Consider the following 70,711-nt stretch of genomic DNA (forward strand, 5'->3'; position numbering starts at 1 on the left):
AAAAAAAACAGATAATTAAAACACCTAATTTACATGGCCAGTGAAGGTACTAAACCCTAAAAGCACTTCTTCTTTTTTTACTTTAATGTAGTTTTGGAGCTATTCAGGAATATCTTTTTATTTGGTAGATTGAAGTAGGTGATAAAGTAATTTAGGGTTCACATTCAAAACCAATTGACGATGGATGTAGTTGCCTAAACCCTTATAAACCCATAGGCAAGATCCCATTTTTCTCATGTGGGATGTATATATTCTCAACACGCCCCCGCACGTGTGACGAATTTTCAAGCCATACACACCCATAGGCAAGGTCCCATTTTTCTCATGTGGGATGTATATATTCTCAACACGCCCCCGCACATGTGACAAATTTTCAAGCCATACACGTGGACAATTTTGGGTGACGTGGAGCTCGTGTGGCCGTGAGGCATGCACATGTGGGATAACCCGCTCTGATACCATGATCTTTCACATCCAAAACCAATTAGCGATAGATGGAGTTGTCCAAACCCTTATAAACCCATAGGCAAGGTCCCATTTTTCTCATGTGGGATATATATATTCTCAACAGTATGTTTAACATATAAACTAGTGAAACAGTGGATTTATCGTTTTACAAATTAGCTAGACATTCTAATGATTAGAGGCGAACATAACTCACTAGTAAGTTCAGGACAACTCAATCCCTTTATCCCTTTGATCAATATGAAAAAGTTGGTCCTTCCATGCCATCGTTATCTAGTTTTCGATCTTCAATTGCTTGGATTTTAAATTCTTGCATATAGAAATAAGTGAGATGTAGTTAAAAACTGTCGAGCAATAAATGCATTTACCTTTTCAATGTAATATACTTTGCCAGAGCTGAAAAACTAATTAGTTTAGTAGTAGAATTTGATTAAGAGATGATGGGCATATATAGGGCCTTGTAACTCGCTCTATGGCTCGTTGTCACCCCAAAAGTAAGTGTAGAAGTCGAGGACATGTTTATATATATCTAACACATATATGCATGTGGAGAGTGGTGAAGGCATTAAAGAGGGCACAATTAGAAAAATGTAGCACTAGTCGAGCTAGTCCATCAATGCATAATTTCCCTGCAGCTGCAGGTAATAACTAAATTCAAATTGGAAGGAAGGATTGATAGGTCTATATAAGTTAGTTTAAAAAATTTAGTTAATTAAGTTGATTTGGCCTAGGTTTTAGAAAATAATCAAGAAGATTGATGCGCTAGTCAATGAGCTAGGGTCATGTGGGTGGACATAATAATATGGTAGACAAAGTTGTTGGAGGATTAGAAGGGAATATTTGGGATGATGAAAAGGAATAATAAGAAACTCTAGCTCTTTCTCTCTATCAACAAAGGTATGTATGTATGTGGAAGAAATAGAGAGTTTACGATGACAACCATATGAAAGCAAACAAACAACACTTTAGAGTGGCCTCACAAATATTTTAGGTCAATGGGTCCACCTAATTAATCAATATTTATTGACTATTACACCCACCCAATTCATTCATCCATTAATTTGACAAGATATATTGTACGTCTTAATATGTTTACATAACATGGAATAATACAATCACCTGCATTATAAGATGCATACTTTTACGGATTGTGGTTTTGATTTCTTTGATGGGAAAGTTGAACACCGACGCGTGCCTTCGGCATAGCCTAATAAAACTTAATTAAATGTTTAGTTAACAACTAAGAATAGATGACAACTAAGTCATGAGTAAAATTCATAATTTCTCATGCTAATAAATGAAAAACTAATACCACTAAACTAATAGATACTAGGCCGTCTTAAGTAATTTGTTTGAAAGAATTTTATGAGAATATGTATGGACAGCTACAATAATACATAGGATGGGGATATATTTATACCCATGGGATTTTTGTACGTTGTGTTACTGTCTGCAGCTCTTTTGCTTGTTTTATTCTGTTCTGCAGCTTTCTCTTGGTTGGACACAAAATTTTCATCCATAAAAGGAGAAACAATTCATAGAGTTTCTGTTTCTACACACACACACACACACACACAAAACAATATATAATAGGAATGGTTAAGTGATCGTTTGCTCTCATGTGACTTGTGATTCAAAGATTCTTAGGGTTCTTATATGATTATTTGCTGCACTTTCTTGTATGTTAAAAACTGTAAAGTTCGGCAAGAGATATCAGTTTCAATTGCTCAAATTTACAAGGCCAGTTTGGGAGACTTGTATTTCTTCCCCAACAGTATTACAATCAATTAGCCAGATCTTCAAAATTTGATGAAGACTAAAGGCAGAATTAGATAGTGTTTGGTTTGATCATGCACGGACTCGAAACATGAAATGCAGATCTATATATCTATATATATACATTGTACTTGAAGTTGACAATGGAGACATTTACCATTGCATATATGCAAAGCTCCATACAGTGGTAAAAAGCCGGCCAGCGAATTTATATATATATATATATATACAAGGCATACGAAGTACCAGCTACATATAAAGGAGTCACGTACACTAAAAAGTTGTGTATATATAAACACATATATAGCTCACATTCACCTAGATGGCATAGTAAATACAAGACTGTGGGTCAATGTATCTGTGTCAGCATTATAGCTCTATTCAACATCGGGTTGATGTAACTATTCAGTGATCCATCCATTGCTAGCTTTATTCATATACATACAGAAATGTGAAGAGACCAGTAAAAATTTGAGGTAGCGAGGGAGCGAGGAGGGTGGGGGGAAAAGAATTCTAGATTTGTCCCTCTCTCTCTCTCACATCTACTTTTTAACCCGTCGTCTCCGGGGAATTGAATTGAAGGCTAGGTAGGAAGAAGCTGAATATTTCAAAAGCTAGCTTGTTTTATTTTTCCAGTTTTGCGTGTACATTTATAAATAGAGTCCTGGCCATTGACTACTACTAGAGAAAGAGAAAGGGAGACAGGCTTTGTTGGAGTGTCATTTTCCTATATATACTCTCGAGGCATTAGAAACTCAGACCCATATCTCTTATATATTCCTTCCTTCCTTCTTCCCAATCCTTTCCCTTTTTTTTTTTTTTTAATTTTATTTTAAGTCGATCGCAAAATATAGTAGTAGTAATAGTACTACTACTGCATCTCCCCCCCCCTCCAGCTTTCTCTCTCCTGATGAGGATGTCTGTTTCTTGAGGAAGAGAAAAGTCTTCTCCTTTTCCCATTTAGCTAGCCAGATAGCCTTAATTCCCTTCTTTACAGCACACTCACTTTCTTCCTCACCTCTTTTTTTTCTTTTTAATTTTCTTTTTAAGGCAAACTAAAGGTCTGCTCTCGTTTTCATCCATACTAGTTAGCAGCAAAATCAGTGGGATTAGTACTACTGCGCATCTGCAGCTAGCTCTGATCCATTGATAATATTCTCTAATTTTATTTATTTTATATATATTCATACATAGATGCTTGTGAGTGTGTGTATTTTTGAAGCAAGGTAGTAGCAGCTAGCTGAAACCCACCTCATAATCCACATCTATATTACTATTAGTATTGGTTAGCCTCTGAAATCTGTCAGAAGGAGATGGATGAAGTGGGTTTTTACTTTGTTTTCAGAACCTAAAACTGCTTAGCTTTAGCTTGAGAGAGAGAGAGATCAGAGACAGCACTTTCGTTTTTAGCCAGAAGGAAGGAAGCTGTTGCTTCTTGATTTGGTGAGGAATATATAAAATGCCTCATAAAGGGATTTTGGAGTCTTTGAATCCGATTCCTGATCTTTCACTTCATATAAGCCCTCCAAACAGTGCTCCAAACGAACCTGCAGACTCTGCGGCCTTCAACATATGGCGGTGCAGAGACAACACCGACGTGCACGACGGCGGTCTAGTCAAATCTCACAGTGACGATGCTGCTACTACTCCACACGCCGCAGACACTGAGCTTTCCCTTGCAAATCCCACAAGTGCTTCGGAGGCCGAGAGTGACAGCAACTCATGGAAGATGATGAAATCGAGCTATTTCGCAAGAGATCAGCAGCAAGCAGCGGCCGAAAAGCACAACAACATAAGTCACGGCCTTTCCATGCTTGATGTGGCCGAGCTAGGAATCAAACCCATCAAAGGAATTCCAGTTTATAACAGCACTCCCGCAGCAGCTAATTGCTCCTTTCCGTTTTCTCCACCTAATTTGGACCCGTCTAGGGATATTTCAGCAGCTGCTAATTCCAAGCTTTGCTTCTACCAAACGCCGCCGCCGTATCTATCTCCTGCTGCACCCTTCAGACCCGGTGGTGCTGCTGCTATGGGAGCAGGAGTAGGAGGAGGGTTTGAGTCCAGGTATAACGGGATAACTATGGACAGTCTAAGAGTGCCTCAACAACACTTACAGTATCTGAATCATCATCACCATCAACAACAGCAGCTGCTGCAGCATCAACACCAATGTGGAGTTGGGGTTGGGATTGGGATTGGAGCTCATCATCATCATCATGGTGATTTCTCTAATACTAACGGGTTCATCATGAGATCTAGATTTACGCCCAAGTCGTATCAGAGTAAGAGGAGCATGAGGGCACCCAGAATGCGATGGACCAGCTCCCTCCACGCTCGTTTTGTTCACGCCGTCGAGCTCCTTGGCGGCCATGAAAGTCAGTCCATCTCTTTCTCTCTCTCTTTCTCATTAATTATTAATTAATTTTCTTTCTTCTTATATTGTGGAACCAAATTTTTGTTATGTATTGAAATTTCTCTGAAACTTTTCGTCTTATCTTATATTATTTAGGGGCGACTCCAAAGTCAGTGTTGGAGCTCATGGATGTCAAAGATCTCACACTTGCTCATGTTAAGAGCCATTTGCAGGTATAACCAGCTTTCTCTCTCTCTCTTAATGAAGTTAGAAAAGTGAATGAAAATAGGGATCAGATTCAACCTAGCCAAGCTATTGAGCTCTGAATTGAATTTGACCAGAGATAAAAACAAAAAACCTAGGTCTCTCTCTTTTTTTCTCTCTCTCTCTCTCTCTCTCTCTCTTTCTCTCTGATTGAGAAGTAGTACAGTGCAGTGCAGAGAGGTGTGTGTGTGGTGAAGACTAATGCAGACTGAAGACTTTGGCTGTCTAAGTGGCACAGTAACCAAGGCTGGGCTGTGCAGTTTGAATTTGTACTGTTGAATCTGATTCATGAATAAATGGTTTAGGACGAATGAACAGTAGTGGTACTTGCCTGAGAGCTCGCTTTGAGTCCTCCGTTCTTTCTTGGCCTTTCCAGCCTTGGCCTTGTTGTGAAACAGGACAAGCTCTACTTTTAGAGAGAGTGATAAAGTTTGAAAGAAAGTAGCCATCATTTCTCAATAATACAAAGTCATTTACTCACCCCCTTCACCAAATATCTACCTCGTGCTTATTAAACTAATCAATAAAATCCACACACAAGCAAAGCATCTTTCTCAGTTCCTCTCATTTCCAATTTTCTTTTTTCTTTGGTTCTTCCCCGAGCTTTTGACTGAGATTTTTTTTATTAATCAAGTACTAAATATTATTGTCATTAATTTCATCTCTTTTATTAATTACCTTTTTTTTTTTTGCTTTTGCAGATGTATAGAACTGTGAAGAACACTGACAAACCTGTAGCTTCCTCAGGTAATTCGTATTGCTAACTTAACCCCTACTTGCTTCACTTAATTTGACTCATAACTTGTTAGTTATTTCCATCATTAATTTGAATATTGAAAATCCTACTACCCATTCAATGTGCATGCATGTACTGTACGTCTATCTATCCAGCTAGGGCCTATATACCCTAATATGGAGATCGTACATTTGTACACTGTTGGTATTTATACACACTTGCGTATATTTGTACACCCACCACAGTTTATATTGCATGTGCCTCTTGTTCTGGAATCTGGATGTACAAGTTCAACAGTAGTAAAATGTAAATGTGCATATACTTCAGACTTCAGAGCGCACATGGCAATTAAACTTGGCGCATGTTAGGCAAATTATATATGCACATCATGAATGATATTAATCGGGTTACTGTATATGAACACCAGATGGGTCTGGTGATGAAGATCTTATGTCCACAACAACGACAACGCATCATCAGAATTCAGCAAATGGTTTACTAAACCAAAGAGGAGGCTCAAATGCAAGTTTAAATTTAGAGCAAGATACGGAACACCCTTCTAGCAATCTGTGGGGTAACTCTTCCAGGTATAATAATTGATTAAGTAGTACGAAAGTCAGTTTTAATTTCCTCCCAGTGATTGTTACTGTAATACTGTTGTTTTCATAAATTTTCACCATTGGTTGGTCCTACTTTTCGAGTTTTATTCATCCTTGTTCTCCTATATATAAAAGCAAATATATATGCATGGGTGGTTTAGCTTTGGAAATCAGAATACACGTCTTCCCTTTTCTGAAACTAAAAGTGCTTCTTTCTACAGCTTTTGCTTTCCATCAATTTACTTCTTTTTTTCCGTGTCCGTCCTCCTTAATTCTTGCATCACTAAACTTGCACAGTTGCACCAAGACCACCTTTTAGAATAATAATTTTAAAACATTGAAACCTTAGCATGAAAGAATCATAGTGCACTAGCTGTTCATCTAGACCATTGTTTTTGAAATCAAAATGTACTTACAGAATACGTCTTTGTGTGTGCTTCTTGATCCATATAATATCACCTGTTGATTAATTAAGCTTTACACTTACAGATAGTAGGCATATGTTTGGCCGGCCACAATCATTATTGAACTCCATTGACTTAATTAACTGCCATTTACTTGTATATTGTGTCTGATCCTAGGGTTTAAGTTCCAAAACTTGGTTGGTTGATTAAATTAGAATTTCAAGGCTAAGAAAGTAAGAAGTACAAACTATCATTGCATTATTTCGCCAGTCATAACGACTGATAGCTAAGATCATGTTTAATAATAATAAAAAGAGTATAAGGATGATTTAGATGTTAATGAATAGAATATCTTCAGCTAGTTTAGCTTAATTAGGCTATATATAGTTCACTGCCCATTATTAATTTACTTGTGCTATTAAACAAACGCATGCATGGAGTGCCTTAATTTTTTAACTAATTTGATATATATGAACACATGGAAGAAATTAAGTACGTAGATCAATAAGACAGCAGTACATGGAAGAAATTAAGTACGTTGATCAATAAGACAGTAGTACTAATAGCATGGGTACAAAAAGTTACCAATGCATTAGCATAATACGTACACTAAGAGCCTGCCAATGCATATCTTCATGATCCTAAACTACCGGGGCACAGCATAACACCTCAAAAGCTTCTGGAATCCCCAACTACAAGAAATTAAAGACAAGCTCCTGAAAATTCATGACCAGATAGCAATCGTTAACTCCTCATTGCACTCGATCAATTGCATCTGCTAATAGTAATCTACAATTATATGATTATCTCTAATTAAAAACTGCTCAAATTGAAAAGCTTTGTTCATTCCTATATCCTGGTGTTTACATTACTGACAACTCGTTGCATCCTTTCTTCCAATTCTTTTATTGTAGGTATGATCTTCATTTGTGATATGCATCAAGAGTGAGTTTGAGTTGAAGTTGATTAAGAATTTAATGAGGTAGCTAAAACCAGAACATGCAATTGAAGAATTTCTGGTTATTGATATATGAAATGCGTGGTTGCAGTAGAGGAGCATGGGTGCAAGCAAGTTCAAGAGATCTAAATGGCCACTCTCAACATAGAAGTCCTGGAAACCTATTTCATCATCACGAGGTAGTGACCTGAAGTTTTAGGTGTTAATGACTCACAGATCAGGCTGGACATATAGTTTATTTATCGGAGTTAATTAATGATTTGCATCAAACACATGCTGCAGGGAAGTGATTTTGCCCAATCACGAAGTAGCTTTGTAGATCTCTCAAATGGGGACTTCATAAAAAATCCAAGCTTGGAGTTCAGCTTAGGGCGACCGGACTGGCACAGCAAAGAAGTACTTGACTAATTTTACATTTTAAGTTAATTAGCTAGCTAGAGGGAATTGTCAGCTGACTGCCATGCATAAATTTATTCTCATGAAAGAAGAAAAAAAAAAGGAAGAAGAAGCACATGACATATATATAAGAATTTTAGGGGGAATTTTTGAGAAAGGAGAAAGCTTAGCCATCGATCAATCTTCTTCTAATAGTTGCGCGCTTTGCATGCATGTCTCTCGATCTCGATCTGTATATACTTTTCGATTAATTTTGGGAACAAAAGTTGCTGTTGATAATGATCTGTGATGTTTTGCCATTGCGTACAAGTCATGAATGAATGAATCAAAAGTTAAAAGTAGAAAGAAAAGAGAGACGGAATCGATCAGTTTTGGTGGTGCATTATCTGGTGGCTTATATTCTATCCTTTGCTCGCTCTCTTTCTCAATTGCATGTATATGATTTTCAATGCAAAGAACCTTTTTTTTCCCATAATGATTGATGGCCTTTTGAATGGGAGATATTTGATTCTAATTGAATAGTGTGTGAAATCAGGACTTTACAATTGTATAGTACGTTCATTATTTGTGATTTGTAGCCTGATTTGTCCCCCTAAATAAAAAAGCTATAAAGCACTTGGTAGCTAGCTGTTAATTTAGAATGGAATATTATTGATATATATGTCTCATGCAGATAGGTTAATCATGCACCTCCGTCCTTAACAAAATCTTAGATTTGGGAGCTAATTAATTATTAATAATGATTACTTTTTAGTACAATTGATTCTACTTTCTGTCTGATAACTACGGATGGTGTTGCTATATTGTGACCAGCACAGTGTATCATTTAAAAGCGCGCGTGCATTTCATCCATTGATCTATACACAGTTTAGGTTCAAAAACAGAAATTTCAATTTATCTGTTCTACATATTGCTTAAATTGATCCCAAACGGCCGCCTTCATCTACGAATAACAAAACTATATATTAAGGGGCAACAGAAGCAGCAAGAAACTGTAACCCTAGCGCTGGACCGCCTGTCTTTTTCTTTGCTCAGGACTGATTAAGTTAAGAGTGCTTAACTTGAATATATGTTAAAACCATCCTAATTAAATTAGTTCTAAACGTTTGTAATCACTTCAAATACGTACATTGCATCTTCTAAAAATAAAAAAAATCCAATTCCGAATCCATTTACTTTTCTGTTTCTTCCAACCAATACGTACACCTTTCCAATTCTCTTCATAGGAACAAGCCGTCACACCTTTTAGGGTATTAACTTGACCTTCCCATAGGGTCATCACCAAACCCTAGTTTAAAACTCAATCTAAGCTTGGGCCTTGCGGAGCCTACTGTTTTTCTTTGGGCTTTCATGTCGGGTGCTCTAGAAAACATGAGCCTGCCTAGTTCCTATTAAGGTGTAACCCATTAGTTGACTGACACCGGTCATTGGTCAAAGCAATTATTTTGGTTCAGGATTTGTAGTTATGCCTTATCTTAACCAAATTTGATTATGCGGTACAAGACAAACAAACATCCCGAACATTTGACGGGAGTCAAAACAAGCCCAAACCAAACTTCTCGGCCCCATTGACCACACAAGTCAAAACAAAGCCCAACTAAACCTCTACGTGTCAACACCTAAAAGACTCAACCGACCGACCCGTCTTCATCGTCCGCCACGTAGATTAGATTAGATTAGAAAGAGCGGCAACGTCTCATTTTGCGCCGTAAGTGCCGTGCTTTGTTTCTTCCTTGGTTAACAAGTAAAAATTGGATTTGGATCCCCTCCAGATAGATAGATATAGAAGGAGCCAGAGACCTTCCATGTTTAATCCAAATTATCGCATCGCATAAATATATAAACAGAAATCTAATTAATTTATTATTAATTAAATAAATTCCGTGCGCCGTTTCGGGTCATTTGGTTTTGTGTCATTTAAGAATCCAGCCAAGGTTTGGGTGGATTCATTTTTGCACGCACAAACACAGAGACAGAGAGAGAGAGAGCAAGTGATTGGGAGAAGGCCTAAATTTGGAAAAAGGGGTTGATTTTGTGAGCGAGAATTGAGTAAAGACCCACCATTTTTTTATGAGCTGTGTGAGAACAGCAGGGACGGAGAGGATATTATTAGAGCCTGGAATCCCTTTGTTTGATGCTAAGAACAGCAATAGACCTAAATTAAACCGACGACTAGGGTTCAGAGCAGGAGCAGCAGCAGGAGCAGGAGCGGAATTCGAATTCTATTCATCGACTCCGGCATCCGCATCGGCATCGGCATCGGCATTGCTGCGAGTTAGGAGGAGGAGGACAACCGGAGGAGGCTTCCGAACGAGACACGTGGAAATTTCCATTATGGCGACTGCGTCCCCGCCGTCTCTGCTTTTGACTTCCGGCGCCAGCGGCCGCATAAGCGCCTTGTTCTCGCTCCGAGCAATGCGGAGTCTGATGATGCTGATCAACGCCTTCTTCCTGCTCCTCCTGCTGCCTTTCCGCGGCCGCAAGCCGTTGTCCTCGTCCGAGAAATTGTCCGAGGACGAGAATAAGCAGAGAGGGCCGGTGGTGCGCGTGCCGGCTACCATCGTGCACTGGAAGAGCAGCAGCAACAGCTCGCCGCCGCCCGTCGATCATGACGTGGCGGCCAGGAGAGCGTTGGCGAAGCTGAGAGTCAGACAGGACGACGATCCGGATTCGGTCAGGCAATTTTCGATTTTCGCCACCACCCGAGGGGAAACTCTTTTCACCCAAACCTGGACTCCCGTTTCGGTTAACATCAGGTCAAATTCCCATTCATCTTTCTTTTTTTTTTTACTGAGATTGAATTTTTCTTTTTATCTTTTTCTGTTTAAATGTTTAATGAATGAATGTGGTTGAATTTTTTATTCGATTTAGGGAAGTGGCAATTTCATTGTTAGGACTTGACTAGGACATCTGTGTTAATCCTGATCGAATTTCGTTTTATCTTCTTGATTATATCGCCTTAACATGCTGTTAACTGGATTTCCAACTCAATTTGAGCTATATATATATATATATATAGAGAGAGAGAGAGAGAGAGAGAGGCATATTCTAACATATACCATTTTAACCATTCATCAACCTGGTCCTGACTTTGGAAACTATGACCATATCTGAAAGGAATAAACTGTTGTGCAGCTATTGGTCCTGTAATTCCGAGTGCCAGGGGCCCTAGGATTGTGATACCCGAGTAAAGTCACCAGTTTTTAGCTGGCTGTTTTTGACTACTTATCCCTTTGATGAGGAAAAGAGAAGAATAAGTGCATGATATATAATTGCAATGCCATTGGGACTTTCTATTATTCCTTGATTGTTTTGACTGGCACTGCTTACTGTTCTTGGCTTCCTCTATTTGACATTTTAATGTATCCAATCAGCTATGGAGTTTAACTACTTTTATGGACCACAACTGAAGCCCATTGCTTTACCTGACAAATGATGGGTTGAATCTATGTTCTTCTATAATTTTCTCTGCAGATTTTCATGTTCATTATATTGATACAGTGAAGTACTGAATGAGAATCTATATTTTGTGGAGTTTGAGAAACTTTGTTTATTTGAGACTACCACCTTTAGCTACATCACAGATATAAAATATGCTACTTGTGCTTCTGTGTGAATGTTACAGGTCATCAAGTCCAAATGTACATTGTTTTTAACTGTCCTTTCTGTTCATAGTTCCTTTGAATTCTATCTTGACGTGTATGTGACATTTCTTTTTCTCATCTTGCTATAGTACTAAGTTACTAAGTTTATCATTTGCAATGTGCAGGGGTGTTGTCATTCTTATGCACGGCCTGAATGAACACAGGTTTGTTGTTTGTACATGATCCACACTGAAATGTGATTTCTAGAGGAGTTATATGTCTTGATATTTCTATTAAGATATTTTTTTCATATCACAGTGGCAGATACAGTGGTTTTGCAAAGCAGCTGAATGCTAATGGTTTCAAGGTTTATGGAATGGATTGGATTGGTAAGTTCTACGTACACCCATTGTCTTTCTGTTCTTTTTTGGTGATGCTACCTTGAGTCTGTGAGATTTAACGACAATTTCACCAGTTGTATGTCATGTTTAACTCTTTCTGATGCAGTTCTTTGTTGTAAGTAAATATACTTCACAATGCTTTTGTTGGACCAAAGTGTGGAGAACTAAAGTTAGCAATGATAATGTATGCTCATAATTATATTATACTATCTGTTGTGATATAAATCTTGGGGCCAAAATGTTAGCTACAAGTGAGTGTGCATAGAGAACTTGGTCTTCAATTTGTATGAATTTGCTGGTTTCCTTTCCCTAAAAAGTTGGGGACAGTTGGTTTCTATATCCTTGTTTAGATAAGGGTATGAAAGTATGTCTATCTGGTTATAAGAATTAAGCCTCTATAACAATTGTTTCTGGTCGTGGGAATCATCTGGAAGATGCAATTTGAGGTTTATATCCAAGTTTTTAGGAAGTGGATAACTAGCTAAGGTACTAATGACTCTTCTATCAACAACCTATTGTTGCTTGTAATTGTATATGTGCCTGCATGAGCATGTTTGTAGTGTTTGTGGCAAATGCCTGTACATTATCCCCAATGATCACTCTTTTACACAAGAATTTTGAATTCCATATAGAACACTAGTGTTAAGTCGATAATTTTTCCATTTTCCGGTGTAAAGTAGGCGTCTTTAGGTTAGAGGGAGACAAATTGAAACTTTTCTCCATGGAAACTATATTGAAATGAAGATTTTCAAATTTTCTCACTTTGTCTTCATTCCATGTCTCTACCTTCCTTAGTCCATCAAAGAGTTCTATATTTCCAAGATCTGTCCCTGTGTTTACTTCTATCTTTTTCTATGAAAAAAAGAATCTCCATATTTTATGAAAAATTTTATCTTTTTTTTTTTTTTTTTCGTTGCATTAGAGAAAATCTTCTTTTTTCTTGAATATTGTTTCATAGACTAGAGATCAGTCTCTTCAACATGGCATATATATTTGTATGTTGCAGGACTGAGTAATTTGGATGCCCATTGGTGCGAAAACCTGTGAAGCTCCTATGTATAAGTAAGCTTATTATATGTATGCTTGTGTCCAGCTATGCATGTTTTAAGTTTTTAACATTCAAATGAAGAAGAAACACTACACGTCTGATGCCTGAATGAAGTGAATTTCAAACAGTGTTGCACTAAGTTTAATGGTGAACCTGCATTTTAAGTGCATGCCAACACAGGCATCTAGTCTACAGGCACACGATTGTACATGTCATTTCTCTGAACTACCATTGTCAGAATATTAAGACTTAGTGCTCCGTATTGACCATATCATCAATTTTATACCGTCCTTGATATGAACTTCTATCCTTTTCAATTAATAGTTCAATGTTTTTGTTCTTCTTATATAACTGTTCACTTTGATGATTATTTGTTCTTTTTCATCTAGGTCATGGTGGGAGTGATGGGCTTCATGCGTATGTTCCTTCTCTCGATTTTGCTGTTGCTGATATGGTATGTTTTGAAGATGATTAACAATATCTTAATCAGAAGAGTATTTTTGTTGACCGAATGATAAGGGAACTTGGCTGAAATTATATTAATTATCTGTGTTTGCCTCTCTTTCATGCAGAAATCATATATTGAAAAGGTTGTAGCCGAAAATCCTGGCTTACCTTGTTTTTGTTTTGGACACTCCACAGGTGCAGCCATTATCCTTAAGGTATTGATTATAGGGAGTGGTGAATAGTCATGAATTCATGATTTACTTGTCTTGTGTTTGGTCACTGATTCATTAGCATGGAAATTAATCATAACGTGTACTATTCCAAAAATGATACAGGCAATGCTTGACCCAAAAGTTGAGGCCTGCATAGATGGTGTGGTGCTTACATCACCTGCAGTTGGGGTTCAGCCTTCGCACCCAATATTTGTGGTCAGAATCATATCTACTATCTGAATTTTAATTTTTCTCAAAAATATGTGAGGAGTTATAAGTTCTCAAATGCAATCAAACTACAAGCAAATGTTTGACTTGCATTTTTCTTGACAGATACTTGCTCCAGTCTTTGCATTTTTGATGCCGAGATATCAACTCAGTGCGGCAAATAAGACAGGCATTGCAGTTTCTCGGGACCCTGCAGCGCTGGCTGCCAAGTATTCAGACCCCCTAGTGTACACTGGAGCCATCCGTGTGAGGACTGGTTATGAAATTCTTCGAATCACATCCTACTTGCAGCAGAATCTTAGCAAGATGAAAGTCCCCTTTCTGGTTCTCCATGGCACAGCTGACACTGTTACTGATCCTGGGGCCACACAGAAACTGTACGACGAAGCCTCCTCAACTGACAAAACCATCACATTGTATGATGGGTTGTTACATGACCTCCTCTTTGAACCAGAACGAGAAGCTATTTCGAAGCAAATAATAGATTGGTTGATTCATAGAATATGAAAACTACTAGGTAGTGCATTGAGAGAATTGACAAGTTATTGAACAACGGAAAATTGGGATAGATGGCCTCAATGTGAGTGACCAATGTTATCGATCAGTTCTAGAAGCTTGGCGGTGAAGCTGACTGACAAAATTTAGGCGCCGCTGAATAAATTCGGAATATTATGTTGAAACTTGAAAACGGACAATATGCCTTGCTCTGTATTTTAAAAGAATTTTTTTCTGCAGTTCTGCGGGATCTCTTAGAAGAGTTTTTTTCCTCATTTTTTCTGGGGTCAATGAGAATTGCTCAAGTGGAGCAATTTGCATCGTGATCATCTGCTTCTCTATTAGTGGCTCAACCATTTGGTTTTAATTCTGATTTTGGGGATATGTGGACTACTAATTGAGTTATGTATCATTTAACCATTGAGATGCAAGAACCAAAGTGCCTCGGAATGGACTCTTTCAGGCATTTTATCAAATAACAATTTCTAGAATTATACAAGTTCAACAAATAAAAACTGCGAGAAAGATAGTTTACTACTATATCTATGATAAATGAAAGCTGATCATGTTTGACAAACTATCCTTTGCTATGAATGCGCTTTTTTTCATTAATCTAAAACATACAATGTGCTTCTAATATTTTCCTCATTAAACAAGCAAGGGGACAAATAATGGCACCATATTCCCAAGTCTTCAGCTCTGCTTCACCAATTTCCGATCAATCTGAAAGCTTAGAGAACCACAAATTGTCACAAGGACTTATTTATATCTATCAGCATATATTTACATGTTGCTGTCTATTCAGGTCTGTTTGTGTGTACTGTGTAGTATCTATGTGGATAGAAATACATACATACATAGATGCATAGGTACAGTTTATGTAATTCAAAGAAAAATCCTGGTTTGACATGATGCAACTTTGAATCTAAAAGAACCAAGAAGGTCAACCTGATTGACTTATACGTTGGCTAATGGTATTGGGGTCCTCATTTCTGTCTCTTCTCACAATGTCATGGGCCCTGCCAACATATACAAGAAGAAGATAAGCCAAACTAATTGTGTAGAGAAGCTCAAAGAAACAATGAGTGGAAGTGACTCTTATGGGAATATATCATCTTCAGCAGCTTCATTCTACATATGGAATTAATTATATCGTTTTTACTCATCTGGAACTATAAGAGTTGAAAGAACAAGATCAATAAGGAAACAAAGAAAGCCTATACGGAACTCTTCTGAATATATTGTCCACTGCCACAGTATCAGTCCCACATCTGGAACTATAAAGTTTCCACTACTCTGGAACTATAAAATAGGAAAGAAAGAATGATCGAGCCTATTCTGATTTGCTTGTACATATATCAAGGATAACATGTAATGAGGCAGCAACTGATGTAATAGTATGGTACCTTGCAGAAACACTAATTTGAAACATACCTCCAAGATAGCTTTAGCATCATTACTGAATGATTTGCAAAGAATTTCATAACTTTTCTGAGTTCCTAACTGCAGCAATAATGAACTAGTTCAGACGTACTAAACAAATTATGTAGGTCTTATGACACAGACTGTAGTTAATTTGGCAATAACCACATACCCATGGATCAACTTTGGATGGTGATATAGTTGAGATAACATATCTGTTAATAGAAGAAGAAATCCAATCAGCATAATACATAAGGGATAATCATTGGACCTTATAGTTTTTTTTTTTTTTTTTTTCTGCTAGCCCAGTTAGTAATTTTTCGTATTATACGCGAATAAAACATGTACTTACGTTTCTTTCAAAAATACTTCCGTACTCGTATTTTTGAAAGGGACTTATTAAATTTCCCATACTTTTGAAGCCAAAAAGTATTATACACGTACTATACACGATTTTTACGTATTTTTCTGTATTTTACACATATTATTGAACAAAAATGAATATAAATTAATATTTTTAATTAAAAATTTTAATTAATTAAAAATATTTTGCAGAACTTTTCAACGAACTATTTGATAAAATGTCCGAATAATACACGTAAGTATTTTTCGCGTACTATACACGTCCCGTTTTTTACTAACTATGTCTGCTAGCAAGCATGGAGGAAAACTCTCCAACTGTTTATATGTGAAGTCCTTCAATATGATTAGATGTGGATTCAAAGTAAGAGGGTTTACCTCAGCTTACTTGTATAGAAATTCATCGCTACCAAGTTTGCCTTTTGAACAGTTAGAACAACAGCATCCATGTGATTCTACATAAGATGCAAGTGCAAGATTAATTTCCTTATCTAGATGCAACATATAGTGCTAATGAAGAAGAATATTCATACAATCAAATTGAGGGTGGACAAGATATGCATTTTGCATAACACATGAGGAATTCGGTTAGAAAATCATATCAAGTCCTCGGACATTACCTTTCCATTTTGCATAATACTGAGATGTCTATAAAATAAAAGCATAAAATGGCAGAAGAGACAGAATTCAGCACCTTGCGAGCAATTAGCTCAATTAGTTGCATTAGGAACTTCCCGAGACCTTTCCCTTGTACACGAGGCTCAAGTTGTAACTCATACACATAAAGAACAGGCAAATCTTCCTCTATGACAAAGCGAAAATGCACAAACCCGAGCATGGATCCCCTCCCCTCCACACAACCAGCTTCAGTCCTCTCCTGCTCAGACACTGTCAACAATTCACTTGCACTTGCATCCAAAGCCTCATAGACAAATATATAACGTGCTTCTGATGCAACCATGTCCCTACGCTTCACCTTCTCTTCCACTGGCCACTCGGTTCCATATGGCCCCTCCATATTAGCCTGTGCATTAAAAAAAGAAAGAAAAAAAAAAAGTTAAATTGACGCAAAAAGAAGAACCCAAGAAAGCAAACGAGAAAAATTTGGAGCAACTATTAGTGGAGCTTGAATTACCTTAAGGAGATTTTGAATGTAGTGCTTAAGAGAAGATGATAGCTTGTCCCCTCTTCCTGATTCCAGACATGCAGACAAGCCTAAACATCCAAATGATCATAAGCTACCATAACCATTTTACTTCAGTTTCAAATAAAAAGTTGTTTAAGGAGCACAAACGCATCACTTGCCTAAAAATTTGATAAACCCATTAATCGGTTTCCAATATAAACACATGTTTTTGCCAAATTGTTCATACTTGATTGCACTAACAATCCGAAACCGGTGCGCATGAGTGTGTCATACAAATTGATAAGACTTGCAAAAGAAATGAGAAGAAGAAGTGAGGGTACGTAAGGTGAGAGAGTGTAGTGTGGTACCGTTTCTTTGGTAATGGCGAAAGGCATGAAAGGCAGAGAGATGGTCTTTCTCCGCAGAAGCTACCTTTATCAGTTCATCCATAGCCTTCTTCTTCTCAAGTATCTAGAAATGGATGGAGAATTTAGTTGCAAATTCAATTAGGACTGTTTCATAGATTTGAGCAAACAAGATTGGGGTTGATTGTACCTCTTTGCGCTTCATCTTATTCTTAATCTTGGGGGCATTTCCCTTCGACTCCATTTTCACTGCTCACTACCCTCTCCGGTCTCCGCTCTCCGCTCTCAGAGTCCAGGTACAAATATGGAAAATACAAATTTCTCCTCCTTCCAATTTCAAAAATTAAAGGAGAGGCCCAGGCCCGGTGAGCCTTATCCTTCATCCCTAGCTTAGACAGGCTCAGACTTAAGCCTTCTACAGTAAATTTAAAACCCATTGGGCTCGGGCTCGAGTGCAGATAGTTTAGGCCCAGACTTATGCTGCTACAGTAAATTTAGTCTCTTCCTATAATTCTTTCTTCATCCTTTCCATTTTTTTTTTTTGGCAAAGTTTATCCTTTCCATTTTGTACATCAGTAATTCACTGAGGTTAATCATTTAGGCGAGCAGTTTATCCATTTTGGTAAGTACGTTTGCCATACAAATCTGTGTTAGAAAAACCTAATTAGGTTTGCAAAATAGCTTTTGCTTTGGAGCTCCTTTAGGCTTCATTAAAAAAAGGCATTCATAGAATGTAAAAGATGTTTGGACAACCCAAACGCATTATATCACAAGCAACTGTCAAGCCATTGCTTTTGTCATTGATTCTATCAATTTCAATCACAACATTTCATAATTCTGCAGTGAAGCCATGTTTGGCTTCATTCCACCTAATAGAAAAGCGAATCCCATCTTGTTAACTAGGGTCCAAATGCCAACATACTACAACTGATTCTCCGACAACCAATCCCTACCATGATCAGAATCCAAAACATACATTCATTTGTTAAGCATCATCCTGACAAACTCGTCATAGTTCACCTGGCCATCACCATCTTCATCTGCTTCGCGAATCATCTCATCCACTTCTTCATCGGTCAGTTTCTCACCAAGGTTTGCCATTACATGTCGAAGCTGCATCAGACAGATATTAAATTATATGCTTGCGGTCAGTTTACCATACAACTTTTTGATTATACCCAATTGTGGAAGATCACCAAAGAAATAACTAGCTATGGGGTTTACCTCTGCAGCAGAAATATAGCCATTCTGATCCTTATCAAACACCTTGAAAGCTTCCTTTAGTTCCTCCTCAGAATCAGTATCCTGTGGAAGTTAAAGTATTAGTAAACTTGCAATTAATGAGTGCCACTAAATATTCAAAACTACTCCAATTATAGAATCCAAACTGCAGACAAAGAAGAGACCACTTTTTCAGAGAAAATTAATAAATGATATTCCAAGGATGAAAAGCATTACCATCATTCATTAGTTGCCAGTTGTCAAAATCAAATTAAGATAGAAAGTATACATGCTTGCTTGTTAATCTATAAATTGTCATGTCTTAATTATAAATATACAAGTACAATAATGGGACCATGAGTTGTAAGATTAAGGAACTAACAGCTGGCTAGACCCCTAATTCCTCCCTGCCACATCGGATGCACATGCACATAAAATTCAGTGAATGCATGACAATGAGACCCATACTAGTTACCACAACAATTAAAATTAAAAATGCTTAGGGTGAAGCATGAGTCTAGCGTATAGGAAATCAATCACGTTCCCAACATAGATATGAAGGAAGGAAGCAATATCCATCACTAGCTAGGCTAAGAATCAAGGGGGAAAAGTGGGTTCATATACCTTCATCTTCCTTGCCATCAAATTCAAGAATTCAGAAAAATCAATTGTGCCATTCTGGTCAGCATCAACCTCATTGATCATGTCTTGCAATTCAGCTTCAGTGGGATTTTGTCCGAGAGATCTCATCACAGTCCCCAATTCTTTGGTGGTGATGCAGCCTAAATGTGAACAAACATAATACAGATCAGTCAGAAATTCATTCCATAGAAACCATTCCCCTCGTGCATACTCAGTGCGGTGAAAAACCAGTGGGGTTTTCCAGCCTAATATTTAACAAATTAAGCTCTCAAAAGCAAAGGGGTAGATCACAAACATGATTCGCAAACCTTCAACTACTTGTTTCATCCTTTAGATTTAGTCACGTAGAGAGAGGAACGATTTCGTGTTACTCTCATGCATATGCAAAATTAAATCCAAATATTAAGTGCAGATCACATCAGATAGATTTGGTTTTCGCAGCTAGCTTGCAGAAAACCAAATCTATCTAATTATACAGATTTCACAACTTTTGTATTAACCTAGATCAACTGCTTGTTCCGAAAGGATCTATTATTGTCAGATAAAGCAAGGATAGCCTGGTAATGCTGCTCGTGATCCTCTATTATTATGCCAGAAAAACAAAACAGAACTAAATCTCATATGCATCACAAAACCGCAAAACTAAACAAAGTTTGAAATTATAATAATAATCAGAGAAAAGAAAACAATGTAGGAATAACAACAAATCCATTACCAAAACAATAACGACGATAAAGTAAAAAATAACAAGCAATCCATCAACTCAAATTTGCAAGAGAAACAAGAAACAAGCATAAAAATGATAAACAAGTGTGATCAGAGTGAAATATAGAAAAGGTCATAGAGTTCAAATTAATACCATCGCCGTCCTTGTCAAAGAGGCAAAAGGCTTCCTTGAACTCGGCGATCTGCTCCTCCGTTAGCTGCTCGGCCATTTTGTTCTCAGCTCTGGTTTTTGGAGTAGAAATGTGGACTAACAAATTGATCAAAATATTAAGTTTGATTCGAAGAATCGGAGTCCCCCCCCCCCCCGGTTAAATAAAATCTTCAGAATCTAATCCGACGGCTGAAAACGCGTTTCTGTCATTGTGGCGCTGTCTACTTCGTTAATTTTGGGAGAGGCGTGTGATCACTCGCGTGAAGTACGTATTTTACGCGGATATAGGGGCCCACAAAGTAAGGTGGATGTGTCTGATTTGCTCTGCCTTATGGACCTGTGAAAGTTGACCAAGACCATACAACACCGGATGTCCAGATCTGTCTTTTTCACGCGGTATCCAGCCTATATGATATATCTATGCAATTTCAATATAATTTCACCTCTATTTAGGCCCCCCGGCAACGTGCGGGTACCGTGTGGGTTCTTAATGGGCCGACCCGGTAAAAATTCGTTAGCTTAACGAGTTTCACGGGCTAAATCTTGCGGGTTTGCAGGTTATCCGTTGGAACCCGTTAAGACTTGTAAACAGATTTTTTTTTTTTACTTTTTATCAAAGCAACTAGAACCAGTTAAGACTTATGTATATAATTTTTTTTTACAACAACATTACTATATCACAAGGCACTGCAAGTAGCTTTTTTGACATTGAAAGGCAATCAAATTGCCTATAAGAACGAAACAAGAATAACAATTAATTACCATTCAAACAATAAAAGGAGATTTTAACATTCAAAACGTAACTATTGGCTCTGCAATAACTATCTGTCATAGTCAAAGTAGTATTAGATCTGAAGTCATAGTCATAAGGTGCTATATATAAAGCAGTCCTTCAAGGACGATTTTAAGAAATCCCAAACAATTGTTCCGAACAAATAAATACCAAACAAAAACAATAATATTAATACGCTAAAAACAATACATACAGATCTGTGAGTACAACAAACTGTTTACAGATCCATCACCAAGTTTAAAGAATCAGTCGCCAAAACCAAACATTCCTCTGTAATATCAAAACCCAGAGAGAGAGAGACAATTGGGTTTTGGGTGATGACAAAGAAAAGGGTCGTTTGTGGAGGCTGCTGTGCTCGCATAGTTTGTGGTTGCCGAAAGACAGAAAGAGTCGAAATGGGTTTTTGGGAAGGGTTTTGAGTTAACGGATTCTAACGGATTTAGCACGCAAGGCCCGTTAATTTGCTAGTTTTTTGCGTGCGGGCTTTTCTTAGCCCGAATTAATAAACCGGCGGGTTTGTGCGGGTATTATGCGGGTTTGCGGGTTACGGGTTTAAATGTCAGGCCTACCTCTATTCATCCCTTTTCAAGTAAACAAATGTTTACTTCTTTTCTTTTTTTAGTTCTAAGGTTTGATCTTAAGAAAAAGTTTAATACACTATTTTTTACCTCACTTTGACTCCCGGCCAAGGTTATAAATATCTCTAAATACACTGATATAATTGTCGATATCTTCTTTTTTTCAAGAGTAGGTATCATCTTTTCCGAAAAAAAAAACACTATACTGCTGATTTTTCCTTTGATATATTTGTCAACATATCCTAATATTTGAGTGCCGATATATCTGTAATGGACGATTCTTTAAACCTTGGTCCCGACCAATAAACGGCAACCAATTTCAATTTAGCAAGACATATGGGGTTTCTTTTATTTTTTTTCGCCGATATATTATACTAGTGATTACTGAAGTTAACGTAACTGAGTAGATTTATTGCTTAATTAGATTTTAACAATTCATAACAAAGACTGCATCACATAAATTTCAGTTTAAGAGGTTGGTAAATGAACGATTTTTATCTAAAACTACCATAAATGAAGTTTGATGTGGCCTCAAACCAACATTAAGGGTTCTTCATAAACTTGTAAAAAGATAATCCAAGTCGAGTCATAAAAATCTTACAACCATATCCGTAGATATCGCTCAATGCACCATCTGAAATTTACAGTATTCTAAAAGGAATATCATGTATTGTATGTATGAGGATGAAAATCGCTCTCTCAGCATTATGCACGAAAAGCATAAGCGGAAAGCCTGTTAGTAGTGGTGCAAAATTATGAACAAAAATCAGTTTGTTGTCTCTGCAGCTAAAAATTGCAGAATTGCAACAAGAACTAATGTAATGGATCGGTCTTTCATTCATGGAGCTTGATATTTGTTCTTCACAGCCAAGGCTGCTGCCTTGTACCACGACGCTGCAGCCACTGCACCGGGGTCTGGGACTGATGCTAGTATCTCTCCAGAGACATAGCTTGAACGCCCAGCCTACATAATATAGTAAACACATCAATAAGAATAACAGTGTCATCATCAGTCGATAACTATGCTACTTACAGATGATAATAAAATGAACCAATACCCATTTTGGGATCATTCTTTAGGTTTACCTGTGCCTGCATGTGCTTAGTTGAATCAGCTCCAGCCACTGCCGCTTCAGATGAGAGAATAAAAGCAGTTGCAGGATCATCACCAGCATTTAACCTCTGTGTCAAAACAGATGGATAATGAGTACCAAGTTATCAGACCACATCAACAATGAAGAAAAAAGAAAATGATGATCATAGATGACCTCTTGAAGAATTGCTGATGCTGGAATAAGGGCATCTAACAATGTGCGATAACCAGCACTAGCCCCACCATATTTGCTGACTGCAGCAATGGAGGCTTCAAGTGCTTCGGCCCCTGAATCAAGAGATCAAGAGACTGTTAAGTCAATGAATGAGTCTAAACAGAAATCATTATCACATTAGAGGGGAATTGTCTCACAATTTTTTGACGTGACAACAGATTGGGTGCTCGCTTTCAACTGTGCATAGGCTGCCTTACAAAATATGGTACATCTGTTTCAAGAATACAGATACAAAGATGTAATGTTACAAAATGTAAAATTAAACTTGAAAGTTTAAGAAAATTGTAAAAAGTTTGTTCAAGCAGAGGAGAAGTTGAATACAGGATCCCACTTGTGCCTCCCATAACTCTTCTAATAGATGCTCCGATTTCGTTCACTGTTTCTGCTGCATCATTCAGAGGATAACTGGAATACAGAATTTATATGTCCGTGATTAAAAGCTAATTTGGACTACAACCACTGAGAATTAACAGTTAATCCTTTATGCTACTTATGGAATTGTTGAAAATATGAAAGCAACAAACCAGCACATGGCCCAGGCTTTAACCCAGGACAGAATGAAAAAAGAGATTAACAATCGACAACTAGACAAAGCCTTAAATCCACCCCAGACACCACTTTCACTGCAATAGCTTACCCTCCTAAATTACTGTCATCCTAAGTAACCAATACTTTGTTTTTGGCTCCTCTCAGAATATGATGCAAATACCTCTTGGCATAGATTTCCCATCTAATTGCCATCAGTGATGATTTTCACCAAACCTGAGTAACACTACATCATCTTCCATTGTGATTATCCCATATAATTGCCATCATCTTCAATATTAAAATGAGCAGTCAAAAGTAATAAGAGGTACAAAATTCTAGCGTGTGTTTAGGGTTGGGGGGGGGGGGGGGGGGGAGGGACTGTGGTAACCACGCAACACCAAAAGTCAACCATGTGCATATATTTTCCTCTCAGTAAAAGAATTATGCAGAACAAGATAACAAATGTTTCAACCATAGTATAACTTCCAAATTAAAACAAATGTTTCAACAATAGTACAAATTCCAAAAATGAAAATCAAACTTACTTCTTCATGTCTTCCAAAATTGCTGCTGCACCTCTATACATCTGACATAGCAAACATAAGATTTAGCATGTGACACTTCCTGATGCAAGCAGGAAATGGTAAGAGAATAGCGACAGAAGAGGATATAGAATAAACACAACATGACTCAAGAAGTGAATGAAAGTGAATAAAGATTGTAGCTAGGACTTACTGTTGACCCACAATCACCATCACCTACTTTGCTATCCCAATCATTCAATTCATCCCTGAGGTTTTGAACTGCATTTGCAGCTGCTTCAATAGCCACCTCAAGAATATGGCCTTGTTCATTCAGTTGTGCTGGCCGACCTAATGGCTAATCAAAGGGATAAAAAATTCAAACTGTGTCAGTACATCACAGAAGTGCACCCAAAAAGGCCAGACATTATCATTGTTATCTAGTACAAGATAAATAACATCAGCTCACGAGTATCAATGGATGCAAGATGGTTGATCAAGCAGGAGAATCCTAAGGTCCTACACCCTCATTAACATCTACTCGAGGGAATTTACAAGAGGTTGCGTCAAGTCTTCAATTAGAACAATTATAAGCTATTCCATCCATGATTGTCCAAAAGATATCCAACAATTTTATGACCTTACCTCATCAATCTTTGTTGAATGAGAAGGAGGCAATGGAACAGGAATCTTTGCAGGTGGGTGATTGCCTGCAAGCAAGGACAATTGCTTACCTTAGCATAGACTATTAACAGAAATATACTTGTTCTACCACTACTTTTACTGGACCTTCATGGCGGCAATATATAGCAAAACTGATGTAAGCATGAATAAAGAAGAAACATATTTTGTGAACAGAGACCATCCACGCCGACAGGCCAATACGGAGCCTTTGTTGGAGCATCCAGACGTTGTAAAATAGCTTGATCAGCCTTCATGATAGAAATGGAAAAACCTGAAAAAACAATGTCAAGACCTTTGTATATTATTAAGAAAGCATTGTTGCCATGTGGTAGACAACAAACCTGCCATATCAAGAGAGGTCATGAATGATCCAGTATACACTCTATCAACAGCTAATCCATGTTCCAGCTGCAACTTAGGTACTGCTTTACCAGATGTGATCATCAGTTCCATTGCAGGAGTTGCACCTAACCTGCGATTGAAAGACCAAAAACGGTAAAAATTAGACAAAGTTGAGAAACCTCCATTTATTCACACTTCGATTTTCCTAACATAAGTTCCATTGGCAAATGTTCCGAATTTGAAAAGGCTATAGCTATTGACAGGAGAAAAAACACACAAACATTACTCTTAAGATACTATATAATTTTCCTCCTTTTTTTGGATAGAAATAATGGTGAGAGAAGAGGCAATGCCACAAATTTATAACTACAAATGGTTATAGAGAGAGAGGAGAGAGAGAGTAACTGAATTCTGGATTATTCATTTGATGATGCCAAGTACATAATAAATGGCATGCAACCCTCTCATGGACAAGCAATACACTACCTAGCAAGCTCATTTACTCACAGATAATCAGCTCTTGTTCTATCAGATGTATTTGATGATGCACTTTACATTAGTAATTTTAAGTCCCCATTGATTGATGCTCTCATCCAATTGATAAAATAAAAGATCTAACATACCCGTTGACCATAAGAACCACTCTACTACCGCGAGTAATCGGAACATAGTTAGTTTCCTGCATGTATAAGATATGGGATCTATTAGAAATTCCAAACTTGATTCCATAGGTAGAAAAGAAATATAAACACTATTTGTAATATTGTTACAATATAGTACAATTTATGCACTGTGAAAAGCTATGTTCAAGATCTATTAATGCACTCTAGAATTTAACAAATTCTGACTCGATGCATGAAACATTTATGTCATCCTATGTATATCATAAACAACTATCCATTGCCTATCTTCATGAGACGGTTTACACATTACTAGATACTACTGTTGTGGCATAGTTAAATACATTTAATAAGCAATAATATTTGACATTAAAAAGATTGAAAAGTATAGGGCTATACTGGAGACAATATCTGCTTGAGAACATGAGAGACTATAACATCCACAGGTTGAAGGTCAGCAACAGCAGCACCCGGTTCTCCGTGCTGTAAAGTAATCCAGTTTTAGTCAGGTAGTCAAAATATTAATAGAAGCGCCTTTTCATTTGTGGAGAATGCATGTAATCATAGCCAGATAAAAATCCTATAGGTTCAAAAAAATCAACTCAGGATGTGTTTTGACGTATCTGAGCAGAAAACACGAATTGCAGTTTATGGTATTCAAACTAGAACTTGTAATGTGTCAACATGATTAGACAAAAATACATAGAACTTCTTGATTCAAGGACAAGGTTTCTCACTGAATATAACTTACAATTCCAAGACCAAGTTCCATCTTTCCAGGTCCCAAACGGTCTGGTGTAACCTGACCAGGCAGTGTGCAAACAGATAATGCAACACCCATTGTTCCAACCATTTCAGATGCACGTCTTGCTTCTACTGCAACATCAGCAAGCGAAATTCCAGTAGCAGCTGCAGCTCCAGCAATCTGTTTATATAATAAAGGGGCCAGAGGTTATTACACTTGATACTGTGAAAAGTTTTCACTTTCCAACTCTTCATGAATAAAACACCCTGTTCTTAACATTCTTCCCTATAACCTTTCATGCATATATGAAGCGGCAACAAAATTTAAAGTGAGAACAATTTTCATTATTTTCTGCTTTTTAATTGGCTGAATACAACAACTGAAGAAGGCACATTAGAAATGGAAATGTTGTGCCGAAAATTGTGGGGTGGGGTGGGGTGGGGTGGAACTCACACACAGGGAGAGGGGGAGAGAGAGAAGGAGGGAGGGAGGGGACCTTATGAACAAGAATGGTGCCGGCCAAACCCCTTCGACCAGCTATTCCTCGAGGAGGGGGCAATGCACAATCATCTCCAACAATTACAGTCTGCAACATCAAAACCCAGTTCCTTTGTTTATATTTAATGTAACCATGCATTATAGAATTGCAATTGAAAAGAGAAAAAGAGATTCAGGTCACATCTTACCTCTACTTTGTAACCTTCAGATTTTGCTTGCTCTGCAGCCAAACCAAAATTCAGACGGTCCCCAGTATAATTCTGTTCAACACCAGATAGACATCATATATCACAAAAACAAAAGGCACATTCTCAGAATCTGGCCATACTTTGTCAAATAAACAAAAGGTGCCACTTCACCCCGTCTTTTTTGTTTCACTTTGTTACAAGTAGTGGTTTTTGAGAATGCTCGAAAACAAATGTCAAAACTCTCATCTAACATGCTGATCACCCAAGCCATAGCCACATATAGCTGAAGAGAAGTAGAAAACAATACCTTGACAATCAGGAGACAACCCATTGGACCAGTTACAGCTCGGATGCCCTAATTTCAAGTACACTAGATCAGAATCAACTAAGATAACACCCTTGTGCATAAAATTGACATGGCCTAGATTCCATCCAACAAGTAATACAATTCAGGAACCCATACTGCTAGAATTGAATCAACTGGCGGAGAGGCAAAGACATCCCCACAGATAGCTGCTGTCAACATCCCTTCGCCCACAAATCCAGCATGCGCAGGTTCATGCCCACTCCCACCTCCTATACCATCCGATTATCGAATCAAGAGAACAACTCCGTTACACAATTGACAATTCCATTTAATACACTAACTCCAGATCACTTCTAAATGTTAATCTACATCAACAACTTCAATAGATAGATTCTAGTTATAGCTAGAACACGTCTATGTGCATAAAAATTTGAAAATGTGCAAGGTCTCAACCTGATATAACTGCAACTTTGTGATATGTACCACCGGAAACATCAGCGCGCAACACAACCTTCACCTGTACACCCCATACCGGAAATGAATGACACGATCAGGTCCTATACATATAACTTGTATCTATGCCATTGTAGATAGAAATTAAAAACAAATACCTGAGGGAAACCATCCAAGTACTGCAGCCCAGGATATGTTTCAACCAGACCTTCAATGAACTCAGTCACCACATCTGCAACCATTAGTAGCCACAAGTCCCTTAGTGAAAAAACCTAGCAGAGTTTCACTAGAGTCCTAGTTCAAAGTGCGCGACGCGACAACCCCACCCCTAAAATTTCATCCTCTTTACCTTTTCGCGGCTAACCAAAGAGACGGCAAAATCGGCGCGAATTTGAATACATGCATGACGGAAAATCGAAAAGGATGATCGGAAAAGGAAAATGCAAAGGCGAATTGCGTACCATTGGGGTTGTTGATGAGCTTCTTGTCCTGGAAAGCCATGGCGATGGATGATGGAGAATTAAACCCTAGGGAGCGACAGTGGTTTGCATGAACCAAGCCCAAGGGGAGAGAGAGAGAGAGAGAGAAGAGTAGTAGGTGGTGGTGCCGAGTGGACCTCTCTCTATATATACGTGTGTGAAAATCTCTCTCTCGCCTGCGCGCCTAAGAGAAAGAGAGGAGAAAATAGTGGGATGTGCGAATTGGGATGGCTGCTTGTCCGAGCACAAATTTCTTTCCTTGTGTTTTTATCATTTTGTCCTTGCTTGTTTTCCCATATTCCCCACTCTACCACTGGCTTCATCAAAACCCCCCCCCCCCCTCCCCCCAAAAAGACAAATAAGACCAAATCCATTACAGACGCCGAGTTAAGGCCCAAAAGTCTTTCAACAACGAACAACCTAGTGATGGGAATGTGCCTCCTTATATAACAAGATGAGATGGGGCACAGACGGATCGAGGAGATGGGGCACATACGGATCGAGGAGATGGGGCACAGACGGATTCTCGATCCGTCTGCCCCATTTGTCAAAGAGTATCGGAAACCCTCCCCCCCTACTCTAAACTCAACTCAACTCAACTCAAGTCAAGCTGCTAAGGCATTGAATTGGATTTTGCGATACGGTTCGAGTAGTAAAATCGAGTTTTGACGAATTTCCAGCATTTTTAGTTGATTTTGTTTGAGCCCAAAAGTAATTTTGGCAAGATCTTTTAGTGGATTTAGCATAGTAGGCCGATATCTGCGGCCCAAAAATAAGTCTGCTTAGGATTGAGTTACAGCTTCACCCATTCTGAAACCCATAAGAAAAAGAAGCCCTTATGGGAGTTAGGTAGCGGAGATTGAATAGGAAACTTTAATCAATAATCCTTCTATGGCAAGGAGTAGTCAAAACCCTAGGTATAAATACCAGGTTTCAAGGACAAATCAAAGAGAACTCTCAAATCAACTAATCTCTCAGATTATCAAGCCTCCCCGGAGCAAACCTTCATCCTAGTTGAAACCCGGTGACCGTGCTTCCAGTCCTAGTCTCTCCAAGAGCCGACTGTTAAGTGCTACTGTCATTGATACTACCTGCGAAGCAAGGGTAACGCCCTCGCAACCCCGCGAAGCTAAAGTCACGCTTTAGCAAACCCTGTGCTTTCTCCAAACTTCCCAGTGATTGCTCTGCTTAGTCTACAACACTAAGTATCGATTCGGTGTCGCGAAGAGATCATAACCAAAGCCCTTATCCGTAAGGCAAGAAGTCATTTCCCGGAAGGCAGAGAAAAGAGCCTTGTGACGAGGTTGGTGCTCTCCTCGTCCACAACGCTTGATCAAGAAGTCAGGTCAAGGGACGCCCCGACGACTGCACCCCACGGTGCTGGCACGCCCGCGCAATCACACGCTCAAAAGAGACAGTTTGTATCGCACTGATTTTCGTGTCAAACATTTTGGCACGCCCAGTGGGACCTACATAGTGTTTCTTCGGTAACGTAACCATTGGGAAATCAAGCAAAAACCCTTACCAAAAGGTTTACACTAACTGCCCGAAACACAAGACCTCCAGTTACAGGCCGCATACTCGTGCAGACTGTCGTGGTCTTTCGGAAGAACAGGTAATTCAAGAATTTTCTCTCAATCCATCATCGCCCGCGATGTCGACAGAGCAGGGAGGAAATCAGCCACCCATTACTGAGGGTGAGAAGTCGGCGCAAAAGTCGGCGAATGAGGTAGTCAAGGCCCCTGCGACTACCGAAACTACTTCCATTGGTGATACCATTGAAGTTGACGAGTTCGAGCCACTTGTCATTCCACCTGATGCTGGCCTAGACGAGAGGCTTCGCATCCTTACAGAGCATAGCGAAAATTATGGGAAGCATCTGGCAGCTTCGATTGAGAAAACGGCACGACAAATTCGTGAGTTGGATCAGCGTTTGATCCAGATTGCCGAAGAGGGTAAAACAAGTGCACAAAGTTTCGCCCAAACGGCTATAATGCACGTGGACAGCGTTGCTACGACAAATCGCACTCAGTACCAAGAGCTCTTGGGTGTTGTTAACACAGCTAATACCCAGAGCAAGGAAACCGCGACATCGATTACGGCCATGCAGAAAGACAGATCAAACCTCGCGACCGAAGTGGCCATGCAGAGGGCCGAGTTGAATCAGACTAGGGAGGTCCTGAATAAGGCTTTGGGTGACCCCAATGCTATCCTTGGGTCGCTTGGCCAACCTTCGGGGACTGGCAAATATATACCTCCTAATGCTCGTGAAAAGGGTAGCAGTAGCACGGCTACACCTTCTGTAACGACCACTGCTGCGGCAGCCAAGAGTAAGGAGAAAGCCCTGGTAATCGGCGGTAGCAAAGAGAAGACCACTCAGGGCGGACAAACTACCTCCTCTGTTGGACAGAAAAATCAAACCTCAAAGGCCAACGAGCGTATCTCGTCCGATTCTGCCGCATTCGTGCAATACGACAGTGATGGGGTAGAAAATATATATGAAGAGCTGACAGGAGACTACTATGGCATTGACATGGTTGGCAATCCGATCAAGATAACAGCTCTGGTCAAAGAGGCAGCCGTGCCAGCAATGACTCTTCAGCAGTCTGCGAATCCCCGGACTATTCGTCTAGGGGAGCGAACAACGAATACTATCCAAGCCATACCATTGCAGGCTGCTCGCCAGAATGTGGCGATACCTCCTCCTCCTAGTCCTGAGTTTGTGAGGTGTGAAGAGGTTGAGGAGATGATCAGGCTGGCTAACCCTAGGGCCCAAATAGATGGGGTCTATAAGGGACCTTTCCCGCCGCATATAATGTTCGCGCTTTTTCCTAGGGGCTACAAGAATATTATATTTTCTACTTTTTCAGGAGAAGACACTGAGAACGCGGCAACTCATTTGGCCAGGTTCAGGGTGCAATGCGGCTAGTATCAGAATGATGATGTCCTCAAGTGCAGGATATTTGGCACTTCTCTTTCCGGGGCTGCCTTTAGATAGTTTTCTAAGCTTCGCCCGGGAACAGTAGCAGATTGGCCCGCAATGGAAAAGCTCTTCCGAGAAACTTTTGGAGCTCTAGAGCCTGAAGTCGACTTCGCTTCTCTTACTCAGATGTCCCAACAACCCACCGAATGTGTTATTGCCTATCTTCAACGCTTTCAGATCCAGAAGGCCAAACTGAGTATGATCCTGCCTGAAAAAGAATTAGTCAAGCTAGCAATCAAGGGTTTGGAGCCACGCCAGCGAAAGAAGCAACACAGCAGCATGATCCAGTCAATGGGAGAACTGATCACAGAGGTGGGTAGCTTTGAGCATCTCCTCAGGGAGACTGATGCTAGGAAAAATGCGTCCAAAGGAACATATGTGCCAGGGAAACATCGCACAGTGGCAGCCCTTGGATACCTACAGCCCACCTATGATCCTTACTACCGCCATTAAGGGGAAGAGGTCTTCCAGGGCGAGGATGAAACTGAAGAAGAGGAGAATGACGTCTCCGCGTTAGAGTTGACAGGTAGGAAGAACTCCGCCCTCAAGCAGTTAAAGATATCTAAGGAACCTGTCAAACTCAAGTCTGCGGCTTTCACCAAACCTGAGTTCGCGACATATACGTATGATGCCAATAAGGCACATGAGATTCTAGATGAGATGATCGCCGCGAAGATGGTGAAGACAGACTTTGGCCCTTTTCCTAGACCGGATCAGCTGAAAGGAAAGAAATATTGCAAATTCCACAACTTGTGGAACCATAATACAGCTGATTGTGTGAAGCTAAAGGACCAAATTCAGGTATGGCTCAATAATGGTAGCTTGCAGGTAGAGCCTTCGGCGACCGCGACAGCACTTGTAGACCTGAACCCCTTTCCGGATACCGGAGTCGGTATGGTTGATGTGAACTGGCCCAAGAGGAACTAGAGGAAACCAACCCTGGATTTGACTACAAAGGGGAAGGAAGAGAGGGATGAAGAGGAGGAAACCCCTGTAAAGAAGAAAGCTAAGCCCATCAGCGAGGCCTCACCAGTGGTCCTTTGCTCGCGATGCAAAGAAGAATGCAGCATCCAAGTGTCACACGCAGAATTCGAGTAGACATTTCGTTTTGGTTCTCTCCCGCCAATCAAGTGGGCTTCACCATCACGAAATTATCAGCCTTCTAGTCCAAAGGCGAGAGATGAGGTAAGGTCACCACCATCCCCAAAAGATTCCAACTTATTCAAGAAATTGAAAGCGGCCATGGCCGATCAGAAACAAGAAGGAAGGGCTTGGAATGAGCACAAAGAAGTTGTGACCAAACCTTACATTCCACCTGCTTCAACATCCGCTATCAAGGAAGGCAAATGGTACACCAGAGAAAAAGGGAAAGCAGTGGAAATCAGCCCTTCCAAGAAAAGGAAATTGCAGCGCAGGTTTGGAGAAGCCAAGAGCGCTTTAGAAGCTCTGGATCAAGGCCTGATCAAGCCGTCACAACTGGTTAAATCTCCTAAGCAATATCAGAAGGAGATGGAGGCATTAGCTGCTAAGCCATTGGTGGCTCCTCGCAGCTTTCAAAAGCAGGCGCACTCAGAATCAGGGGCTTCTAAGCCTAGTGTTTTCTGCAGGATCACGACGGAAAAGACACCTCCGCCAGCTAGGAAAGACAGCTCGCCAACTAGGCGGCCACATGTCAGACGCAGGTTGTTTCAAGAGGAACAAGAAGCCAAACCTTCAATTTTTGAGAGATTGGGGGGCAAGGGCAGCACTGCAGAAGCTTTACAATGGAGACCTAAAAAAGTCCAAAGTCTGGTGGTCGCACCCCTAAAGGAGATACTTGCAGGGGAACAACGATCAAACCCGCCATTGGTGATGGCCGAGCTACAGGAAAAAAAACAGTGTGAGGTAAAAGGCCTTACAGAAGAATCATTGGTAGACCGGCTGGCGAAGCAGTTCAACACTGACATCCCGTTTGGGGAACCGAAGCTCAACTTGGAAGACGAAATTGAAGCGGTTGATACTTCCTGCAATATGGTCTATGTACTTCCCACGAGATATGCTTTGCCAATCGCCGCGCAGGAGTGTGTGGAGAATGAAGAAGGTACCGATCAACCTCTGCATATCACATCAGCTGCAACAACACCTTTGGCAGAGGCAGTGGTTCTTAAGACTGAAGATGCTGATGGGAAAGGTTTCTTTATGAGCTTTACAAGACCAACACCCGCGATGGTCCAGTATATGCGACCTTTATATATAACGGTGGAATTTGCTGGCACTAAGGTCAGTAAGGTTATGGTTGACACAGGGGCCGCTGTCAATGTTATCACTAAGGTCAGTAAGGTCCAGCATATGCGACCTTTATATATAACGGTGGAATTTGCTGGCACTAAGGTTATGGTTGACACAGGGGCCGCTGTCAATGTTATCACTACAAGAACCATGCATTTACTTGGGATCAAGAAAGAGAAGATCCAGTCTACATCCCTCACGCTGAAGAACTTCGCTGGGACAGTCACAAAGACTTTGGGCTTATTGTTTCTACGTATCAAGGTAGGACCAGCAGAGGGAGTTTATGCTTTTTTCGTGACAGACTGTTACGCGGCCTATAGCGCCATCCTAGGACGCGACTGGATTCACCGGAGCTACTGTGTTCCGTTAACTCTCCACCAGGAACTGGTAATGTGGAACAGGGTAACAGATAAAGCTGAGGTAATTAAAGCAGATCCTCGTCCATTCCCAGTGTCCGCGAACTATGTAGATGCCAGATACTACTTGGAGCCAATCACTCCATTGCAGGTCAGTGGCATCGATAACAAAGGCCGCCCCACAGGGGTGACGGCCTCTGAATTGGCACAGTGGGGGCTAACGCTCGCAAAGGAAGGCTTGGAAAGGCCTGGCCACGCTGTGCCCAAACCCTTAAATGATTAATGTACGACCTTCCAGAGGGAGGGATAGAGGCCTTCCACTAGCTGTACGAAAGACTATCCTCGTACTTGGTGGAAAAAGAGGCCTATGATCAGATCGCGACCTTAGAAATCATAAATGAGGAGCTCTCTGACCAAGAACAGGAAGATGAAGAAGAGATTCAGCTGGCTCCGGCAGCGCTGGATGATACTCCCTCAAAGGTCAGGGACCCTACCGAGAAGGTCAATCTTGGAACAGCAGATGAGCCTATGGAAGTGGTCATCAGCGCTTACTTAGAGCCTAGTGAGAAACAGAGGCTTATTGACTTATTACTGGAATTCATAGACTGCTTCGCGGAGAAATATGAGGACATGCCCGGCCTGTTACCGGACTTGGTATGCCATCAGCTGCCAACACTCCCTGACAAGAGGCCTGTAAAGCAAGAGCCGCGGAGGATGAACTCCGAGACCCAAGTTCTGGTCAAAGAGGAAGTTGAAAAAATGCACAAGTCAGACATTATTAGGTGGCCAAATATAACCAGTGGTTGTCCAATATAGTGCCATTCCGAAAGAAGAATGACAAGATGAAGGTCTGCGTGGATTACAGAGACCTTAATGTCGCTACGCCTAAAGACGTCTACCCCATGCCGGTCGCGAATATGTTGGTAGATGCAGTGGCCGGACATGAATTGTTGTCCTTCATGGACGGCACCGCAAGATATCACCAGATTCCGATCGCGGAGGAAGATAGACACAAGACCGCGTTTCGCTGCCCAGGGTTCGCGGGAGTTTTTGAATATGTGGTCATGCCTTTCGGTTTAAAGAATGCTGGGGCAACGTATCAAAGAGCCATAAACCTGATCTTCCATGACATCCTTGGGAAGATCCTAGAGGTTTATATCTATGATGTAGTCGTCAAGTCCAAAAAGCGAGGAAACCACATCACGGATCTCAGAAAGGTTTTCGAGCGCATGCGGCTGCACAAGCTCAAGATGAACCCCGCTAAGTGCGTGTTTGGAGTCCAGGCAGGAGATTTTCTGGGCTTCATCGTCCATCAAAGGGGTATTGAGGTTCCTGAAGATAAGGGAAGCGCAGTCATCAACGCATCTTCCCCGCGAACAAAGAAAGAGCTACAACGTTTGTTGGGTAAGATCAACTTCCTGAGGCGTTTCAACTCTGCAGGTAAAATCCAGCCTTTTTCTCCACTACTGAGACTACAAGGACATAATGAGTTTGTGTGGGAACCTAAACACCAAGAGGCTTTTGACAAAATTAAGGCCTATCTGGCGAGCCCGCCAGTACTCGTTCCACCTAGAGCTGGATTTCCATTAAAGCTGTATATTTCAGCAACTGAGGCTTCCATTGGCAGCCTACTTGCCCAGGATGATGAGGAGGGTGTCGAGCATGCCATTTTTTACCAGTCGGACACTGACGGATTGCGAAACCAAGTATACTCCCATGGAAAAATTGTGTCTTACATTGTACTTCTCAGCATGCAAGTTGCGACACTACATGTTATCCTTTACCACGTACATTATCGCTCAAACCGACCTGGTTAAATACATGCTGTCGCGACCTATTCTGAGAGGTCGTATTGGCAAGTGGGTGCTGGCCCTATCCGAATTCTCGCTACAATACGTTCCACAGAAAGCAGTGAAGGGACAAGCCATCGTAGACTTTCTAGCACATCACCCTATGTTGGATGTCCCCACAGTGAAAGAGTTAGAGATAGCGACCGCAAACATAACTCGACCGGGCTTAGCGCGCATTCCAGAATATGCTTTATGGTATCAAGCCATAGTCTCCCTTCAACCCTGGGTATTATTTTTTGATGGCTCACAAACAGACACACTAGCAAGAGCAGGGATTGTTCTGGAAAACCCAGCGGGCGATCGTTTTTCTTATTCTTTCCAATTGGAGTTTAGGTGCACCAATAATCAAGCAGAGTATGAGGCCCTCATTATTGGCCTAGAGGTGTTACTGGAGCTAGAAGTAAGAGATGTCCAAGTACGCGGTGATTCTTTGCTTGTGATAAATCAGCTGCAAGAGAAGTACAAATGTGTGAGCTGTTTACTCGTACCATATTTGAATCGCGCCATTGAACTTCTCGACCAATTTGATGACGTGGATTTGGAATACATTCCTCGCGAGCGCAAATTTGCGGCTAATGAGCTCGCTCAGTTGGCTACCGGCATTACTTTGAAATATGAGGTTCGCGAGCGCATTCTAAAAGTCGAGCGCCGCACGCTACCTTCGTGGATCGCGAGGCCAGATCCTCCAGATGAACCAACGGTGGCGGCATTAGATCCCATTGATGTGGACTGGCGCGATCCGTTAATTGCTTATCTCAAACAGCCAGATCCCACTGCAGACAGAAAGATACGTTTTCTGGCGCTCAACTACTTCCTCAGAGGCAACGAGTTGCGACAACGCGGAGAAGATGGCATAGACTTCCGGTGTGTGTTTGGCCGCGACGCAAAGCGCCTGATCCGCGAAGCACACACAGGTGTATGTGGAGACCATCAAGCGGGTCCAAAGATGTGTTGGCTCATAAGGCGACATGGGTATTATTGGCCGAGCATTCTGAAGGACTGTATCGCATTCGCGAGAGGTTGTCAAGACTGCCAGGCTCATGGACCAGTCCAGCATATTCCCAATATCCCCATGCAACCTATAATTAAACCTTGGCCTGCGACAGGTTGGGCATTGGACTTGATTGGAATGATTCATCCTCATTCGTCACTCCAACACAAGTTCATCATAGTCGCTACTGATTTCTTCACTAAATGGGTGGAAGCTGAGCCTCTGAAGGAGGCCTCTGGAGCGACCATTCGCCAATTCATCTTTCACAATATTATATGCAGATTTGGCGTCCCTGAGGTGTTAGTATCAGACAGGGGGGCAGCATTTATGGGTGGTGACGTGGAGAAGCTCGTCACTGATTTGGGCATCCAATTTATCCACAGCACGCCCTATTATGCTCAATTTAATGGTCAAGCAGAGGCCAGTAACAAGATTATCATTACTCTGCTGAAGAAGATGCTTGTCAAAAATCCTCGCCAATGGCACGAAACATTGTGGGCCTACCGCACTTCCAAACGGGCTCCTACTGCCACGACGCCCTATGCACTCATGTTTGGTCACGACGCGGTGTTACCTCTGGAGATCAATGTTCAATCCCTGCGCGTAAAAGATCAACATCATTTGATTGGTGAAGATTACGTCCAGGCTATGTGGCAGGAACACGAAGACCTTAGCGGGCAGCGCTTGGAGGCTTTGGACAACCTAGTGATGGAAAAGCAACGCATCTCTCGCGCCTACGATAAGAGAACTTGCGGCCGCAGTTATAAAGAGGGCGAGCTCGTTTGGAAGGCCGTCCTTCCCTTTGGCGAAAAGTTGACCGGTCGTGGTAAATGGACACCGCGCTGGGAAGGGCCCTTTGTGATTCATAGAATTCTAGAGCGCGGGGCTTTTCACCTCAAAGATTTGGATGGCGACCTCCATCGCAACCCTATCAACGGCAGATTCCTGAAGAAATACTACCCCAACGTTTGGGAATTTGAAGATCCCCCAGCTTCTTCAGTAGCTGGGACAGGGGGGCAAGCATAGTGTCATTTGGTTCGCATCATCCCTGGTACTTAGGCCTTTTTCTGTGGCCTCGCTCGCATGTCTTCGCTCCACCTAAGAACACTAGGGGGGCAACACTCTATGCATAAAGGCCTTTTTTGTGGCCATTTCTGGACATTTTTTAATTTTTGTACATCTTCGTTCAATATCCTTGACAATATGTGTTAGGGATATGTGTAAGGGCCTATACCAGAGGCCTTATTATATCATAATGTTTAATAAAACTCAGAATATTTCATTCATAAAGTGGCTTTGCGGCCAAAGGCAGTACAATGTGTTCGAGAAAATTATATTTACGATATACAAAGCCAAAAGTGGCTCCAACCTATAAGGAGTTCAGTTCTTCTAAGAGTCTTTGGATCTTGCGGCAGGAAGAGGCGGTGAGATGATCATCCTTACTCTTCCTCTCTTCACCCACATCTCTTGAGTCCGGGCTGCAGCTGATATTGTCTGTACTTTGGAAGAAGAGGGAATGACATAATCTATCGCAACCCTTCCAGTTGGTTACCCTCCGGGATGGAGATGGAATCAGCGCTTGAATGTAGCCCAGTTGCCTCATCTACCTCCAGGGGAAAAAACAGAAGTCGGTGCGTCAGCCCCCGGAGGTAAACCGCGGAAGAAGAACGATCGGCCCAGAGTGGCCTTTCGCCCTTCTTCCTACTGCTCCACGCGAGGAAATCTGAGGAGAGGGACTCCCTAGAATATGGTGCCCCGCGCTAGGAGCTCCTCGTGTTCTTCAGCCTATCCAAAACCTAGGATGTTCCATCCAGACTTTCATAAACCAAAGACACGAGGTTGCCTGAGATTAGGCCATAAGACCTACCCAGGCAGTGAGATTAAGCCATAAAACCTAAGGTCTAGAGGCTAAGGGCAAGATCGTGAGGAGAAGACTTGAGAAATAGAAGGAAGAGGAGAAAGGCTTGCAAAGTCATTTCTGGGTAAGCCATGTTTGCGCAAGTTTTCACCTCTCCAGAGTATTGATATTTATAGAGGCCTACCTCAGTGGCCTCAACCCTTTGATATGGGAAGTTGAAGAAGATTCAACGCCATCAATGGGAATATCAATAGAATTCAATGCTGAGATCTCAGAAATGAACGGAATTGAATACGCGTGGACGAGAGAACGGTCTCCAAGGAGGTAACTGCTCCATTTCGAGGTTATCTTTTCGAAACTGTTTTGTGCAGATAAAGCAAGTTTGAACAGAGTTATTGCCTACGAGATAAACGAAATTTGGGCCAACAAAGTGGGCTAAATAATTAAATTATTGGTAGTAATATTGTTCATAGAAATTAATGGGCCTGATACTAGAGGCCTAGAGGCCCAAAAGTCTTCGGCCTGCATGAGTTAAGCGAAGGAAAAGTTAATCCAGGCGAAAGTTGGCATCAGCGGCAGCTTGTGCGGCCTGTTGGGCTGCTACACGAGCTTGGGCCAGTTCTTGGGTCAGCGTCTCGAAAGCGGCAAGGGGCTATTCCAATTGAGGTTCTGCATGAGCAAGCCTAGCCGTCACATCAGTTAATTGGGCCTGAAGAGCCTGAATCTGGGACCGCAGGTGGTTCCTCTCGAGCGTCAGATCCCTGATGAGATTAGCCTGGTCACCCAAGAAATCACGCGCAGTGTCCGTTTGTTGAGTAAGGGTCTGGTAGTGTGTTTCAGTCTGCCTAGCTTGCGCGGTCGCGACCGCCCTCTCATTAAGCCCTTGGGGGAGATCTTGCAGCAGTTGGTCAACCTCTTGAAATTGGTCTTCAGTGATAGCGTCCTCGCGGAGAAGTACCCTCAGATACTCTAAAACTCTCGCGGGTGCGCCAGGCATCAGAATATCAGGGCCCAGGAGGCGACGAAGACCTTCTCTGGCAACATCTACGACCCCAGGTGGGGTCACCTCGAGTATACGAACTAGCCGTTCTAAAGTGGACGGAGGCGATTGCTCAGCAACAGGGGCCTCAAGAGGCTCCTCGACAGGTACTGCCTCTGGCACTGGTTCAGGGGGTTCTCCTAATTCCTCGGCTTCAATGACTTAGGGGGCATGGGGGACAAGTTCCTGACCAACCACATTGAGAACAGGTTCAGCAGGATTCTCGGCCGCTATCTCTCTGGCTACCGCTTCCTCGTTTGGAATAGCATTTGGATCCTAGAAGGAGACATTGTTAGAATAATTAAGCCAGGGGTTAATGGTAAAACATTTTGTCAAGAAATATACCTCTTCAACAGGTGGCTCGCGGAGAATTGCTTTTGGCACTGGTTCTTGAGCAACTGCACCAGAGGCTGGAACTGAATCAGGCGTTGCTTGTTCCAGAATGAGGGTTGCAATGGGTTGCTCGCGGGAAGTGTCCGGGAGCGACATTCTTTCTTCAACCTCAGGCGAGCTGTCATCTATGACCTGTATTGGGACCGGAACCAACTGCATGTTGTTTGCAGCATCAATTGGGGAGGGAGGATTATTAGAACCATTTGGCTCTTGAGCTTGCGAACCAGACGCACCTCCGCGAGCAGCAGAGGATCCTTCCCCAACTTGCCTTGATGACCTACGACGAACCTGCAGAGGGAGAGCGTTATAGAGTCACACATAACAAAGCAAAACATCAATGCTCATTTTAGAGGAGTATTACCAGTCGATCAACGACTGGTTCATCTTCTACCCATGGATCAGTCCGGGGATCAGCGCGACTGCATTTGCGGGCTAAAGCGGCAGCAATCTGTCAGGATTAAAGTGAACTCAAAATAAGCTTCGAATAAGTTGTCAAAATTATGAGATTTTAAGACAAAATCCTTACAGTTTGTGGGTCGTCATCATAAGAGGAAGAGTCTTCGCCTTCTGGCTCTATTACTTTTGCTTTTTGCTTGGCAGCCTGACCCGTGGCTGGAGAAGCGTCCACTGCGCGATTGCCCGTTGACGGTATACGTCCCTGCTGAAAACTTCGAGTTAGGAAAAAAGAGTCGGAGATGAAAGTAATTAAGAGAACAAAGAACATTCCAAGGCAATTACCTCTGGAGGGGGCTCGCGAATTACGATCCCAGCATGGACTGAACGCGGGGCTCGCGCGGGTCTCGGAGTTGGTTCAGGTGGCGGAGAGGCTGCTTCGTCTTCAGGAAAGCGAGCGAGTGCTTCAGTATCATCGTCGTAAGGATATTCAATTCTTCGAAAATGGTCGCGAAGAGCTCGTCGTCCCTTTGCCTCTAGCAATTGACAGAGACTTCCTTCCACCATTGATCATAGTCTTCAACGGTCCCATCCACGGGGACGATGTTATTAGCCCAGTCAGGGAAATCAACTAGTACAAGCATGCTTTGTACTGGCGGAGGCCCAGTCAAGGGGCCAATTCTGCTCCAAGAGGTATTGTAATTCCAGGCATCGTAGAGGGGAAATGGCACCAATTGGATAAGACCAAACTGGCGAGCAAAATGGTTGGGAGCGTAAAGCTCATAACTAAGTTCATCAGCAGCAAGCCTAATGTCTGAGCAAGAGATCGCGCGGCGAAAAGCCAAGCGCGCGCGATCACTATAATTAGGAGCCCAAGGGAGGAACCCATTTTCAAGAGGAGGAGGGAATCTCCTATTGAGTACTAAATCGCAGTAAGGCATTTCGTGCAGGAGGTGCAAATATGAGAAACACTCAGAATAGGGTGGGGATGTGTACCTCGTCTCGCGACAAAGCCATTGACCAAGAAGGGCGTCAGCTGGTGGTAGCAGTGAAATGTCGTCGCGGCGAAAGAATGGAAAATAAGTTTGAATCCAGAAATCAAGGATCCAAAAAGGGCCAGAAATGCTAGTCTCGAAAGGATGCATAGTGGCCTGGTACAGAGTGCGATAGAGGGCACCCAACACTGGTTGTCCTAACCCCACGCGGCGGCCGTTGTAGAGGGCTGTGGCCAGGGAAGTCCAAGGGTCAGTGGGCTTATTGGCGGAGATACAGAAGATGAACTTACAGAGCCAATACTCCAGAAAAACAATGCCGCCAGTTGCATTGCGCTCTTTGTGATAATAGGCCAGCCATTGCGCATAGGAGTCGCTATGAGCGTTGCGACCGGTTTGGGCCATAGTTGATGCGAAGGTGTCAGATTCGAATTGGCCATGAAGATATGGCTCGCCATCGATGGGCAGGCCAGTAATGGTGAGAATATCCAATAATGTAATACTCATTTGGCCAAATCGAAAATCAAAGGTGTTGGTGGCAGTATTTGTCACGCCCCCAAATCCAAGGCCAATATTGTACTGAAATATGGCTCGTGAATTTGTGACGTGAGTCAAAACAAATACAATTTTCTTCTTGAATAAATCAACAAGAAGTAAAAGAAAATATATACATGTTTGAATAGTACTTTTATTAGAAAACTAATATCGGTAATATATTTACATAACCAAAGTTAAGCAAAATTCGAATCAGTACAGGTATTCACTAGAAATAGTAGTAGAAAAATATTATTTTATCTAGTAGGTTCATCCCGTTTCCCCAAGCATCTACTCAATACCTGAAAACAAGAAGGTGTAGCATCATGAGCAACACAAGCCCAGTAAGTACACAACTTACATTCTTATATTAATGTATCTTATAAGAAATCAAAACTGAACAACCAAGTTAAAATGTACTAAGAACCATTTAAGTTCATACGAATTCTTAAATATGTATATATATATACACACAATACACACACACATATATACAAATATATTCATTCGTGTGAATGGTTTGGTAATAAATCACATAGTCACATATTCTTATCAAACCAACAAATATTGTAGCATTAGTATGTGAAATAACATTAAAGCAACACATGCTTGATTTTCTTTTTACTAACACCTTCACATATTAAAAATATATCATAGATAGATATTTGATCAAAATAACATAAGTACACTTCTCTTTTTAGTGAATTTTCAGATTAACTGGTAACAAATCACAAATCCACGTGTTAGGGTCCGACGTACTATACCCAAAACACGGGAAAACCAGGTTGACTGGTAACAAATCATAAATCCACGTACTAGGGACCGACGTACTATTCCCAAAGTACGGGTAAGCCACAGCATACCAAGGACACAACCAAGGCATGTATACTCAAAGTAAGCACCCTTCCTAAGAGTATAATAGTGCACTATCTGAAGGGACTAGGGCCCACAGCTTAACAACCACGAAGCATAACCACGAAGCACCAAAACACATTTACCAGTAATTCACTTAAGCACGGGGTTGTTGTAATCACCCGGCTTCATAATTGTACTTTTCAGACATAATCAAATTCACAACATACAATCTTTATAAATTATAGATCGTAATATATGTATATGTACACACACATATAGATACATATACTTAGGAATAATCTCATATGAGAACATGTATAACATAATTGTATATCACAAATAAGTATCTTAGACATAATCAAATTCACAACATACAATCTTTATAAATTATAGATCGTAATATATGTATATGTACACACACATATAGATACATATACTTAGGAATAATCTCATATGAAAACATGTATAACATAATTGTATATCACAAATAAGTATCTTAGACATAATCAAATTCACAACATACAATCTTTATAAATTATAGATCGTAATATATGTATATGTACACACACATATAGATACATATACTTAGGAATAATCTCATATGAAAACATGTATAACATAATTGTATATCACAAATAAGTAAATTCACTAGCAAACAACATAATTAAAAAGAAGTTTATACATAATTGAAATAAGGTAAAATAGGTAATAATAAAGCACAAGCATTAAATAAGTAACTATAAACAATTTAACAAAATTATATTATAGTTAGTATTTCAGTCCTTATGTCCAAATCCATTGAAGTTCATCAATCATGTTCATGTTTCTCCGATTAGAGTCATCAAACTTCAAGATGTGTTATGTTGTCCATCACAAGTCCGAATTAGTCAAATGAGTACACCATTTCAAAGGGTTTTTCACAAGGAATCTAATGGAATAAGTCATGTAATCCTGTTCGAAGTCACATAGTCCAGAAATGGTGAAGAACCATAACAGTACAGAAACCGATATTTTTGATACTGCCCTTTGATGTTTAAATCTTTACGTTCTGTGTATTTTACCATTAATTCTCAAACTCTCCAGATCACAAGTAGAGGTCTTAAGCTTCAAATTGATATAAAGTTTGTAGAAATCGGATAAGAAATGAGAGAGATATGAATTTTTGAAGTTGTGATGGCTGTATGAGATTTCCAGCGAGTTTAAAAGTTGAAAACTTTGATTAGCCATAACTTCTTCATTTCTTAACCTTTTTGAGTGATTCAAAAGCCTAAATTGAAGAACTTTTGATGAGGAATTTAATAATGTAATTATTTTTGACAAAACATAATTTGTTATATACGAAAATACGGGTTTGCAGCAAAGCAGATCCTTTTCCATTTTATCATTGATTATGCAATTTGATAAATCTTAAAGACAAAAGAATATAGGAATGTAATCATGTACTTACTTAAGGAAATCAGAAGGTGAGGTGAAGATTTTGGTCTTGAAATCAAGCTTGGACTTCTTTCACAAAAGGAAACTTCTTAAGGGAAATAGGATGAAGGATTTGTGTGAGGAACTTTTAGTTGGGTTTTCTCTTCAACTAAGGGAGTTTTTGATCAAATTTTGCATTTGATTGTTAAGCTTGTAGGAAAATATGATAGAGATCATGTGTTTATATAGGCTAGAATTAGGCTTAAAGAAAAATAAAATAAAATGAGTGACTAATAATATAAGGTAAGTGGCTAATCCACTAGATAGGTTAAATGATTAAAAGGAAAAGTAAAAGAAAAAAAAGTAATAAAAGAAAGAAAGCATAAATCAGCTTGCTAATTATATATATATATATAGATATATATATATATATATATATATATATGTATGTATGTATGTATGTACACACACATCCATATGCACATTTACCCAATTAATAAGTAAAGAACTTTAGTGCTTTCTTAAGGTAAAAATAGCAATAATTAGTACTAAAATGACATGCATCACAAAAATAATATAGATAATAGTATTGAGCTCAATGATAAATATCGAGTGTACACAAGAAATACGAACTAAGGTATTTTGATAAGTTTACTAGAAGTCTAGTATTAAAAAATTACATATCTTCTCAGTGCGGTATGTGATGATATTGATTTCTAAAAAGAAAAATACTCAAAACAAAGTAAGACTTTTCGAATATAACTAATAATATAGTGTTCTATAGTTGACACTAATTTTCGGGTTATTACAGTATTCCAAAAGAAAAGAAAAGCAGTGAGTGGTGAGCGATTGCCACCGCGAGGAAGGCGAAAGCATAAATCAATAGTTTGGGTGATACCTGCCGCATTCCAGCGAGCTAAATCTCGCGCTCTCACTTCGCGATACCAAGAAAACTCATCTGCGCTAATTTTGGATGGCCAATGCCCTATTTTTGCTCGATGTTTCTGCGCGCCCCAGCTACTGAAATCTCCAGGGGTTCTTCGGAGGACCTGAATGGGTCGACGAATAGGCAGGCTATAGAGGACGATAGCGTCGACTGGGATGGAATCTCGCGGTGCCGGACCCAGTCCGGCGTGACGATTGGGGAGCCTGCGAAGCAGAGGTCTCTGGACGGAAGTATGGATATGACAGCGGGCACCGATGTTGGTTCCCCAAGTGTGAGAGATGTTCTCGTCGAGTTCTTCTTCCTGATCAATAATCATTTTCTTTGGGGGAGCAATTTCTGGGTTTCTGCGAGAAAGATGATATGGAAGAGGGTTTCTGGGTTTAGGAGACTAAAGAGTTTATGATGTGACAGGTCTGAAGTGCCTGTGGGATTTAAATAAGAGATTTTGTGAGGGAAACGATGCGACGAAAAGACGTTTTGCCAAGCGAATAGACGCAACCCTCATTAATGACATCGTTTCGATCACCAGGCATGTCGTTTTAGTCCCCTTCAATCAGTTATGTTTTAGCGGGCCCGATTTCGGGGCCTGGGGGGCAATGTTTGAGCCCAAAAGTAATTTTGGCAAGATCCTTTAGTGGATTTAGCATAGTAGGCCGATACCTGCGGCCCAAAAATAAGTCTGTTTGGGATTGGGTTACAGCTTCACCCATTCCGAAAACCATAAGGAAAACGAGCCCTTATGGGAGTCAGGTAGCTGAGATTGAATAGGAAACTTCAATCAATAATCCTTCTATGGCAAGGAGCAGTCGAAACCCTAGGTATAAATACCAGGTTTCAAGGACAAATAAAAAAGAACTCTCAAATCAACTAATCTCTCAGATTATCAAGCCTCCCTGGAGCAAACCTTCAACCTAGTTGAAACCTGGCGACCGTGCTTCCAGTCCTAGTCTCTCCAAGAGCCGACTGTTAAGTGCTACTGCCACCGATACTACCTACGAAGCAAGAGTAACGCCCTCGCAACCCCGCGAAGCTAAAGTCACGCTTTAGCAAACCATGTGCTTTCTCCAAACTTCCCAGTGATTGCTCTGCTTAGTCTACAACACTAAGTATCGATTCGATGTCGCGAAGAGATCACAACCAAAACCCTTATCCGTAAGGCAAGAAGTCCTTTCCCGGAAGGCAGAGAAAAGAGCCTTGTGGCGAGGTTGGTGCTCTCCTCGTCCACAACGCTTGATCAAGAAGTCAGGTTAAGGGACGCCCCGACGACTGCACCCCACGGTGCTGGCACGCCCGCGCAATCACACGCTCAAAAGAGACAGTTTGTACCGCACTGATTTTTGTGTCAAACAGATTTCAATCTGTGAGAGTGTGAGGCTGCAGAATCATTCATGTCTGGTTGGGGTTTATCTAAAGAATGATGTCGTTGATCAAGGCGGGATGAGATTGGTCGATTTTGAATGTATTCGAATCATACTCAATGTATAATGACGATCTTTGTCATCTTTATGTCTGTTCTAGACTTCAAGTGGCAACAAAAAATGATCCCCCGTGTTCAAATTGAGTAATCGGCATAGTAATGTGTCATCAAATGTCTCGTCATTTGAGACTAGATATGTGTGAAAAATGAGAAATGCAAGATTTTCAGATTTCTTTCTGTCTACATAATTAAAGAGGCCCAAAGGCCGCCCTTTCTAGACAAACCCAACAGGGAAAGACCCACGCAGAAGAACATAGAAAGCAAGCCCACAATGTCGTTTCAGCCAGGAAAAGAAAACAAAATGACTCTGGACCCTAGGTATTGGAAGCTCGGCATCAATCCCTTTATTGTTCTTTAACTTCTTATACGGTGCTTATATATTTTACTGTTTTCTAAGTCTCCTATATACTGCAGCCAGGTACCTAGCTCGACGATGGAGTGGGCATGCAAGCCAGCATATATATCTATATATATGATGGTTGATTTTGACAAGACATGAAGCTAGCGCATCAGGCAGGCATGGATAATATATGTCTTCACGATTGGTAGCAATGGAGATGGCGATCGAGAGCAACGTAAGGTAAGTATGTCTGTCGGACTCGCATTCTACTTTTTTGTTGCGTCATTTTCCACCACATACACATACACATACAAAACAAAACAAAAATATACATGGAGGACTGGAGGTAGAGCTAGCCAAGCCTATAACCAGCTACCTGTAAAAGTAAACCATATAGCTACCGAATCTGATTTCAGAGATATGGCTCCCAACTTTTTCTTAAATTTTTCTTGTGAGTTTTCTGTACTGATTTTCCAATGGGCCATGATTGATGAAATTTTTTTTTTATTTTTTTGACACTTAATCATCAAAACGTTGAGGGGGAACCCAGCTTATCATGTCTGTATTCATAACATGGGAAATTCTAGTGTAGTGGTGGGTATCTCATACCCACATTTACAAAAGTGAGAACAAATTTTGTTGTCAAAGTTGTAATTTGAGTCATACTTTGTGTAATTTTAGTTCTAATAATGGTAATTACACCTCTTACGACATTTTACAAGTTTTTTAACAAATTCATTGTCAATGTTGTAATCTTAGTTCTAATAATGGTACACTAGCTTGATGTTAAGCTACCTCATAATAATGTTTGAACTAAGATGGGTATCTCATAATAGTTGTAAATGAGGGTATCTCATACCCACCAGTACACTAGTTTGTCTCTTCATAACATAATCTTATAATGTTAATTTTTTTTTATTTTTTTTTTCAACAACAAAATGGAAACCCAGCTTATCATGTATGTATTCATAACATAATCTTATAATGTTAATTTTTTTGACTTTGTCAAGAGGAACTCAAAGGCTTCCTAGGCCTAAGATAAACCTCTTTGAGGCATGTGAAATGTTCCAACTGTGCATTACAGCAAAGTGTCTGGCCACTTTGACAGCTTCGGAGTTCGAACCTAAGTTGAGGAGCACATCCAACTAAGCAAGAACTACTATGTCACTTGCAGTAGTTATCTTATAATGTTAATTAATGTAATAAACTAGGTAGCTACTAGGGGATGGGGGACATTGATCGGGTAGGCCATAGATTGAGTATGTAGAGTCAGAATCAGAGTGTTGCAGCTTTGTAAGTTTCCAATGTGATCAATTATCTGCAGGTTGTGCTGTGCAGCGAATACAACAGCAGAGTATACAGCAATATATAGAAACAGGAGGAAAGAAAAGTTTTACTACTTTAAAATATATTGATTAATCAAATTAAGCATAAAGCAAAAATGATAACCTCGGGTTCTACTATCCTTAATTGTATAGTATCTCAAGGTTTAAGATCCTTCAATATTATGGAAGCAGAATATCTAATATTTTTCATGCTAATAAAACTTATTAAACACTTGAAAGCTAGGTAAGGGGTCTCTTAGTTATCATAATCAAAACTAAAGCCCTTTTACACCTACAACTGCCCCGTGCCAAGGCTTTAATTTAGAGCCATTGGAAGTATGGTTGGATTTCATTATGAAATCCAGATTAAACATATGCCTAGAAAATCAGAAATGCTGTTAGAAATTTCTGATTTAGTTAGGTCAGTTTTTGTTCTGGTGAAAGGGATTAAACCATTTTTTGACCTAATCTTAATCTACCTTCCCACAATTAATACATCTTAAGTGCTGCTTAATTGGGATAACCCCAAAGACTTTTGATAGTGTAATTAACAGTGTTAATTAAAGCTTAAAATCCTATATCGATATTAACATCTAACTTAGCAAAGTTACAATCCTACAATAGATTTATGCATTACTTTATTGGATCTAGGAAAATCATCATTTTCTGTACGCATAAGATCGAGTATATAAGAGACCATTTTGTGTAGCTAGGAAAATGCGCGCAAGTTAAATTAAGTTCTGGGAAAGTGAAGAAAATGGCATTTTATCCAGTAGATTACAATCAAATTAATTACCATCGAAGTTCAGACCTAAGAGCTCAATCAAATGCTGAGATAGAGGATCGGGGAAAGAGAGAGAACATAGAGGGAAAATCGACACTGATTAATTATTCTACTTACCCTAGATAGAAACAGAGAGATGCTAGCTAGCTAGTTAATCGACTTGGTTACTGGGTTGTGAGAGAGGAGGCATTGGCAGTTGTAGATGCAGAAGAAGAAGAGGAGAGGTTCTTGTGGTTATGCATCCACACTTTGAAAACCTGTCTGCTGACCCCAATACTTCTGCAGAACCTCTCAATCTCATCTTCTAGATCTTTCCTCTGCAGCTTCCACCCCAGCTTCTCCGCAAACGCCAGCATCTTCTCCTTCTGCTCCACCGTGAACTTGGACCTGAACCGCTTCCTCCCGCTGCCGCTCCTGTCCCCGCTGTCCGGTGACTCCACCACCATCATCTGCCGCGCCGCTGCTCCCCCTCCACCGCCGACATTGTAGTCAATCAGTTCCTGTGACGTCATCATCTCGTGGTGAAGATCTCCTCGGCCTCCTCGGCTGCTGCAGCTGATGACGCGATGATGAGCAGTGCCGCCGCCGGATGATCTGCCTACGCCGGGTGCGTAGGTGACTCGGCGGTGGAAGTTGCGGTGGCAGCCGCAGGCGGCGCATTGTAGTCCGCCTGGGGACGAGGTGTCGTCGAGTGTAAACTCTCCACACCCGTCGGTGGCATAGCTGCCGAGGCTGGCTGCATGGTTTCTGAGGCACTCTCTGTATACATCGTTTGATGAGTTCTCTCCCTCCATCTCTCTTTTCTCTGGTTCTCTCAGCCTCAGATAGCTATGTGCTTGATGATATACCAGTGTACAGAAGCAGAGGCGCATAGATAGGGGTTTTGAATATGGTACTGTTTGGTTGGAATAATTACACTAGTGCCCATGTTGGCCGTACTTGTAACTTAATTTGTCCTTAATATTATAATATGTTCATATTGGAAAATGAAAAGGGAAGAAGCTGATTAATTAGCTGACCCAGTCTATGTATACATAATGTGTGGGGGGATTCAGCGGTGGCATTTGGACACAACCCTTTTATATATATATATATAGCTGTAGCTCTTCTAGAGTCTTTTTGCAACTGAAATGATGAGGAAAATGATCACCCAAAATCGGTTATGTTTATCCTGATCGATCTGATAAAACCAATAGACTAAGGTTTTGTTTGATACATGGATATTGTTGGGGTTTAGAATTGTTATTAGGTACTAGGTAGTGGAAGTTTGATTACCTCCTTCAAACAAAAATTCGATCTCCATCAAATACACCTGTATCCGATCTACAATAATGTTTCATATAGAACAAGCACGGCATGCTTCGCAAAAGCTATTCAATGCAAGCAGTTGGCACATTAAGTTCACCATCGATCGGTGGCCTTTAGTTGATCGAGCATATATAGTTATACCTTCGTTGGTCTCAAGGATATACAGTTACACCTATTGCTAGCCACATTCTTTTCTTTCCCTTTTTCCTTTTTTTTTTGCCGGACATATTATTAGGGTTATAAAAAATATCGTATTCAAGTTTACGGTAAGAAGAATCATAGAAAATAACAAATTTATTGCAATCAAGTATGAATATCTCTCAACACCTTAAAAATTAATTGTTTCGTAAAGTAGCTAGTCTTACTGTTTCAATACACATAAGGATATTACTCGTCACCCTAAGAGTTTCAATATCTAATATATTATATACTCAAGTACAAACTTTGGAGCTGAAATATTATAGAAGTACATTTAAGTTGATCAATTGTAAATTTATAAAGTGTTTAGTGAAGTTGGATAATTTGTAGTATAATCATTACATATGAAAACTAAATGAGCAAGACATGCATGCCACAATGACATGTATAAAGCGTGTGGTTAGATTGTCTAGGTTCATGAACTGAAAAGTACATTATTCCTTGATTCATTAAATACATTTTAAGGATGATCATGGCATTGATCATGCAATGGAAATGAATTAGGATTAATTAAGTCAAGGTCCGACTCAATGTTTTTAGTAATTCGCAGCAAGATGAATGGGTGAAACCGTCATAGAGATACCGATGATCGCTCCTAGTCCTAGATAATAATACTCCGGCTATGCTTCTCGGAGTCAGAGTTGATGGTGATGATCAGACTTGAGGCTAAAGGAAAGAGGGTCCCGTGAAGGGTATGGGCTAGATCGAATCCAACCAATAATTGACGTTGGAAAATTAAGTGTGTGTGATCGGGAAAGAGAAAAGAAAAGTGTAGTGCCACTCTCATCCATGATGTTTTGTACTTTTGCATTAATGGGGTAAGAAAATCTATGTCTATTATATGTCACTTCTCTTGACAACATTGCAATCAGTAGCTTCAATTTTGTTTTTCTTCTCGATCATTATACATTTGTACATGATGGACTTGTCAATTTATCTGTTTAAGTGTTAACTTCAATTAATTAGTAGGTACTTACAAGGTACGTACGGCAGCAAATTTCAAATTATTCGCGTCTTTAAGTAACTCTTCTAGGGATCCGTTCTATGATTGAATAGCACAAGTGTTAGTTGTCGAAAGTTGGAGAGACAAACAGAGAGAGGGGATCATACGTATGAACGCCGAGGAGAAGAAGTAGGTTCAACGGGAATAGTTTCAATCTTCGGTAGAGTGAGTCTACTTGGCTGTTGAAAATGGAAATCGACTTTGGAGTTTCTACAAAGAAATCTGCAAAAGTGATGAGAGTGAATGCGTGTTTGAAACGAAATTAAGAATATGACTCCAATGAGGAGCGAGTGTGGGAGCTTCATCAAAGAAATGTGCAAATATTTCTTCATGATAAAGGCCTCATTACTGGGTACGTATCTAGTTTAATTAGGATTTGATGGGAAATTAAGTTTAATTAGTAGCAATCATGAAGTATTGACTTTGACGGGAAAGATCGATATAGATCGATATGGGGATAATGGCATGAGCTGGACAGGAATGGTGTCTATACCCTGTAACATGCATACAATTGATCATTTGATGTGAAATTAGGTGGGGAAATGAGTGGCAACGGTCTTCTGTTCACGGTTCACTCTTGTTCGATGTGTGGTGATTGTCGTGAGAATATTAATAATATCTTTGGCTTCTGGCTTTTGGCTTTCCCATCTGCCTTTTCCTACTGTGAAGTCACTGTAATTATAAGATGCATGAGTACTCCTGCATTGTACAAGCTGGCATATGTATGGTCGCAGGGGACTAGCTTAATTTGAAACTCTCTCGTAATCTCGTGCATCACTTCATTGGCCAAAGATTCATGGTATTCGGGAGTGTTGAAGTTCCAGATCTAACAATAATTAGATTAATAATTGTTTACAATTTTCGCACACAAAAGAAACAATTTATACTTCTATTCCAAAAAAAAAAAAAAAAAAAACAATTTATACTCTTAGCTTTTATATATATATATTTTTTTTGAATAAAGGGCTGGTGCGACTGCCCTCAAGTCTTGATTAATGAAACTGTCGAATACAAGGGGGGGACATTAAGCCTAAACCCTAAACCCTAAACCCCTGATTACAATAAGCATCTAGAGTATGTTCTTATTAGAATATTTTGATTACATATGGACTAAGTTTAAAAAGTTGAAATAATTACTTTTTAATATTTAATTTCTTGAACTAAAAATCTAAAATTAAGCTATAATCTTTTCTTTTTTTTCAAAATTTGAGGTGAGCTAATGGGCTATAACCCAGCGCAGTCCATATGTTGCTACACCTTAAATCCTTAAATATTTGATGTACGTACCTTGTTTTTTTTTGGTACTGAATGTTTTCAAGTCTACCAGCAGCAACAGCAGTTGGTGCTCATGCATACAAAATTGATCATAATGCTACTCAATAATTAATAGATACTCTACTACAAACCAATCTGTTCCGAAAGAAATTATATAACTTTTTTTCAAGCGAGTCTAGGCGGCGGCGTCGGCAGTCATCTGTGTGCAGCGTTGGTGACAAGTCTAACGGGTTTCACAGGTAGGAGACGGTTTGACAAGTCTGGTGGCTTGCTCGGTCGATCTCGATAAGTGGTTGATTGGTTTGGTCGGAGCTAACAGGCTTGGTGGTTGTTGTAAAATTTTGGGTTTTTTCCTTTGTAAAATTGATTAAAATAGAAAATAAATTTGGTAAAATAAAAGAAAGAAAAGTTAAGATAAAAAAATATAGCAAATTACCAATAACTACAATCTCAGCCCATTTATTACCAATAGCAGGCCTGTTTTTTTCTAATTCCTTTGCAGTACTGTAGCTGAACCCAAATGACCAAAATAACCTCTATAGACTTAATGTACTGGGCTTCTTCAGTATCATTCTGAGGAATTGCATATTTAATGTACTGAGCTTTAGTATCATTCTGACATACACGACTTGCAGTTCTTTCCAGTTTCTAGAGGCAATTCTAAATGATTAACCGATTGAATTGTTTGTATACACATAAAAGAGCAAAAGTTATGTGACCTTGCACCATTTTTTTTTGTTTGAAACTTAGTAATAAAATCGATCCATTAACATTAACCAATAAAGAAGACTTCAAAAAGCTTGCATCTCTGTCGATTTACTTTCATCAAAATCCTATCAACTCATAAACACAAATCCATATCCGCAAAAGATCAACATTTTGCTATTAATCTCACTTAACAAAACAAAACGATTCAAAATGATCAAATGTAAATCCTAATCCTAATCCAATCCAACCCATGGTCTTTGCTTGCCTTCAATTATCACCTACTTTCGAATACCAGCTCTTGTCAAGGTGAAGAAATCTCTCCACCATGGTTCTTCTCATGTTCTTCAATCGGTACATCCTTTTTGTCTATTGTAGCAGCTTTCCTCTTTGCCATTTGCGATTAATCTGTGTATATGACAAATGCAAATATATGAGTACTGACCCTCAATAGTGTACTAACCCTCAATTTGATTAAAAAACCACTGTAGCTTATAAGAATACAAAAGACCTAATCAAAAGATCCTCATAGTTCAGCAGATCAATGACCAGAATTTCAAGAAAAAAAAAAAAAAAAAACTAACAACAGTAATAAGATCAAACATCCATAGAGCCTATAGGTAGACATAATTTCAATGACCCTTCCATAAAGTAAAGCTAACAAATCTGTCCAAAATCGCAAGCTCAACTGAACCGATAATAGATTTGAGTTGAATACCTCATGCAATCAAGCGAATGTACTCATGAAGCTAAAACTATTGATCCTCATATATAAACATCAAATGAGAATACGTACACATAGGGTTACTGACCCTCAATAGCATACTGACCCTCAATACACATGGTTCTCTAACTTCAGTTATACCATTTACAATCTCAAACCTCTTAAATCAACCATCACATACAGAAAGGCACATATGCCATCATTGCATATTAGAAACTTAAAGATGTCACTCAAAGAATGATCATGACATGTTAATGAAGTAATCATTATGAAACATAAACTCGATACAATTCGGCACCATTTTTTATCCAAACATTTTAAGACATGTCTAAGTAACACCATACTGACTTACAACAACATTCTCCAACAGAGCATGTCAATTATGAAGATCACAAAAAAAAAAGAATGAATCAGCCTCTCTTTCTACAAAGCTCCAGCAACATCATCATACCAATTCGAAACACTCAATTACGAAAACCAGAACCAATAGTTATTCTCCTAACACAAGTTTGAGGACAATAAACATAGTGTTAGTGAAATCATGAAGTTAAGGCTACTAACCCTCAGAAACTAAAGCTCATACAATTTCTTTTGTACTATTGAGTCACAAAACTCGTCATTTTCCATCAGAACAAACAAATCTCAGAAAGCTACTGACCCTCAGAAACTAAAGTTAATGATCTTTAGAAGGTCCATAAAATCATAGATTGCACATACTGCAACATTTTAGTGCTATTGACTCTCAATAATCATAGATTGCACATATTGCAAGCATTTTAATGGTACTGAGTCTCAATAAGCTCATGTAATTCATCATCAGTCACATAACATCAAGTTTCCCTGCTTAGCAACTCATCTTAATTGATACTGACCTCGCTCTTCGGTGGATTTGCAGGCTGAGAACAAACCCTAGCTTCGCCGTGTTCCTTGCCGGTAGATTTGCAGGCCAAGACCAAAAAATAGGTTCTCCGTCTAGCTTCGCCGCCTAGCTTCACCATCTCGCTTCGCCACCTTGCTTCTCCGATCTCATCGATGCCTCGCTTCTTTGCCCAGCTTCACCGCGTCACTTCTCCGATCTCAATGCGAATCTAGATATCGATCTAGATCTCTTCTCCCCCCCCCCCCCCCCCCCCTCTCTCATTTACTATTCAAAATTCCAGTTTGAATAAGAATTTCAAATTCATCGTCTTGATTGATTTCGATTTTGATTTCGATCTCGATCTCAATCTCAATCTAGATGTGTTATCTCTCTCTCTCTCTCTCTCCATCTCCATCTCTATCTTTATCTGTCTCTTTATTGATTATCTTCCTCTATTAATATGTTTAGGGACATTTTCGTCAGGAAATAGGCCGCACGGGGTTTGGGCCTTGCGCATGGGTCAGAAACAGTACCGCAAGGGAAATATAAAAAACAGGCCTGTTAATGGTAAATACTGGACTAAAAGTGTAGTTAGTGGTAATTTGCTATAAAAAATAGATAGGCTAATAGATAAGCTAATAGAAAAGTGAGAAAACATGCCTGGTATGGTGGAGCACGTCAAAAGACGCTGTCCTAAAGCCTTTGTACCCTCCCTACGTGCAGGTGCTGACGGTCTACAAGACTCCAAGATACGACCCCAATACAAGCAACCAAAGGTCCGCTATGAGCACGTTCACACACTATATAAAAGAATTCGATTGGCCACGGCGCAAGACCGTCACCAAAAGCCAAATTGTCGTCGCAAAAGACCAACGACGACGACTAGGTGACGGCAAAATTGCCGATGTCGTTGGTGGCATCGCCATTGCTATTTGTGACGGCAATTACGCCATCACATGAATTTTGGCAACGGTATTTACGCCGTCGCATGATTTTTGGCGACGCCATCAGCAATTTTGTCGTCGCCAAAGGTCATTGGCGACAACAACATTGTCGTCGCAAAAGTGCATATTATTGATTAAAAAAAAAACCTGGCATGCAATTTTGCATACTAGATTTTCTTTTTTGAGCAAAAGAAGCCATATAAACCATAAATTTCATGTTTTTTCACATTATTTCTCACCAATCTTGAAAAATACAAAAACATTCAAAAATTGAAATACATAATGCTGACGCCCCGTAGGCTAAGTATCATGACCTACATACTCTGAGCTATTGAGGTGATTGAAAAGCTTCTTTGCCTTGATGAGCCATATTCAATTGCTAACTCATAAACCTAAGACGTTGCAGCAGCCGATACTTGATAGGACTCGTTGTTTTGACAAATCCCCATGATTAATGCATCTTGTCCCAGAACATATCCCTTGGCAACCATTGTTTTGACAACTTCCACAGCAACAGTTACTGCCAAAGCTAGAAAAGAACTGACTTGTGTGAATAGCCTGCAATTTTATGTAAATTATGTTAAGCTATAGAACATTATACCACTAAGCAATAATCAGAATCCAAGCTAGATGAATGAATGTTCTTTCATATATAGAAGAGGCAACTATGCATGCAAACATTAAGGCAAAAATCTTTGATCCAGGCATGTCCTTGTAATGTGCACCCCCTTATTTATAAATATAGTGTTGGCAATAAACGACTTTGAAGTTGCTTTGTGACAATTACAATCTTTAAGTTTCTTGATGAGAATTATATGGGATTTATAAAACTTGAGAAGTGCCATCATTTGGATTAGTATTAACACCCACATAAGAGATAAAGAAAGAGAAGAAGAGATAAATTACCTGCATCCTAACCTCATCCTGTTTCCCAAGACCTCTCCATATAGTTCAATCTGAAACATGATACCATTAGAAAGAAAGGGGGTAAAGGTAAAAGCAAGAAACGTGCTGAGGAGACTAGAAGTAGTCCTTAAAATCATATTGCTCCCATGATACCACTACTGACAAATCATATAGCAAATACATATAAATGCATCAATAGCATATCAATCAAAATCTGAATCAGAAGCATTCCCATATCTTATGAATTCAAGAGGGAAGAGAAAAGCAGTTACTGCTCACTCCAACTAATGTTATGATTTTACTTTATGAATAATATATTTTTACATGAATTGCTTCCAATTTTTACATGAATCTTCCAAACAAACATGTAGCAAATAACTGCATTATACACATCATATACACCTAATTCAAGCCAAAGTGTAGATACCACTATTGCCCATGATTAAATTAAAAATCAATACTAAACATAATATGTAGAAAGAATAATTAAGTAAATAGCAGAGCTGCACTATCCAAAACCAGATTCTTTGATTATCTAGATAACAGGAAAGGTATGAAATATACCACAACAACAGATCCAAAGCCAGATGACCTATCACCAGTCGATGAAATCCCGCCATCCCGGTAACACTACTGAAAGTATTTTCACTACAGTTTTCATTTGCTTGACCAGCTTTAGCTACACCTTTTTCCATGCTTTTGGCTGCAATCTCTGGCATGTTTCAAAGAAGAGAGAGAGAGAGAGATCTCTGGCCTGTTCAGAGAAAAGAGAGAGAGAGAGAGTGAGAGTGATCTATATTACACAGAGATGTGCCTACCTTTTATAAAGTATACAAGAGTTACTAATAGCCATACCCCTTTGTGGATTGAGCCAAAAGAAATAGTTAGTAATTTTACAAACCAAAACTACAAAGAAGTTAAATAGTTAAAAACTCATGTTTGTACACTTTGACCAATCTTACTTTGTAGAACCAAACAAATGGGTTGGAGATTCATCCATAATCTCCACAACATTCATCCACTTCAACTGCTCTTACTGTCATACAGACATTACAAATGAGAAACTTATTACGTATAATGGCCCATCATATTTCCCAAGGCTTCTTAAATATACACTTCAATTTAAATCTTCAGTATGATCACTAAGCTATTTATTAAGTTTTCTTTACAACAAGCAGATGTAGCACCATATACTAACTTTAGGTACGCAGGTTTATTCATGATATGTATTTCAACTAATATAACAGTATAGAACAGTCCCGCAATAATGGCAAAGCAGTAGTAAACCTCCAAAATTCTAGTGACCCCTTGTCATTAAGCTCCAATATAATCATGTAATTTTCTGACTGGAAGTAAATATAAGTCGCAAAAAGTTATCTCAATTGGTTTCACCATTCAACCAATTATCCTCTTAAGTTAAACTGATCTAGTATTCAGTCCAGCAGGAAGCCTGTTTGGATTATCCAAGTGCTAATGATCATACCTACACAATTAATTAGCATTGAATTGAGAAAAGAAAACAGATATCACTTTCAGACATTGGTATAATCATCGGTCCCTTCTATTTCTTTATCAGTGTATTTTATAAGAGTGTTCTGTACGTGATTACCTATCCATGTTCATAGTTTACAGATTATCATTGCCCGGAAAGAACTAAACTTGAATGTAACTACACCATTCTAAGCTTAACCAAATTAAAACCTCTAGCATTGCTTCACAACGAAACTGGCAAAGAAATTGAAACAATGAAGCAACATAACCATCCAATCACTTTAACAAGAAAATAACCAGAAAAATTCAAAACAATTTCAATTACATTATCAAATTCAAAGCTTCAAAGCAACAAAGAGAGTACCTTAAACAATCAGTCCGACTCCTCCGCCTCCAGCTATCCATGACCTAGTGCCCATTTCTATACAAAACATCCATGAATTGAAAAACTTACTCTCAGTTCTGAAGGCGTCTTTCTTTTCACAAGGCCAACCTTCATTGTTCTGTCGCCAACCTTCACAGCAGTCGAGGTAAAGAACTAGGTCGAGCAACCTCGGCCATACCATTGCCTCAAACACTATAGACCGCAGATCTTTCCCTAGATATGATTTTGAGCATCGATTCAATATGTCAGAGAAAGGAACAAAAAAATGAAACTGCACAATCCAAGATCCCAATTCGATCACCATTGATTACAAGAACCCTAATTTGTCATCTGAGAATAAATTACCAGAAAATTGCATCAGAATCTGGCAATTTGTATAATTTGAGCATCGATAGAAGAATATCTAACCTCAGCGAAGAAGAGAACTCCAAAGAAGAGGCATCAAAAATCAAAATCCGCAAAAATCTGAGTGTGAAGTCACGTCGAGGGAGATGAATTGCTGTGGTTTCGGTCGATTTGCCTCAAAATGAAAATTTAGGGCAAAAACAGAGGAGAGAGTTACTAGAGAGAGAGATGCAGAAGTGAAGCTAATGGAGAAATGTCGATGTTTTGATGCACAAGAGGAGGAGACGACGTCGCTTAGCAGTAAAAGAAGAAAGAATCATGCGACGGAAGACGGTTGCAGTCGCAAACCCAAGTGATTTTAGCAACAACATCTTATTGCTGACGCAAACTTATTATGCTTTTGCGACTACACGTTTTGCCGAAGCAAATATATGAGCTTTGGCGACGGCAATTGAGTGTCGACGCTTACTATGTGTAGCCATTTGAATTCTTTTTTGTAGTGACAGTCGGATAGAATCTCCAAGTCACAAAACCGTTGCCCAAAATAATAGTAAAATATGGAAGCTGGTAATGAAGTGGTAGTATGCAAATGAGGAGTAGAGATAACTCTTTTGTTGTAAACAACTTGGGGAACATTGTTGCCTTTTATAGGCTCCAATTATCTCATGTAACCTCCATCATAAAACAAACCATAAAATCAGAAAATTAAATCCCAAAATCAAACTCCTATAACCGGCCCCCAAATAACTATAGGATTAAAAGCATAAGTTACAAATTGAAAATTGAAAATTGAAAATCAAATTAAAGATTTTAAAATCTTTTAAAATACCAACAGTGGTTTGATCAACAGCAGCGGCAGCTGGGTGGCTTGACGTCTAGAGGTCGGGGATCAAGTTTTTTGGCGACGGGAATTGAGGCAATTCAATCCTTGATTTCAGTCGGTTGTCGTGGCTTTTGGGTTAGTGGTCGTCGGATGGATCTTGCAGCCGGAGACCACGCGGTTCTGATTCCGATTAGCAGCAGACTATGATTTTGCCCTAGAAGACTTGAAGTTTCTTTGTCTATAAGCTCGCTAATTATAGCGAGCTTATCATCCACTTGTAATGAGTTTGCTTAACTTAGATTAGGGTTTCTGGATTTTCTTGCCACTATCTTTTTGTAAGTGCAGCTAGAATCTAGGAATTAGCTGAATGCCGGCTATTGATCATTGTTAGTTTTATATGAAAAATAGAGAAAAAGCATAGAGAAAACAAACTTGGATTGAGAAATCAAGTTCTAATACTCGAAGAAAGAATCGCAGCCGCAGAATGGCAGATGCAGTACTTATGCTATGTGAGAATGCACAGATGCAAGCCACGTGTTATCTAACTAACGATCAGGATTGAAAAGCTAATGGTGCCTTAACACCCCTCCTCAGCTTGAAGATGGGATACAATCTTCAAGCTGACTAACACTGAGATTTGGAGCATCAAACTGGAAAGATATCAGGCTAGATGCTTCATCCAGGAGGAATGAGTGGCAGTGATTGGCATAGCTTCAGAGGATAAGAGGCATGCCTACAGTTCAACACAGTAGTATCTGGAGGAGTTGCCATAAATGTAGTCACTGGAGCAGAATTTACAATGCCATCACATTCAAATGTGGTAGTAGTAGATGCACTCGGCACAATGGCAGATAACAGGGAACCAAGTAAGTCCATTGCAACATTGTTTGAATTAGGTGGCGCAGCTGAAACAGAACCAAATGGACCACGCGAAACAGAATCACGCGGATCAAATTCATCAATAAGCTGTTGTTTCTGTTTTGCAGACGATGCATAAGTAATAGAAGCACTAGTTACTTGGCTTGGATTATAGCTTGCAGAAGTAGAAGAAGCTCTGGGAACAGAAGAAGTTTGAACAGTGGTTGCTTCTCTTGGATTACCGGTTGCATGTGGAGAAGAAGCTCTAGGATTAGAAACTCTGATATCAACAACAGGGACACTAGCTTGTGCCTTTCGATCATCCCTTATTTTGTAATCCTCCATGACTTGATCAAATTTATTCACATATGCCGAGTGATCATGTCCAAGTTTGTTGCAAATGAAGCCACCAAAGCCTTGATTTGAAATGTCAGGTAATTGAGATACACCTCCTTGTGAACTGTAGTTCTTGTTTTCGCCATTTTGTTGATGTTGAACAACAGGTTGCTGTAGGAAGAAGCCAATACCATTATACTGTGAGACATTCCCTTTGTAGTTTGAATCAAGTTGCTAATGTTTGGAATAGTAACCATTTCTTCCAATGCTCAAATTATGTTGCTGCATCCCTCCATTGTAGAACATGTGACTTCCCCCTCCATTTTGAGCAACAAAAACAGCAGGAGACACCATACTACCAATATCATCACCATTCCATTGCATTCCTTGATTTAGAACTGGATTACTAGTAGGCATTCCATTCTGCATAGTCTTCATAGATTGATCCATAGTAGACTCCTCATCAAGTAAAAGAGAACGAAATTTAATCATTGTCATAGTTGTAATCTGAGCTTTGATTACGATTTTGAAAGTTAGGTACTCAAAGGGAAGGCCATTGACAGCAATGATAATAATCTCTTCCTCGGGAATATGAATGCCAACAGAAGCTAATTGATCAGTAATGTCCTTGATACGCTAAAAATACTTATCTATAGTATCATTACCTTTCTGGATTGTGTACAGTTTTGTTTGGAGTTGCATAGCGGCTGTTCTAGAAGAGACACCATATCTCACCCTCAAATTTCTCCAAACTTCACATGAATTATTGCTTCCAACCACAAAAGATAATGCTTCACTAGATAAAGTGGCAGTGATAAGAGTCATCAGTTCTTTATCATTCTTTTCCCATTCTTGAAACTCCCTTGTAACTCCAGCATTCATGCTACCATCAGTTACCAAGAACTGAGGTGGAGAAGAATATGAACCATCAATGTATCCCTCTAAGCCAAGGCTTTTGACCATATTTTCCATATGAAATAACCAAGTAATGTAATTGGTATCATCCAACTTCACAGGCAATAAATTGTAAATGCTCGAGAGCATATAGATGAGTGACTGATTATTGCTATTCATGACTAAAAGAGTATAAGGTAACAAAACACCAATGCTTCCACTTCAAATGATTACCACACAATCAATAAGAAGTAGCAAACTTCATCCTTCACCAACCACATAAAAAGAGATTTCCCACTATTATCTTCACTGAGAAACAATTCATCCAGACAAACCCCAAAATATGCCACCAATTATCTTCACTTAATCAACTAGACCATAAGGCTTGAATCCAAGTATGAACTGAGAGCTCAAGTAACTAGAAGAGCAGAAACTGTTGCTAGAGATGAACAACTTCAAGGAATGACCAAATCGAACACAGGTAATAAACTGAATATCAATTATCTCTTGCACAAACGAGAAGCAACAAAACTGAGTCTTCAATTTCTTCAAACGAAAAGGCTAGGGTTTCAATTTTCACTTTCAATTTCCAAATCACTAAGAATAACTTGCTTGAATCACTAACACTATGCTTCTTGAGCAAAATTCTTCAACAAATTATCGATATATTTCAACAAAACTTGACAAAATCAAATTGTAGATCTATGAAATCGAGCTTATCTGCAATGAGAACTCTCTGAGGTGATCAAGAACTGAATCCACTGAAGAAATAAGCACAGCTTGAGTAACAGAAGCTTTCAGTGAAGAATTCCGATGAAGATTCCGACGATGAATTCCGATCCCGATCAGAACCTGGCTCATGATGCCATGTTAGTTTTATATGAAAAACAGAGAAAAAGCACAGAGAAAACAAACTTGGATTGAGAAATCAAGTTCTAATACTCGAAGAAAGAATCGCAGCTGCAGAATGGCAGATGCAGTACTTATGCTATGTGAGAATGCACAGATGCAAGCCACGTGTTATCTAACTAACGATCAGGATTGAAAAGCTAATGGTGCCTTAACAATCATAATTATATCAATTTCTATTAAAAAAAAAAAAATTCCGAAAGAACAGTGAGTTTCATTCGATTAGGGTTTAGGTTACTGTTATATATAATGGCTAATACTCTATGGACTATGCATTGAATTTAGAATTATTAAAAATAAAACATCTCTGTCTTTCATATCTGCGTGATAATCCTCATGTCCTCAGTTCTCCCCTCAAGCTCGAATATCTCACATAATAATTCAGTCAATGATATAACCTATATAATATATGTTTTGTGTTCTAAGTACGTACTGATGGATGGACCAAATCTAAGTTCATGAACCCGACAAACTACGAGTTTATAATTAAGTGTGATTACAAATTAATATTCCAGAGATAAGCTACGTACTTCTATGAGTTCAAAAATTAATCCAGAAAAGATTTCCATTAAATTAATCCAAAAGTTTAAAGTTTCTGATAATAGCCAGCAGAAATGAATATGTATGTAGTTACATTGCACTTGATCTATATACGGAGTCTTAATTTATAAGTTTCTACTCTGTAATTAACATGCATGTAATGTGTCGCTACATATCCAGACAAAGATTAAACTGGTTTGATTATGTTCCATGCATGACCCCAGTGCTACTATTTTATGCTTTTGCTCGGTTAAAGTTTTATTGACTATGAATAGCTAGCTTTTCCCCGTTGCATGTGACGTTTACCCTTCAAACTGCCTTTGACAATCACTTGGGCTTAGTTTGGGATTGATTCCTGATGTGCTTTTGGGGCTGTTTCTGCTTTTGGGTCAAGAACATGGTGTTTGGTAAAATCTTTAAAAGCTGTTTTTGGTTGAAATTGCTTCTCCTTAAAGCTGAATTTGGGAAGCTACAATTTGTAGCTATAATTTAGTACATATATATATAACTAGATCATCACCTCACGAGTCAAGAAAACATGCTAATAAAATGACTCATGTATGCTATCAGGTGCATATAATTAGATACGCACTCATTCATGTGTATGTACATATTATAAACATTTTAAGACTCGTTCTAATTTTTTATAATAAGTTACTTACTTGTTATTCACGTGTATGTATATATTATAAATACTTTTTCTACATATCAAATTTCTCGATATTGAGTATACTACCGGCGCGCGGTTTGAATATTGTCAATCTGTAATCTAGATGTGAGTAGACTTGTAACTCATCTAATGGTAATTAAGATTACATCCTTACGCTCGAGATCTAAGTTCGATTGAACTCCCTATATCCGCATACCTCTATTGGCAGTGGTGGATATAGTAAGGAAAATAGTAATGGAAGACATGCCCAGTAGGTTTCTTCATAACTGGATATATAGTAGCTATGTGAGAGATTATATGGGAACTTTCACATTTTTCTTCTCACACTTGCACTCATTTTTTCAAGAACATATCAAAATGGATTGGGCTGTGAAATCATCCCCAACAAAATAACAAAAAAGAAGAAGTTTCTTCTTAGTTTGGGCTGCATGGTACTTTTGGTTTGGGCCTTGTTATAGCTCCTACATATCTCGTTTCACAGTTTTGAAATCCATTTGTAGTTATTCTCATTTCTCAAAAACCAGCAACTGTCATGATAGATTGATAATAAATGGGTCAATCACTTCGCCAAAAATAGTTGTTTTTGTGTACGAATGTAAAATATTATAGTTTTTCTATTGGAACCTCTAAATTTACTCACTGGACCTCCTATATTTTTTACACCTCCTACTAAATTTTTAAATACTAAATTTACTTACTAAACCTCACTCAAGTTCCTTGAAGGGCAATGATATGGGGAGGCCTAAGATTTGTGGTCTCAAATCCTAGGTGTCATGCCATGTAAGTAAATAAAAATTTATTTTCAATTCCATATAATATATCTTGCCACATCATACTATTTCAACACCAACTTTACCCTTTTACATTTCCTTTTAGATGTTAGGGGATGAATCAATTACATTAATGAATTTAATTAGGTGACAAAAAAAAATATCAGCTATTAATTATATATTAATTTAAGAGATATGTCTACAGATTCTTTGATCAATATTTTTCTTCATTTAATTAAATTATTTCCTTTAATTTTTCTTCCCAAATGGCATTAATATATTGAATTATGTGTCAAGAAATAGACGTTAACTTTTCTTTCCAAATATTGATTAATTTCATCCACAAAAATATATTAGTAAATTGAATTTGGGAAATACTTATGTCTAAATTAAGAGGTAAGAAAAAATTACATGTTAGCAGCCATTAATTAACATCTACAATCTAAATATAAGGGAAAGACAAACAAAAAATAATAAATTCAGATCTAACGTTTAAACCCTAGCTACATAAAGAGAAATCAATGAACAAAAGAATAAATACAATCATATGAATATGTATTTTTCACATTATATTTTCAAAATTTGCAGGAATCCAACAAAGGTTGAATTCATATACATGTGTTATACAAATCTATTAATCGAATGTACGTGCAAATCTATTGACTGAATTCCATGAAATTTTTTCTACTCTTGATTGAAGAAAAAAAAAATTGTTGTTTAAATCTAAGCATGAGTGTAATGAAAAAAAAAAATGAAAGAAAGCCAATTTTTTTTTTTTTTTAGAAGAAAGCCAAAATAATTTAGAGTCATTAGTTTTTGGAAGGATAAGATGGTCTTTTTCTCAAGAATTACATGACATGATTTGACAAATAGGTAATTTGTGTAGATGACATGGCATGACACTTAATATTGAGGCCACAAATCATTTTCCTTCCTTGAATAACCTCACTCATATAATTTGCAAACAAACTATTATCTTTAAAATAAAATGAAAATTAGTCATTTCAATGATTTAATTACTCTATAAATCTTAATTACATATTCATTCCTTAATCAGACAACATAAATCTCTTATCCAAAAAAAAAAAATGGTATTTCTAAATGTACCCAGCAAATTTCTAAATATACCCAGCAGTAAAAAATAATTATCTAAATTCCAATTTTAACCCCATAACTGTACCCAGCAGTCTTCATCCCTTCCCCACCAACTCTCCATCAGATTTTTCCAAATCAATGTATCTCTTTAGTTTTCACGTACAATCCAATTCTATATAAACTTTATAGTTATTGATGATTTTTATCAATTGTCTAACTAAGGATTTCTCCATCAAGAATCACCAAGTTTCTTTCTCAAATGGTTCATCTAATTGTACATTTTTTATTTGGGTGTTGAAGATTTCAACATTTGAAATAATAGGTTATGGGTTTATTGAAGTAACGGGTGTGAGTAGAGCAGCACAAGAGTGTTGGATTTTGCGATTGGGGTCGTTTGGGTTTTGGCATTAATGGGGAACGTTGATCGAGTTGATGATCGGACCTTTATGGGTAATTTGACGGACAATTCAGTTATTAAGCTCAGGGACAGCGTTGGAGAGAAGTGTTAAGGAGTTTATGGGGCATTACCGATGACATTCTTGTAGCACATAACTGCAAACTCTATTCTTTTTGGGTTTTGGACTATTTGTTAGGATTAATTTTCTGTTTTTAGTTTGTAGGTTCTTACTTTATATATGCAGCAACGGTGAATTTTGATTTGACTTTGTCTTTTAGACACCCTTGTGCTTACTAGAAAATGTGCTGGGTGTGAGAGAGATGATTTGGGTATGTGCTATCATGGAGGAGCACAAGATTGTTGGGTGTGAGTTGTTTTTTTTTTTTGGTGTAAGGATAAAATTGGAAATTGAGAAATAATTTTTTTACTGCCAGGTACACTAAGAAATTTATTGGGTACATTTAGCAAAACCCTAAAAAAAATATCAAACACAAGATATTGGGTTTCAAAAATTAATTTCTAATAAAAAAGAATCGTTTTTTTCCTCTCTCTTTTAGATGTGCAAAAAAATGAAAAGTAATCATTTTTTCTTAACGTTTATTTTTTTCTCTATTTTCTGTACCTCATGATTAATTATTCAATAGTTTTTTAGTTTTTCTTTTTATTTAATTGCTAGCTCTTTTTTTTTTTAAATATAATGGATAGACTTAGATTTAGGTCATAATATGATTTATTTTGTTCTCCCTCATCAATATGCGTTCATCATGTAAGATGATAGAAATTTTTATGTCACATGATCTTAATCTATGATTAAATTCTTGTTAAATATATATAAATGCTTTAATCAGTATGTAGTGAAATTGAAAAATTAAAATAGATAAGAAATATAATAAATAATGCAATCTAATATTATGGAATTGGAAAGTCTAGAGAAAGTAAATAATGTTCAAGTAAATCCAAAATATGTGTCTAACCCAAACTCTAGGTTACTTGACCTAGTTGTAATAGGGTTTTGAATTAGAGATATTCTCGGAGATATTCATAGATATCCGATTAATTGTACGATTATCTTTCCTTGTATAACTTTGATTCTATGTCTTGTAATCCTCTATATAAAGAGGCCCCTATTATCAATGAAAGCATGACTCAATTCTCTCCCAATTTCAGTTTTCCTTAAACACGTTATCAGCACGAGGCCCTAACCCTGAAAAAATTAGTCAAACCCTAAATGCGAATACAAAACCTTGAATCATTTTCTGCCTCCACCTCACACCTTGAAGTCCTCCACACCAGGAGTCCAGAACCGGCGGCAGAACCACCAGAACCGGCCGGAAATCTACCGAATCGGCCACTGGAAACTTCAAACCACCCGCAGCAAATATTCCACCGGTTCACAACCTTCCGGACCTCCAATTGCTACCAAAATTTTCCAGCAGTAGCATCTTAATCCCAGGATCCGGGAACCGGTAAAATTTTACCCAAAATCGACCTAAAAGCAGGTTAAACGGCCGCTAGAACTGCTGCTGCACCTTGAACTGTCGTCTGCCCTACTCCTCTGTTCCAATCCAATCCATATATTGAAGCCCAATACCATCCGGCCCAGAAAGAGGAAAAGAAGGAAAAAGGCGCGGGCCCCAGACTCAGACGCAGCCCAGCCAGAGAAGGAGAAGAGCAGGCCCAAGGTTGTGCTACTCACTGCAGAAAGAAAAAGAAAATGGACCAGCCCAGAAAGTCAACGGCCCAGAAGAAGTCAACTATCCAGCCCACTGGTCAACCACCTCCGGTCAACCGTTGGCAACTTTTTCGGCGACTTTCCGACCACTTTTCTGGTGACTTTTTCCGGCCAAAATTTCTGATGACCTATTTTGAGGTCATTTTTACTAAAAGTTCCCGCTTTTTAAGTTTTTATTCAATTTCTCTTCTTTTTCTCGGGGACTTGCAAACTCCCTTCTTCTACCCCCCTTTCTTCATCATAGGGGAGACCTAATTAAGCCAAACTGTGGGGGTTCGTGCTCACTCCAAGCTTAGAGCTTGTTGAGATCTCCAAACTTAGAGTTTGTAGAGAATTTATGATCGATCACTTGCATCATTGTTTCGATCTAATCCAATACATCTTGGAATCAAATTTCTTGGAAGCGACTACGCTCAGAATTTTTTTATTGTTTTCGTGGTAGCCTTTTTCGCTCCGAAACTAACCCTTTTTCTTGTTCTCTTTCAGGATGAGTAACTTGAACAAACTGGACTTCGCTCCTTTGGGAACAACTGGCTTTGGATATCACAGGTGGGTTCGTGATGTCTGCCAGCATCTCAAGGCCGATGATATCCTGGATACGATTCTCGAGCCTAGCCAGGTCGTGCTAACTGTTGAGCAAGCTCAAGCTTTGGAAGCAAATAGAGCAGCCTTAGAGGCAAATAAGGCGAAAGCCATCATCCTAATGACTCGTCATATGGATGATTCGCTCCAGTACGAGTATATGAATGAAGAAGACCCCAGAAGGTTGTGGGTCTCACTCGAAGAAAGATTTGGCAACGTCCGTGACTCCCTGCTTCTTGACCTAGAAGTGAGATGGCATAGCCTCCACTTCTGCGATTTCAAGTCAGTTCTTGACAACAACTCGGAAGCACTTCGCATTAAATCCTTAATGGAATTCTGTGGTAAAGAGATCACAGATGCGATGTTGATTGAGAAGACTCTCTCTACCATCCCCGTCTCTGCATTGATAATTGCTAAGAACTATCGAATCGATGTTACTGCAGGACGGATCACAAGGTTTCATGAGCTTATTGGAGCTATGAATGTCGCTGAAAAGCATGACAACATCCTTGTGAAGAACTATAATTCGAGATCCATGGAAACAGAGCATATTCCGGAATCCAATTATAGTCGCGCCCCTAAGAGAGGGCGCCAAGAGCAAAACTCTAATCTTAGGGATACTTCTGGACATCCTGGTCCATATAATTGCTCTACTTGGGAACGTAACCTCCAAAATAGGCGAACACGGAACCGAAGAGGTCAATGTGGAAAGAGAGAGGGAAGCAACGCCTCTGGGCATGTTGGTGGCGCCACCAACACTAAGAGCCATCTAAATGACGCTTTCAAAGCGCCTCAATCATTGGAGTCTGAGCAAAGAGATGTATGTTTTCGATGTGGAGTATCCGGTCATTGGGCACACATTTGTAGAGCTCGTGAAGAAATTGTCACCGCCTACAAAGCATATTGTGAAGCAAGAGAAGCTCACTATGTGGAACAAGAAGATCAAGAAGATGATCTAAAGTGAAGGCTTGAAGACTACAAATCTGGCTGGGATCAATAGATCGTCAATTCTGTTTAAGTCTTTATTTTTCCAAGAGATGTAATAGGCAATTGACATATACTTTGTAGTAAATGTCATTGGTTTAGTTTTCCTTCACATAGGCTCATCCAAAATGAGTATGATGTCTAGGAAGGTTTTGAGATAAGTGGTACTTAAGCGAGCTTTGCTCCACCGACATCTCTCTACTCACCTGGTCATATTTATTTTGGAGTTACCGAAAGAAGTCAAACGACTACCTCTGTTTTGCATTAGCTAACATTTGGATTAGATTCTCCTAATGGTTAAGAGACAATGATGTACTCCGTTAGCTTATGAATAAAATTTTAAGTTCTTTTCATTATGACTCCATTTTGATTCTGAGCATATTAATTTTGTGACTACGATGGTTAGGTCATCAGTATTAATTCAAGGATATGAAATAGCCCAAGTTCCCCTTGCCAAATGACACCTTGATTACTGTCGCAAAAACTCTCTACGCTCTAAGGGCAGATCGCACCTATGAATAGTCAACGGATTCCATGCGAAAACTCATGTAGAGAACAGAAATGAGTTCATTTGCAATACCTCTAATGATTACGAACAAATGTGTATCTTAGAGAAGTTTATGTGTCTCTCTAGTGGACTCTATGTCACTATTCGAGCTATTAAATCCAATAAAGTTATGAGCGAAGATCTCTTGGATTTAGACACATATTGGCTTTGTCACGATAGGATAGGTCATC

The 70,711-nt window shown here is 39.4% G+C and overlaps 6 protein-coding genes and 1 long non-coding RNA gene across 11 annotated transcripts; 2 read left to right on the forward strand and 5 right to left on the reverse strand.

Annotated features, from left to right (window-relative positions):
• Positions 1-2,757: 2,757 nt before the first annotated feature.
• Positions 2,758-8,235, forward strand: LOC133745790 (transcription repressor KAN1-like). 3 transcript variants are annotated; one of them, XR_009863788.1, is made up of 7 exons: positions 2,758-4,616; positions 4,751-4,827; positions 5,560-5,605; positions 6,022-6,181; positions 7,512-7,542; positions 7,647-7,734; positions 7,838-7,855. XR_009863788.1 is itself a non-coding variant. In XM_062173919.1 (6 exons), exons 1-6 carry the CDS (start codon positions 3,701-3,703, stop codon positions 7,961-7,963), a joined length of 1,413 nt encoding a protein of 470 aa, XP_062029903.1. In that variant the 5' UTR covers positions 2,760-3,700; the 3' UTR covers positions 7,964-8,235. The 3 variants fall into 3 exon arrangements, 1 of the variants encoding a protein (XP_062029903.1); XR_009863787.1 differs by having other exon boundaries at positions 2,759-4,616; positions 7,512-7,734; positions 7,838-7,898; XM_062173919.1 differs by lacking the exon at positions 7,512-7,542 and having other exon boundaries at positions 2,760-4,616; positions 7,838-8,235.
• A 1,454-nt stretch (positions 8,236-9,689) lies between these two features.
• Positions 9,690-14,641, forward strand: LOC133746403 (uncharacterized). The gene is made up of 7 exons (XM_062174591.1): positions 9,690-10,707; positions 11,721-11,759; positions 11,854-11,924; positions 13,374-13,438; positions 13,557-13,646; positions 13,767-13,859; positions 13,977-14,641. The coding sequence occupies exons 1-7, from the start codon at positions 10,022-10,024 to the stop codon at positions 14,376-14,378; spliced, it is 1,446 nt and encodes a 481-aa protein (XP_062030575.1). The 5' UTR covers positions 9,690-10,021; the 3' UTR covers positions 14,379-14,641.
• A 165-nt stretch (positions 14,642-14,806) lies between these two features.
• On the reverse strand, positions 14,807-18,235 carry LOC133746404 (uncharacterized). Of its 3 annotated transcripts, none has more exons than XR_009864108.1 (9): positions 17,830-18,235; positions 17,643-17,745; positions 17,284-17,363; positions 16,843-17,172; positions 16,527-16,603; positions 15,961-16,003; positions 15,801-15,869; positions 15,315-15,385; positions 14,807-15,089 (listed from the first exon to the last, which is right to left on the reverse strand). XR_009864108.1 is itself a non-coding variant. In XM_062174592.1 (8 exons), the coding sequence occupies exons 1-8, from the start codon at positions 17,881-17,883 to the stop codon at positions 15,377-15,379; spliced, it is 765 nt and encodes a 254-aa protein (XP_062030576.1). In that variant the 5' UTR covers positions 17,884-18,235; the 3' UTR covers positions 14,807-15,376. The 3 variants fall into 3 exon arrangements, 1 of the variants encoding a protein (XP_062030576.1); XR_009864109.1 differs by having other exon boundaries at positions 14,807-15,096; XM_062174592.1 differs by having other exon boundaries at positions 14,807-15,385.
• Positions 18,236-18,345: 110 nt separating this feature from the next.
• Positions 18,346-20,520, reverse strand: LOC133746405 (calmodulin-like). The gene is made up of 4 exons (XM_062174593.1): positions 20,362-20,520; positions 19,485-19,642; positions 18,864-18,944; positions 18,346-18,752 (listed from the first exon to the last, which is right to left on the reverse strand). Exons 1-4 carry the CDS (start codon positions 20,435-20,437, stop codon positions 18,618-18,620), a joined length of 450 nt encoding a protein of 149 aa, XP_062030577.1. The 5' UTR covers positions 20,438-20,520; the 3' UTR covers positions 18,346-18,617.
• A 1,749-nt stretch (positions 20,521-22,269) lies between these two features.
• LOC133745692 (putative 3,4-dihydroxy-2-butanone kinase) lies at positions 22,270-28,681 on the reverse strand. Its single transcript, XM_062173805.1, has 20 exons — positions 28,426-28,681; positions 28,123-28,196; positions 27,965-28,028; positions 27,668-27,780; positions 27,512-27,559; positions 27,205-27,276; positions 27,015-27,104; positions 26,525-26,698; positions 26,173-26,256; positions 25,777-25,832; positions 25,153-25,283; positions 24,990-25,082; positions 24,773-24,837; positions 24,342-24,485; positions 24,152-24,192; positions 23,400-23,483; positions 23,216-23,289; positions 23,019-23,131; positions 22,837-22,932; positions 22,270-22,714 (listed from the first exon to the last, which is right to left on the reverse strand). Exons 1-20 carry the CDS (start codon positions 28,463-28,465, stop codon positions 22,589-22,591), a joined length of 1,782 nt encoding a protein of 593 aa, XP_062029789.1. The 5' UTR covers positions 28,466-28,681; the 3' UTR covers positions 22,270-22,588.
• Positions 28,682-42,236: 13,555 nt separating this feature from the next.
• On the reverse strand, positions 42,237-44,565 carry LOC133706702 (uncharacterized). The gene is made up of 2 exons (XR_009844678.1): positions 44,403-44,565; positions 42,237-42,402 (listed from the first exon to the last, which is right to left on the reverse strand). It is a non-coding gene; the product is annotated as an uncharacterized LOC133706702 (long non-coding RNA).
• A 4,601-nt stretch (positions 44,566-49,166) lies between these two features.
• On the reverse strand, positions 49,167-50,179 carry LOC133746525 (zinc-finger homeodomain protein 10-like). Its single transcript, XM_062174695.1, has one exon. It carries the CDS (start codon positions 50,110-50,112, stop codon positions 49,405-49,407), a length of 708 nt encoding a protein of 235 aa, XP_062030679.1. The 5' UTR covers positions 50,113-50,179; the 3' UTR covers positions 49,167-49,404.
• Positions 50,180-70,711: the final 20,532 nt, after the last annotated feature.

This window comes from Rosa rugosa, chromosome 4 (genome assembly GCF_958449725.1).
Source record: "Rosa rugosa chromosome 4, drRosRugo1.1, whole genome shotgun sequence".
In the NCBI taxonomy this organism is placed as follows: Eukaryota; Viridiplantae; Streptophyta; class Magnoliopsida; order Rosales; family Rosaceae; genus Rosa; species Rosa rugosa.

Excerpts from the sequence above, each read along its gene's own strand:
- LOC133745692 (XM_062173805.1), bottom strand. The coding sequence starts at position 28,465 with ATGGCTTTCCAGGACAAGAAGCTCATCAACAACCCCAATG. Across the intron at positions 25,284-25,776 it reads GTGGTTCTTATGGTCAACGG|GTTAGGTGCAACTCCTGCAA; the intron begins GTATGTTAGATC and ends TTTCAATCGCAG. Across the intron at positions 24,193-24,341 it reads ATGGTGATTGTGGGTCAACA|ATGTATAGAGGTGCAGCAGC; the intron begins GTAAGTCCTAGC and ends TTGCTATGTCAG.
- LOC133745790 (XM_062173919.1), top strand. The coding sequence starts at position 3,701 with ATGCCTCATAAAGGGATTTTGGAGTCTTTGAATCCGATTCCTGATCTT. Across the intron at positions 4,617-4,750 it reads GCTCCTTGGCGGCCATGAAA|GGGCGACTCCAAAGTCAGTG; the intron begins GTCAGTCCATCT and ends TATATTATTTAG. Across the intron at positions 4,828-5,559 it reads ATGTTAAGAGCCATTTGCAG|ATGTATAGAACTGTGAAGAA; the intron begins GTATAACCAGCT and ends TTGCTTTTGCAG.
- LOC133746403 (XM_062174591.1), top strand. The coding sequence starts at position 10,022 with ATGAGCTGTGTGAGAACAGCAGGGACGGAGAGGATATTATTAGAGCCT. Across the intron at positions 10,708-11,720 it reads CCCGTTTCGGTTAACATCAG|GGGTGTTGTCATTCTTATGC; the intron begins GTCAAATTCCCA and ends TGCAATGTGCAG. Across the intron at positions 13,439-13,556 it reads ATTTTGCTGTTGCTGATATG|AAATCATATATTGAAAAGGT; the intron begins GTATGTTTTGAA and ends TCTTTCATGCAG.
- LOC133746525 (XM_062174695.1), bottom strand. The coding sequence starts at position 50,112 with ATGCGCCTCTGCTTCTGTACACTGGTATATCATCAAGCACATAGCTAT.
- LOC133746404 (XM_062174592.1), bottom strand. The coding sequence starts at position 17,883 with ATGGAGTCGAAGGGAAATGCCCCCAAGATTAAGAATAAGATGAAGCGC. Across the intron at positions 17,746-17,829 it reads ATAAGATGAAGCGCAAAGAG|ATACTTGAGAAGAAGAAGGC; the intron begins GTACAATCAACC and ends ATCCATTTCTAG. Across the intron at positions 16,004-16,526 it reads TTCTATACAAGTAAGCTGAG|ATATGTTATCTCAACTATAT; the intron begins GTAAACCCTCTT and ends TTCTATTAACAG.
- LOC133746405 (XM_062174593.1), bottom strand. The coding sequence starts at position 20,437 with ATGGCCGAGCAGCTAACGGAGGAGCAGATCGCCGAGTTCAAGGAAGCC. Across the intron at positions 19,643-20,361 it reads CTTTGACAAGGACGGCGATG|GCTGCATCACCACCAAAGAA; the intron begins GTATTAATTTGA and ends GTTCACATTTAG. Across the intron at positions 18,753-18,863 it reads GCTATATTTCTGCTGCAGAG|CTTCGACATGTAATGGCAAA; the intron begins GTAAACCCCATA and ends TGTCTGATGCAG.